The sequence below is a fragment of the Brachyistius frenatus genome, unplaced genomic scaffold, assembly GCF_029030835.1.
Source record: "Brachyistius frenatus isolate BFR_SWC_R1_liver_20210118 unplaced genomic scaffold, ASM2903083v1 Contig_44, whole genome shotgun sequence".
In the NCBI taxonomy this organism is placed as follows: Eukaryota; Metazoa; Chordata; class Actinopteri; family Embiotocidae; genus Brachyistius; species Brachyistius frenatus.
In genome coordinates this window covers 2,929,706-2,992,500 of record NW_027210643.1, presented here as the reverse complement: position 1 = coordinate 2,992,500, position 62,795 = coordinate 2,929,706, and the positions used below count along the sequence as shown (strand labels likewise).

At 44.0% G+C, this 62,795-nt stretch overlaps 4 protein-coding genes and 2 non-coding genes across 8 annotated transcripts in view; 2 read left to right on the top strand and 4 right to left on the bottom strand.

The window, feature by feature from the left end:
* ccdc85cb (coiled-coil domain containing 85C, b) overlaps positions 1-17,036 on the bottom strand; it is a 48,841-nt gene extending 31,805 nt beyond the window's left edge. For all 3 annotated transcript variants that reach the window (XM_069703146.1, XM_069703143.1, XM_069703144.1), the window contains exon 1: positions 15,757-17,036. In XM_069703146.1, the coding sequence (XP_069559247.1) occupies positions 15,757-16,471 (715 nt within the window). In that variant the 5' untranslated portion in view covers positions 16,472-17,036. The remainder of the gene's footprint in view (positions 1-15,756) is intronic.
* A 1,214-nt stretch (positions 17,037-18,250) lies between these two features.
* On the bottom strand, positions 18,251-23,150 carry LOC138623550 (cholesterol 24-hydroxylase-like). The gene is made up of 15 exons (XM_069703135.1): positions 22,871-23,150; positions 22,697-22,774; positions 22,271-22,352; positions 21,997-22,070; positions 21,747-21,833; positions 21,397-21,535; positions 21,145-21,255; positions 20,893-21,055; positions 20,675-20,740; positions 19,878-19,950; positions 19,717-19,801; positions 19,357-19,467; positions 19,104-19,192; positions 18,522-18,588; positions 18,251-18,429 (listed from the first exon to the last, which is right to left on the bottom strand). Exons 1-15 carry the CDS (start codon positions 23,017-23,019, stop codon positions 18,280-18,282), a joined length of 1,524 nt encoding a protein of 507 aa, XP_069559236.1. The 5' UTR covers positions 23,020-23,150; the 3' UTR covers positions 18,251-18,279.
* Positions 23,151-23,206: 56 nt separating this feature from the next.
* On the top strand, positions 23,207-23,279 carry trnat-ugu (transfer RNA threonine (anticodon UGU)). The gene has a single exon. It is a non-coding gene; the product is annotated as a tRNA-Thr (tRNA).
* A 644-nt stretch (positions 23,280-23,923) lies between these two features.
* Positions 23,924-24,006, top strand: trnal-cag (transfer RNA leucine (anticodon CAG)). Its single transcript has one exon. It is a non-coding gene; the product is annotated as a tRNA-Leu (tRNA).
* Positions 24,007-34,147: 10,141 nt separating this feature from the next.
* On the bottom strand, positions 34,148-43,368 carry ism2b (isthmin 2b). The gene is made up of 6 exons (XM_069703118.1): positions 43,258-43,368; positions 38,838-39,089; positions 37,468-37,801; positions 35,528-35,665; positions 35,344-35,412; positions 34,148-35,105 (listed from the first exon to the last, which is right to left on the bottom strand). Exons 1-6 carry the CDS (start codon positions 43,366-43,368, stop codon positions 34,588-34,590), a joined length of 1,422 nt encoding a protein of 473 aa, XP_069559219.1. The 3' UTR covers positions 34,148-34,587.
* Positions 43,369-44,454: 1,086 nt separating this feature from the next.
* Positions 44,455-62,294, bottom strand: sptlc2b (serine palmitoyltransferase, long chain base subunit 2b). The gene is made up of 12 exons (XM_069703117.1): positions 62,044-62,294; positions 58,720-58,914; positions 58,126-58,280; positions 57,061-57,209; positions 56,433-56,557; positions 55,034-55,127; positions 54,249-54,354; positions 52,919-53,138; positions 52,230-52,356; positions 48,652-48,787; positions 48,325-48,454; positions 44,455-46,810 (listed from the first exon to the last, which is right to left on the bottom strand). Exons 1-12 carry the CDS (start codon positions 62,185-62,187, stop codon positions 46,697-46,699), a joined length of 1,695 nt encoding a protein of 564 aa, XP_069559218.1. The 5' UTR covers positions 62,188-62,294; the 3' UTR covers positions 44,455-46,696.
* Between the last annotated feature and the right edge of the window lie 501 nt (positions 62,295-62,795).

Here is a 62,795-nt window from a genome sequence, read left to right as displayed (position 1 = left end):
GGATCTCAACAAGCCTTTAGCCTTTTTGTGCGTTTTTTTTAAACGGAGGGTTATCAAACCTCTAATCATCTTACTGTAAAATCTCCAGATTAGCAAACAGGAACATATGTTCGCTCTTTGTCCCTGACAAAATTCTCCTGCTTCTGTGTCTCTGTTTGAATATTCTACCTGATACAATGTTTTCAGCTGTTGAAGGTCTGTTTGGAGTTTCCCTGCTCTCCCTTCGCTCCGTGTGCTCAGCTTCCCTCCCACAGCTCAGGCCAACGGGTGACGTTAAATTTGTCCGTAGGTGTGAATGTGTTAAGTCTTCCAGTCCGTGTGTCGCCCCTGTTGATAGACTGGCGACCTGGCCGGGGCGGACGGCCTTTCATTGAGTGTGTGCTGGGAAACGTTCCAGCTTTCTTTAAAAGCCTGCACAGGATAAAAGTGGCAGCAGAGAGGAATGGGTGGACTATAGATTTAGTTTGAGCTGTGGTGTCAGCACATTGACCGAAAAGAGAGATTCAAGCCTATTTTAAAACTACACAATAGCCATTAATGAAAACCTAAACTGCAGCAAGCTGAAGATGATGTAAACTTATCTACCTGCTTTAATCATTGGCTTCATGTACATTTGCATATTTTTAACTATTGCGACACTACTGACATTTTCCAATTTGTGGAAAATGATTTCTAATTCGACCCTTCTGTCACGTTTTTCTTTCCCTATGTGGGATCCCATGAGGCAGTTCAGCAAAAGGGCACGTTCACAGACACCGACTTATGTAACTAACCCAGTGTTTTTATTGCAACACAACAATAATATGCTGCACTCCGTGTACCTTTCATCCAAGTTCCTGTCAGCACTCTTCTTATCGACATTCCCCAGAAATTTAAAGGCTGGGCGAAGTCCCACCCAAGAGCTATTAACTTCTGCTGCCGTGCAGTAATCATAATTTTACATTCAGTGTTTCATACTGGAAGCCATAACTCATTGAAAAATCTGTAAATAAGTAAGTGATAGATCACCACTGAGATATTTGATGATAACAGAGCAGCTAAGCAGCTGGAGACACTCCAGTTGTGAAACACACGGACGGCAATATGTCTATAAAAGCCAAGCTAAAACAGCGTTGGGTGGATCAACACTGACTGGGATGTGGAAAGGGAGTGTGAAATATCAGTTATCAGATACAAAGCATTGTTAGTGCTGAAAATATTAATACATCATACCATATTAAGATTGAGTCCTTGAGGATTGAAGTCCTTGAGTTCCCGATGAAATACTTTGCAGATTTCAGTATTTCATAGAATATAATATGAGAAATCACTTTTTTTATACAGAAAAATATTATATTCATTATTTGTGTAGGCAAAAGGTTTGCAAGAAAAAGAATGTAGCTTAAAGTCCTGTGACAAAATGTAAAGCACGGTGTGAGCGGAGATAAAAAGGAGTTCTCTGGTGAAATATTTACTTCTCTGAAAAGAAAAGGTTGTTTTTCAGTGCTCTGCAGGTGCAATGATATTTCTGGCCTTTCAGGCTTTTTCTGTGCATGTTTAAGGTTGTTTTTTTTTCTCCCCCTAACTTCAAAGCAGCAGCAGCAGCAGCACCTGAGGGTTCAGAGATGGCCCACTTCAAGCTGTGACATCTTCCTCATCATCTCTCCTTCCTTTCTTTCTGGCCTCCTCTTTCGTTTTCTCTTGATTCTCTACTCCTTCCTTCTGTCTCAGCCCCATCTCTGCGTTTTCCACCCCTTTCATGTTTTCAGTTCTCCCCTGCTCTTTTTATTTTTCCTCTTCCCCATCCACGCCACATTCCCCTTTAGGTCTTCTCCCCCGACCCTTCATAAACCTCAACTCCCTTTTCCCCCTAATCCCGTCTCTCCTTCTTCCACATTTTTTTCTCAGTTTTTACAGTCCCTCATCTGACGGCCACTGATGTGGGCTTCACAAAAAACCTCCTCCGTCAGCCTTTCCACCCATTTAGGTGTACCGCGCTGCCCTGGCTGTGGAGAAATCAAACATCAGCACAAAGGGAATCAGCTGCATGACTCTGCGTTCATTCTATTTCGTGGGCTTTTTATAACATTCTTATCTCCCCCAGTCAATTATTAACTCCTGCATGGAAACTGCTTGCATTGTACCTTTCACCTTGTTTCACGTTGCATAAATACTCCACCGTGTGTAAGCCTGGGTGTGGATAAATGACTTAACCACTTGCACATGGCAGGGCCTCCCTCTTCATCCTTTTTCCATTTATTGCCTACTGCTATTGTTTGTTGTACATGTGCCGACTGCAGAGAGGCCCCCACAGGTAAAGAGCACGCATTCCTCCTTAAGGATTTAAAGCCACTTGATGAATTCCTCTGCAGCAAGATCCAACTAGTTTAGAAGTTTCCCGGGGAAAAATAATAAAAGTTGACAAGAGACAGTTGTCATAAAAGCAGGGTGGAAGAGCAGAAGAGCGCAGAGGAGAAGGAGGTGCCGCTCTCTGTGGAGAAAGTGCGGCAAAGCAGACCCCATAATGCTGAATAAAAGGGGATCGTATCCTAGAAACAAGCCAAAAGGAAACCCTGCTTGTTCTGCAGTGTCCTCCGTTGCTCCTGGTTCTTTAACCTTCGCACAGAAGTTCTCCTCAGTGACACTTTCCTCCTCTCTCGTTTTCTTTGTCCTCCATCCTTCGTGTCAGGACGCCCTGTTGCACCCCAGAGAAGTGCACTTTCATCAAGTGCACATGCCGTTTAACACCGTTATGTCTTCTAAAGGGTTTAAGAGAGTGCCTCGGTTTATACGGCGCCTATCATACGCAGGGCTACGTGCCATGTATTTAAAAAGAGTGGAGGGCAGAGATAGAGCACCGGATCCCGCTCCTCAAATCCTTTTAACGGAGAAGCCGTCCCCTCCAAACCTTCTGTCGTGTTTCAGAACCACGGCAGAGCTACGACATTGACGCTTAAATCCCCTTACATCTTTTGTTGACTGTGGGGAGATTTAGGGAGAGAGGGTGTATGGGAGATAACAAATAGTGAAACATCTTTTGGAACTCCTCATGGCTGGTCTTGTTACTCACATCTATTCCAGATTTTCCATTGTAAAAACAGTGCGAGGCGCTTATGGAAGCAGCCACATGTCAAAGTGGATTCATAAAGGAAATGGGTGGGATTTCACAGCCTGATATCTATAGGGGTGTGTGTGTGTGTGTGTGTGTGTGTGTGTGTGTGTGTGTGTGTGTGTGTGTGTGTGTGTGTGTGTGTGTGTGTGTGTGTGTGTGTGTGTGTGTGTGCGTGTGTGAAGAGACAAGTGTGATGGTTCATCGAGTTCACCTATCATGACTTACGCAGCCATCATATAACATGTCCCAGCTGCTGTGACATTTCTATCAATTGCATGAATATAACGCCGTAGTTGCAGTTTTATGCGAGTCCTTGCGTTTGTCTTCATTTTAAAGTATGACGACTTCAATACTCTGCACATCTGGAGCTCCGTTCTTTCTTATTGATTATACATATGACGATTACAGATTTAAGTTTGACTTGACTAAAATTTGAGAGTTTACCTTAACTAACGCGAGTAAAAAAAAAAAGTGATACGTTACCCCAAATACAGGCCTGAATTTACAGACAATTATTGCAATGTAAATCAGTCTCTCCAGGAAATCACAATGTTTTGATCACAATAACTAATGACGCAAATTCAAACCAATCTCTGAAATATTTGTGGGAGCGTACAATTTTGATATTTCCCTACATTGAAATTGTGCTGTAGGCACAAAGTAAGCCTTTCTAAACAAAAGTTGCTTCGTCAACAACTCCTCAATTTACAGTCAACAAGACTCTTTAATTTCTCCTCACATCATCACAACAAACCACGGGCTGGCTAACTGGAAAACCACTGCGACGTGACAGCGTTTATGGGAAATGTGGTCTTATCATGAGATTTAAGCTTCAAATAGTCCCACTTTCCTGCATCGGTCCAATCAAACAGTACGCGATAAATTAGTTTTATAATGTTCTACAATTGCAAGACAATGCACTTGTCATGTTTGAGCACACAGTATTTGTTGAAATAACAGAAAAGTAGTTCATGCGTTGTATGTTAACGTCAAACATGTCCAGCTATTTGCGTAATGAGCAGTATGTCTATTCTCATACAAAGTGATTACATATGACTCTTTATTTATTTGGTAGTATTCAAAAACAAAATTTACTATATTTTTTCCTCGACTTGCAATTTTTGCCAATTCTCACAATTTTAGCACAAAAACAAGTGTAAAAAAAAAAAAAAAAAGCACATGAAACTGCATCGCCGCAAAATCAAGCACAATGAAACTAAACGCAGGAGGGACTGATGGATATGAATAGTGGTCAAAAGAACTGCAATTTTTTATGTTTTAGTGTAGTCGTACTCTGATACCGATGATGACGTGCTTATGGTGCCTTATGAGAAACACTCCATGTAAAGTGTTGAACAGCTTCTGTTGCCTTGAAAGCTGATGCCTGACTCAATGTGCTGATGCTGAACTCTCCCAAAAACAGCAGCAAAGGAGCGGAGATCAGAACCGAGGAGGCCACAGTGCCGGAGAGGAGAACTGGGCTGGCTATAATTGGCTATCTTCTCCTCTCAGTGTGTAAGAGAGGAGAGTTTGAAATATGGTGCCCCTCTTAAGATGAATAACTGGCTCCATTTGCCTCAGCTGACACCTACCGACTCGATACCAAGCTGCAAGCCCGTCCCAGAGACTGGCTGTAAAAGAGCCAAGACAGGGTACCTAACTCTTCCCTCCATGTGCCATCATAACCAACTCTCTCAGCCCACTTCGCACCCATCAATCTCCGGCAGGTCCGTCGCTGTGGCCAAGCAGCCTGCGTGGAATCAGACATTATCTGTACATCTGCTGAACCCGAAGCCAACTCTGATGGAGTCAAAGCGGATCGGAGGGAGACCCAGGAAAATCTCCCGATTTTTTTCGATAATCGTGCGGACATCCCTGGTGGTTGTTCCCTCAACATTAATACCAGCATGAATATCCTCCAATCCTGTGAATGTCAGATACCGCGAACAGATGAGGAGATAAAGTGCATTTTGTATCTCTCTCGCCCCTTTGCTTAATTCAGTCGGACAAACTCCTTTTTCCGTGAGCTTGCATTTTCAAATGATTATCAGCTTTCACTTTAAGCGCTTTATGATTGTCACAGCCGTGGAATCGAACGCCCTCCGCTTGGCCCGGTTCTGATGAATAATGAGTTTGATCAGCGCATATAATCTGAGGCCAAGCTCCGTTAAGTGGGCTGGGTCTTAATACCGTTTCGATGGAATTTTAGCAGTCGTCAGATCGATGCTGACTATTTGTCATGAAGGCCCAACAAAGATGCGTGAAAATACAGTTAAATCATTTTATGGATGAATATTTAATGTTGAGGGAGCGCTGATGATGTATTCACAGTTACAAGTTCAAAGCTGACCTCTAACCCTCCCCATTGCGACTCACCTACTTTTCATCTGTCAAACTTCCTCTTTACATTTATTATGCAAGGTCAAAGGTTTTTGGCACAATAGAAGCCATCAGGGGACGGACTGTTGAAACATGTCTAAATACATTTAGAAATATTTATGTGACTGTTCTGTCGTTTACTTTATGGAGCAGATCGCCACTATCACTTCTCAAAATACTAAACACATTTTTCAAGTTATCCATTTGATACTGAAAGCAGTCAGCCGGTGTCTTACAACCCTGTTGACCTCATTCCTAAACAAGATGGCGGGAGAAATTTGTGCAGGTGAAAATGGGACGAAAGATAAAAGCTCTATGAAGGTTTTTTATTGTCAAGATGTGTCATGACATTCAAATTTTCTGAACTGTCATTAAATAATAAATGAAATCATTTGTGTGTATCGTATTGTCATCTTTTTATCGGCGCTGTTGGCAGACCACCAGTAAACATCAGCAGAAGAAGAACAAGGTGCTACTTAAATTGAATAATAAAGCTAAATATATATATATATATATATTATTTTTTTTTAATACTGCTACCCTTTGTCACATCAGTGCTTTGAACTAAATATTAAAATCAGCACACTAAAATGCTAACATGCTAATATGTTTAGCAAGTATAATTCTTAGCAATGCCACCATCTGAATTTATATAAGATAACGTGGAAAAACAAGTGGCAAACTACAATAATGTTACCCAGTTTGTGAACTGTCGTTTGGAAGCCTCAAGTTCGGCAATTTAGCCATTGCTATCTTGGGTTTTTGGACCACCAGAACATTAAGGACTTGCTGAAAAAAATGTATTGACTTTGTATTAGATAACAGAAGTTGAGTGGGAGTCTAATGGACCCTGAAGTTATTTTGGAGCCAGCCCCTGATGGCCTTCAGTGGTATTGCCCTTCTAGGCACTTCCGCATTGGCTTTTCTCTTAAGACCTAGAAGCTACGTCCATTTTTATATACAATCTATGGTAAAAGACAAACATCTCATTTTTAAGGAATCTGTCCAGACACTTGTTTTGTGTACCTGCTTTTCTAAATATTTCTACAAAGTCTTCTGAAAATTCAGAGACAGAAAATAAACTTCTTTTTTCACTGTCTTTGTAACACCAAGGGGACAACAATAGGCTCCAGACAGATGCCCATAGTGGCCTTAATGTAGGGCGTACCAGGAGGAGGAGGACAGCTCCACTGCAACCCCTCAAGCTCTCTAATATTTTCCTAATACAACTCAGATGTTGAAACAAAAATCAAGAAAAGTATCCAATTCCTGCATTAATCATGCACATAATTCAATTTGATTGATCATTTATCATCCAGCTGCATGAACCACTGCTTCTTTCCGGGGTCCAAGTAACAAGAACTAGTTGATAGAAATGTGCCTGTAAAGCCGCCATGCCCAACCATACCGGAAACATGTTTATCCAAGTTACACAAGTCCAGCCTGCAAGAGGAAATTAGCCTCCAGAATAGCAAAGCAAGGCTACCTGAAACCATCCCAAAAAAATTCCTGAGGATGGAGCAACAGTGTTGTAGACTGTACAATTCATTCCAGATGCTCCAGCCGAGCGTCAGAACTCCACAGTATCTCATCCATCTCAATGGCCCCCTGCCAGTTTCACATTTTGCGCTCCAGTTATGCAGTTATCCAGTCAAGTTCCAACTATGACTATGAAGCTGTTATCATCTAAGCAAGTGTTTCAATATTTCTTTATCGCAACAGATTTTTGTACAAATTCAAAATGAGGAATTCGGCTTGAAAACGAATGAGCCGTACGGGACCGACCGACCAGGAGAGGCTACATTTTACACACCCAATCATTCAAAAAAAACAAAAAAACAATCTATAACTATTAGACTCGAGGTTGGAGTAATGTGACAGCACATGTAAACTGAAGCAAGGTGAAGACATCTGCTGACTCTAGTCTCCAATGTCACAGCAACCCAAACCAAAGAGCTGACGGGCAGAAAATCCTGATGAACGCCTCGTTCCTCCCAGGACCCCGAAAGGAGCTGATGAAGAGGTGTTCTGTCTCCAAGCTGCTGACTTTTGGCAACCTGGGACCGTTCTACCACCGAAGGTCACTGGGTGTGTTGCATAGACAGAATCAAACTGCTGATGGTGACTTTATGGGTTTTTGTCACCGTGCCACCTGAACCCAGCTTACGCTTTTGAACTGCCTCCCGTGTCGCTCATTTGCATCTTAATCGGATGTTTAGTGCCATCTGATGTGGAACACAGATCAATAAGGGTTGTGCCAGGGGTGCAGTGCTTCTGAATAAAATCAGCCTTAGTGAGTGAAGGGCAGTCTGCCAACAGGGGATAAACAAGGGACATGATGATGTTGCTAAACTGCATGCAAGGCAAGTTTGCCAAAATACTATTTGGTCAAGAAATATGGAGAAGTTTGAGATCAGCAGTTTAAAAATGTTTTCACTTCCCATACAGCAATAAAAGATACATTATGAAAGTTGTACTCGCATAAAGTTTATAGGCTGTTTTTTTTATGATCCCCAACTTTACTGTTGAGTGGAGGCGTTTTTTTTCTTTTTCAGAAAAAAAAAAAAACAAAAAAAAACCACTGCTAAAGATTTAAATAAGGAAGAAGCAGTGGTTATGTAATCATTCAGATGGACCAAAGTGTTGACTTAACTTGTTAGCATCAGATAACGACAACTAAACTCTCAATTGTTTCCACATAGTAGTGATTTGGTTATAAAAATATTAAACAGAGTTCATGTCTCCAGCTTGACACTTTGTTATTTAAGTGTGCTCATGAAGAAAAATAAAATGTCTCTTCCTATAAATGACCAAAAAATAACAAATATTGATTGTATAGCATGTAGATAATAAACTATTGCATAGTGGAAATATCCAGAATTCAGAACAGATGAAGTTGTCAGACTGTGGCATGCTGTAATTACCTGTATTAATACAGGAATATATGTTGGAAATATCAGCTTATTACCTGAGAATTTGGTAGCTGCAATTATCAGCTTCTTAAAATAGCACACTTCCATATCTGCAGTGGTATCTTGGGAGGTACTCTTCAGCTCAACCTAACTTCACCACTCCATCCCCGCCACCATCACCAAATATTGCACTCTTTAATTCAATTATTATTATTATTATTATTTTTTTTAACATAATAAAATATGTGATGAGATGATACCATATAATTCTGTCTTAGATCGTATCGTTCAAAAGTATATAAAACAGGTTGATCTCCCTGCACGGAGGTGTGTAAGGACTGTGCAACTCGCACTCTGTTTGTCTCTAATGAGTAATTTCAAAAACGCAAGCACAGCTGACCTCACTGGGACTGACATCATTCTGCACGGGTCAACCAGCACTGAGGCGAACCCATGCCCAAACCTACCCCATCCCCCTTTCCCCGTTTACTTCCCTCCGCTTCAGTGACTCTGAGGCTAGGCGTGGGTGCCGTCCGCTCGCCCCACTGATCATTGGTGTTGCCCTAGCAACTGAGCAACCGAGCCCCTCCAGCAGCCCGCTGCCCAACGATACTGAAAAGAGGGACATCCACTGAGATCACCACAGAAGTAGAGGGAGACGCAGACAGAGGAAGATAGAGACAAGTGACTTTTAAGGAAACACAACGTTAGCTTGACACGGAGCAGCTCCACTTTCATAAACTCTCATAAAATGTCAGTGATGGCCACACAAACATAAAGCATCCCGGACTTGTTGAAAAACTTTTTGATCTGTTAAAGGCCCCGGCATTAGATCTCCAAGCCAGTCTAACGTCTGCGTGTGTGGAAGACTCATATCGGCTGTATAACCTCATTCTGTCGGCTGGGTGCCGTGTTGATGGGAATGAAAGGACAGCGGATCAGGCTGCAGGTTCACAGAAGTTGTGAGAGGCGGCTTGCAGATGGGAGGGAGAGTGAAAAGACTGGAGAAGTCTGTCAAAAAAGCAGGGAGGTAAAAGTTCAACAAACAAACAAAAAAGTGACCCAGAGACAGACGCTTCATTCCTTTCCCATCTTCCTGTTCCTGTTTCCATGCAGTGTCATTCCTGCTGTGTCACAAATAGGAGAGAGACCTACTTACTCTTTTGTTTATTCAGGAATGCGGGACATCCTGACAGGCCGGCTTTTCATTGACAGGACACAGCTGAGAGTTCCCCCTGTGGCTCTCTCTCCCGTGTGTGTGTGTGTGTGTGTGTGTGTGTGTGTGTGTGTGTGTGTGTGTGTGTGTGTGTGTGTGTGTGTGTGTGTGTGTGTGTGTGTGTGTGTGTGTGTGTGTGTGTGTGTGTGTGTGTCTGCTACATTATCTGTGTTATCAGTCGACCAGGGCTCACACAGATAGACAGTGTGCCGGGAAACGCCAGCCAGATATTCCCTGAGAACTCCAGGTGAACTCTCACGCTTGTACCTGGTGCAGCTGGGGTCGGTAGAAAATTTGTGTTTTAAAAAAAGTTGAAATATCAACCATGATGAAAGGGAATTTATACGGTCTAATTATTTCTAAAAGGAGTAATTTGCAAACCACAAACCAAAACACTTAAACAAATTATACACAATTTCCACAAGAAGTTTTTACAATACTCGATGTTGATAAGACCGCAATCTTATCAACTCTGGCAACAACAATAACGTCAGAGTTGCAGTTGCAGTTTAGCTGCCAAGAGCAGCTGCTCCCCTTCCTTTTTTCTAAGTTTGACTCCACACCATGGAGGTGAAAAGTACAAATGGCCATGCAGGGGAGAGGTTATGAGAAACCGATTGAGCATCTTGGAACACAGACACATGAAAGTGAGTGTGGACAAACAGGATACCAGCGATAGAAACATCCCATTCTAGCTCAGGCACCTTTTTTTAGCCCCACTGATACGCCTTGATAGACTTGAAACAACAGCCGAGAGGGAAACACCATTGTGTTGTTGATCTTCTGGTTTCCTTTGAAACAAGAAAGCAGAGACTGTCTCAGACTGACTGAGGTATAATTAACTAACCACACAAGAGATACTGAAAACCTGACTTTGATTCTTTGTCATTACAGGTGACCCTAATAGAAGTTTTAATTCAATACTGCTGTCAAAAAATAATAATAAAGGCCTTAAAAGGTTGATCATTGTGAGCTGATTGATGAAACCCCTCACAGGCCACTTCAGTCACACATGAACATCTAGATACTGACTAAATGGTGTTAGCGTGATGAAACCCAGACACATACGTACTGGTGGCCAAAAGGGAGGGCTGGTTCTGCAGTTTCATTGTGAGCTTTTAGGTCATGCCACTCCCCAAGGGTAAAAAGGAAAGGAAACTGAAAGGAGAGAGTGAGACACTGGTGAGAAAAGCCTGGAAATGAGACAGGGGAATAGTTCACACTCTCTGCGGCACCTCATATATTAAGGCACGGGCACACACAAAGGGGGCCAGGTGCTAAGGACCGCAGTTTAAACACACAATTTCATGACTTCTCAGCGAGTTAATTAGGATTCATTTGAACCTAATTTGAGCCGAAGCGGGTTGGTTTGCAGGGTGACTCAGAAGCAGGAGTTCTTAGGAGCAGCACAGTTTGCTCAAGAGAACAGGAAACCAAGGAAAGCAGTCTTCTTTGGCATGAAACAGAATATATATAGAATGTGAGGTAACGCCTTAATGAAGATCTGATGAGTCTTAATCTGCAGTGATTCACAAACCCGTCCGACTGGTTTTTTTTTTAAAGAGCCACATGCAGCTGAATGGGCCGACGCACTGGGTAGTGACAAGAAAAGTAAGACAGTTTTGTGGTGAACTACTGTAGTTGTACTGTACTTTTCCTCCCCTCCTTCATGTTTTGTATGTCAGGGTTGTACAGTATTTCACTCAAACCTTTTAATGAGAAAGGGAAGAAAAAAATAAATAAATAAATAAATCTCTCCAAACTAACAAGCTTGCTAACTACATGCTTGTCAGGTAGCCAGCTCATTAGTTCAGTTGTTAAGAGGACAAAGTTCACTCCGTTTATTCAACGGGCATATTTGTTCTGTCAACTCGCATCTCGTAATTGTCTGCAAATTAGTCCTCTTTTGTGGTTCATACTCTCGCAAAGGAGGTTAAATTAAAAAAAAAAAAAAAAAAAAAAAAGAGAGAATGGTGCTAACAAACTAGGACCCTCCAGCAGTATGTTCCTTCAAATGACAGGACCATAGAGATGGTTACCCAACAGCGGTGACCAATTTTACCGATCCGACCGAATTCCCTTAAAAGGAGCAGGAGTGAATCAATTTCCCCGGTGTGACCAAGTCTTTATGTATGGGAAGAAGGTCACTGTAAGCTTTTCAGTAATCAAGGCATCCAGCATTTCAGCATACTGTTGCCAGCAGTGGGAAGAAGTTTGGCCCTGGCACACATGGTTAAGAAACAAACATGCACATACCAGACCTTGTGAATGTAAGCCTCGGTCGCAGCATAAATGTGCTCGAACCGGTTACCCCGGCACAGCTGCGGACTGAAACCAGGGCGTTTTCACATCTATAGTCTTGTTTGCTCTGGTCTGAATCAGCTGATGACTTTGTAAACCTGGAGTGGTTTCCCCTTAGGGTGGTTGCCCAATACACAAGAGAACCAAAACATGCAGGGGTGTAAACCAGGTGAGAACGTTCACTCCGCTTATTGGTCAGTTGCGTCCCGGACAGGAGCGAGAAATGAAGTCCAGGAAGAAGGTCCCGTGTTCTGGACTAGGACTATGACAGCAGAAAATGAAATGCACTTGAGGAAAGCTCTTGGAAAATATAGCTTTGCACTTTACAAATAAGACACACTGTCATCAGACGACCGAGCAGAACAAGGAAGTTAATAATGAGCACGTTTAGCTCAACCTTGCAGCATGTGCCTGGTGGTTGGTTCATATCAACGTTAGAGTACAATGTCTCCAGGAACCAACCACTGCACCGCTCATTTGGGACCGGAACGAGACCACCTACTCCTCTCAAGATTCTCGATGCCGTTGTTCTGGACTACACTTGAGTGTGTGTGTTCACGTCTGCTCAAATGAATCGCACCAAAAGGGAAAACCGAACCAAACGATGTCCAAACACCCAAAATCCAATCTTTTACCACACTGCATTAGTGTAGAAGTGTACGCGCAATGACCTTACCGCCGTTGATAATATTGGGGAGATCATAAAGGGGGAGGGATTGGTAACTTTATGACAACTCTAATCCACTGCACTGACACATTTTTTTTGCTGATGGATCTTTAAATGTTACAAGGAGCCAAATATGATGATGTTAGCTTGACTTTTATCATTTTTCAGGCTCCATTAGAGTCCGAGAGAACGTATCCTCTGGCTTATTTAGGGTGCTTTATCTACTGAGATAGAAACACTGTTCCTGAAAGCCATTGGCAGCTAAAAGACCAGGGGGATGTTTGAGGATCTGTTAAAGTTCAATGAGCATTATTGCAGAAAAAGATCTCTATGGGTTCATCTGGACTATGTCAAAGCAGCGTTTCGCTGTCTCACTCGGCCACTTTTGTTTAAAGCTCACACGGCTATACTCCATCTGTGTGGCACTCCAAAGAGGCCTAATGCAGGTTCTCTGTGACAGAATCATATTTCAGCCGGTCTTTGAGTGGAATTGGGTTCCAGACCACCAAAAGTGAATGCAGACATTGAGAAGTCTGGAAATAGAAGTCACTGCTGTGGGTTATGAACCACAATGCATAGTCGTCAATGCAGCCCCCACTGCTTTATCTTTTTTTTCCCTCCTAAACAGAAGTCTTCGCTTTCCTCACACTTCTACGGCACTCACACCGTCCAAGTAAAAACACACACACACACACACACACACACACACACACACACACACACACACACACACACACACACACACACACACACAGACGGCCTATATCCACAAAAGAAGAGGGGAGTGTGTGTGTGTGTGTGTGTGTGTGTGTGTGTGTGTGTGTGTGTGTGTGTGTGTGTGTGTGTGTGTGTGTGTGTGTGTGTGTGTGTAGGGGGGAAGGGGGGTCAGCTGTGTCAATGCACAAGAAATTCAATTAAGCAGACAGCGGGATGTCTCCGAAACCCAACCTCCTTTGAGCTCAATATGCCCCCCTCCCCAACGGTCCCCACCACTCCGCTCCCAAGTTTCCCAGCCAACCCCTTACCGCCATTCAGCCACTCCCCCCAACACCACCAAGACCCACTGAGGGCCCTTTGCTAGACCCCCTTTCATTCACTGCTCTCCCAGTGCCTCTTTTGCCTCCAAAGAGATGGGAATCGTCTGCCTACTTTTGAATTAGCCAAAATGGCAAACATTTCTAACTTGACAGAGAAGGTATTAATCACGAGCATCTACCTTCAGGAAGTTTGTTAGTCTTCCACACACCAAACTCATTTCATCCACCTCCTCCTCTTTCTGTGTGTGTGTTTGGCAACCAGACAGATGCTCGTCATTTAGCACTTGAGTGGCAATCCTCGAGCTTGTCTCCCAAATGCCCAGGGGATCCAGTGGCATTTGGGACAGCATTACAATAAAGCCACTCAGCAGACCTCACAGCACGGGCAGATCTGACCTCGCAACATGGTCACTCCACTCGGATTTCAACCAGCCAATAGAGTAAATCTGTGCCGGCGAAGAAGACTATTTTCTTACTAGTCTGGCATGTAGATGCCCGAGTCAAATTAAATCTTCTATCCGTGCGAGGTTTTGAGAATTATTTATCGAGAGGAGTGACGAAACACCTGTTTGATCTGCAAGCTTCCGAGTGCAGGAATCCAACTTGTGTAATTAGTAAATGAGTCTTACTTTGTTGTTGTTTTTACCCAAGGACATCTCAGGTCATGTCAGTACCGTTACTTTTTCCACGGAGCCGAGTACAATTACGTGAAACCCGGAAAGATTTGTGATCCTCGGCTTTGTTTAGGGGCCGGACAGCATCGATCTCATCACCGATGCATTGGTTTTAACAATGCAATAAAATGAAGCTGGCCTTTCCCGTGCCACGCGTGTACGTGTATATCACTGTGAGTGATGAACATACTGATCCTGAGCCTCAGGGGCACACGATGTCACACACATCTAGCGAAACAGCAGCTTAGAGATGCGCTCGGTCGTTGCAGGCACAATATTGATGTTACATAAAGACATGCAAACACCACCCAAAATGTTGCGTGGACGTGTGTGTGTGTGTGTGTGTGTGTGTGTGTGTGTGTGTGTGTGTGTGTGTGTGTGTGTGTGTGTGTGTGTGTGTGTGTGTACTTCCAGACTAAGGGATCCCTCGCCCCCCCCCCTCCCCCCCTCGTGCATGCTGCCATCCTTTTGTATTTGTTTCCTTCACGGTTTTCACAGCACACAATTCCAGGAATGTCCGATGGATAACGTGACCCATGTGATCTGATTTGCTCTGAGCTCCTACACGCTGCTGCTGTTGCCCTGTCCTTGTAAATCAGGGTAGAATGAAAATAAAGTTTCAGCGAGATGGAGGATTTTTGAAAACAGAGTTTATTCCTCTTGCCAAACAGATCATGGTGAGCCCATGTGCTAGTTAAACGGGGCTTAGTGTGCTCCTGTTCCATCATGGCATTTTCATCCCCACTTGCAGCTTTCAGCCATGTATTTAGGTCTTAAAAACAGGGACATTGATTTCTGGTACCCTGCCATGCATTTCAAACGGGCCCTAAGCAGACATGAGTGCTCTTCCAAAAACAAGAGACAACAATGATAATCAGCAAACGACCCCAAAAAGAAAAAAAATATATTCGCTTGAGCCCCCTATAAAAGCTATTAAGATAAGTCCTCCTCCTTGAGAACCGTGAGTGCAGTGACCTAAATCAGTGCAGACACAAACGATGGGGCAGCGTGGGACTGAAATGGCCACTTAGGGATGCTCTGTGTGTGTGTGTGTGTGTGTGTGTGTGTGTGTGTGTGTGTGTGTGTGTGTGTGTGTGTGTGTGTGTGTGTGTGTGTGTGTCTCACATAATCACCCCAATCAAGACTTTACAGTGAGGTTAAGCCAAGACCCCACCACACTCCCACCCCACCCCTGTCTGTGTTAATCCTTCACAACAATTCTGATCAGCATATGCTGTCAGTGCAATCATGCTACAAAGCCTGACTGCAGGCCTATTAATCTATGAGCAGTGAAGCCAAGAGGAGGGACACGGACGTAATCAGTGTTAAATGAAACTACAGGGCCAAAAAGCTTTTATTTTGGAACTTGTCAATGGCCTGATCGGTGTGATTTTGGGGGCGTGGGGGCCTGTCTTAAGTCTCAATGCAGTTTTTGACAAACAGGTGTGTTTACACAGGTTGCAGAGTTCGTGTACTCACCATTGAGTCCATTGGGGATGCTCCTGTGGTGGTGCGGCGCCGACAGGTCATCCATGGACCTCCTCATGGTGGGGCCGGTCTTACTGCTCTCCGAGGGCTTGTGTATGTGGTTGTGATTGTGGTGATCTGGGCTTCCAGCACTACCCGTGCTGGACGTGCTACTCCCGTCTCCGACATCCCTGATGGTGCCGGTGCCCCCGTTCATGTTGGTCAAACTGGACTGACTGTCTATGGAGCTCCTGGACCCTGCCCCGTTCCTCTCCTCGTCCAGCATGAAGATGATCTCCTTCAGTTCAGAGTTCTCCCTCAACACAGTGTCCTGGTTGGCCTCCAGCTCCTTCAGCTTCATCATGTAGGTGCCCACTTCCTTCCACATGGCACTGGCAGTGTAGCGGCCGAATCGTTGCCACTCCCGGGACAGCTTCTTGCCCTTCTGTCTGTCGTCGTCCAGGAAGCAGCACAGCTCCCGGAGCTCATGGTTATCATCCTGCAGCTTCTGGTTGATCTCCTTCAGGCTCCGGATTTCGTGCAGGTGCACCTGCAGCCGCCGGTTGATGTCTTTCATCATGTTGCCATGCTCGATCATCAAGTTCATTTTCTCGCCGTCAACCCTCCTTAATTTCCTGAGCAGGTCGTCTTTGCTGCACCGCAGCAGCTCCTCGTCCGTCAGCTGGCTCAGGTCATCCTTCGGCCCCTCGGACGGATTTTTAGCCATGACTATCTTGGCTCGAGTCTCGGTTCCTTTACACGGCGGCTGGAATTTAACTGTCAAAACTCATTTAACCCAACCTCAATTCCGGAATTGTGTTGAAATACGAATACATTGTCCAAAATCAGAAAAGTATCGTTACGGCTCGATCTTCAACAGGCCGATCATGAAAAGGAAAATATTCGTGTGATGCTGTGGCAGCCCGCGCATGAACTAAAAATGCCCTCGCTGATCTGGTCAAAGAAAAGCCTTGGTTAAAAACAACTGTTGGTACTCACATTCCGTCAATAACGCACACGCATCATGTAAAATCGATCAACAGAGATTTCCATTCAGGTTTTGGTCCCAGGCGCCGAGTCCTGTCAGCACAGCACACCGCGTCCCATCGCAATGTGAGCCGTCGTCGCTGGACATCACTCCATTCAAATGATGGAAAAACCCTAAAGTCACAATAACCTCCTAATTTTACGTGAATTAAACCTTAATTCTGCGCAACACAGCTAACGTTCGAGTAAACGCGCCACCTCCAAAAAGCTGACTTTGTGACCGGAGGTGCTCCGGGACGCGTTTTTTGCCGTCAACAACTCCTCCTCGTATAAAAACCTCTTTTACTGGCGTGCTGTGTTCGGGTGGACGGAGGGCTCAATCCTCTCCACCCAGCCTGCTCGGAATTAACAGCGGACACCTCCTCCTCCTCCTCCTCCTTATCCAAACACTCGGGTTTGAAATCATTCAAGAGGATTTCGCCCAAGACGGCCAATCAAGGCGTAGGAGAGAAGTGGGCAGCAGGTAGATGAGAAACGCGGCGCAGCCTCAGCAGACGCAGGCTCGGCCCTCTTAAAGGAACAGTCCCACGAGCTCCGGACAACACGGAACAACTGGGGGGGGGGGGGGGGAACCCACATTTCATCACAGCAGAGCACTGGGGAATAATGGCTCAAGCCTACTTCGTTTTTAGGAAATATTCTACCGTTACACTTATTTATTTAAAAAAAAAAAAAAAAATTTAAAGTTGCTTGTTCTTCGTTTTTCTTTGCACGTCGATATCCTTTAAAGTTTTTGAAAAGCTACTTAAAATGGTTTCTTTATTCATATTTGAGCAGAAAATAAACTGCGCTGTGGAATTTGTCCCGGTATTTCAAACGAAAAATCACCTTATCCCTAAAAAAAAACAATAATGAACGCAGCCTTTGACTACAACCTGATTCACCACTTAATGACCTGATCTTATTACAAACTATGAAAACAAACACTTTAAATGACGTCAAAACCACTGACAGCATTTGAGTGTTAATTCTCCGAAAACTGTGGTTGAACAGGTGCGTATGTAAGGTTAATTGTAAGGGCACAGCGCCCCCGTGTGGACACTGTCAGTCATGGCCAAAACAGGGCAGGTTGAGAAGATTAAAAAAAAAAAAAAATCATAAAATCACACTTTCTTAGCGGCGGTTTATTTGAATTTGCATGAACATTTTTACAATAGTGTTATAGTCACGAAAAGGTTGTGTGTTTTAGTGGTTATGGAGAAGTAAATACACTGAAAAAAATATATTTTACTTTGTCTTCAATATTATAAGGATAAAGCAATAATCACATTAATTTCCTATTAATATACTTTGTATTTAATTCAAACATGATGCTATTTCCTTTGCAATTTATCTGAATAATTAACAGAAATAAAAGCGTTTTGTAGCATAAAGGGCTTTTAGCTGCGGCAGAAGTAGAGCTCCAATCAATACGCTAGGCTAAGCAACCCATTTTCATGGATTATTATGTTTTTTTCCCCCCCTTATATTATGGTACTTTATGAGCATTTATGTTTTGTACTTCCTGTGTCTGACATAGCACACCACGCCACTCTTCGGCCTGAGCGTGCCAGTGTCCAGGATGTCAAAGGTCTGCCCCGGGAGAAGGGTGAAGTCGAACCTCTGGAGGAGCTTTGCCATCACCACTTTGGCCTCCATCTGAAAACACACCCACCGCCGACTCAGGTCAGTCAATGTGTTCGTGTGTGTCGTCGGTCTATGTGTCGATCGACGTCTTGGGTGGCACCCACCTGAGCAAAGTTCTTTCCCAGGCATGCGCGTGGCCCGAGGGCAAAGGGGTAGTAGCAGTAATAAGGCCTAAAGCAGATAAGAGACAACTTCAGTTACTGCATGTCCTTCTTTTATCTGCGATAATGATGGTTTATATAACATGTTAGACCAGTAGGCATGGGGGGAAGCTGTACAGCATACTATTTTCTGTGGCAATACTCTGTCAATACACAGACAGCAAATATCTATTTTATATCTATATTTTATTGCATAGATAAATACATAAAGTTAGTAGGTTGGTCAGTGTGTCTGCTTGACAATCCCATTTTGCTCCAATAAAAATGATTGAAGTCAGATGATCAGACTGTAAACTTTTTATTTTTTATAAAACAGATGGTGACAAAGTTTTCCTTCGGAGACATAATTTGCAGTTGATAAAAGCTGCTAAATCACAAAATAGATTTCTGCAACACTTAACATGTTTGTCTGTAATTACATGTTTAACACCACAGTAATATTGTATCATGACTTGGGTATCGTGGTAATGTGGTATCATTTGGCCTTTGGTAACTGTCCTGATGTGAAAACTGTGAGCTACTTACTTGGGAGCGTCTGGGTGAAATCTGTCAGGATCAAATGTCATTGGGTCCTTGAAGAACTTGTCCATTCTCCCAGACACGTAGCTGCTGAACTGAATTGCAGAACGATTCATTTCACGCGTTTTATCGAAAGTATTGTTTGAAATACTTTGCAAGTAATCTAAGAAAAGTATTGTTTTGTTGTGTGTGTCCTTTACGCATAGAAAACAGAAAGTCACTTCCTGTTTTTGCGCTACAAACGTATTCAATGACTCACAAAAGCGGTGAATCCGGCAGGTACGTGGATCCCATCAATGACAATGTCTTGCGGAACCTCCCGGGACGTTCCCGGAGCTGTCGGGTAAACTCTCAGAGTCTCTTTTAGCACCTGGGGGACAGTTACAATGTGACATGTACAGTACATCTTTGGTCAGTTTCTTTAACGAAAGAAAAAGAGATCAGTGAGTAATCCTGGTTCTTATCGTGTTATCTGCAGATGGAGCTTTTCCTCATAAAGATAACAACAAGACTTGTTAGTTACCTACCAGTGAATGCATAAATGAACGGGAGAGTACAATTCACTCTGGACACGATAAAAAGAGTTGAAGCAAAATATTTGCATCTTCACAGAGTGTACCTGTGACAGGTAGGTCAGCTTCCCCAGGTCATCATAGCTTATCTCCTGTTTCATCCCGATGACATCGTCCACCTCTTTCTTCACTCTGAGAAATAAAAGTACAACTGAAGAAAACATCGTTCACTGGATATACCATGAATCATTGCGTTATTACTTCTTACTTCTCCAGGATATCAGGATGTCTTGCAAGCTCCATGATGCAGAAAGCCAGCTGATTGGCTGTGGTTTCTTGCCCTATGAAATGTTACATTTCATACAAAAAGAGATCATCACCTTGAAACACACGACGAACACTAACGAGGTTGTATTCTTCGTCTCAAACTTAAAATGTGGGTCTTAAAAGACCAGTTCACTTTAAAAAAAAAAAAAACTATGAAATGTACAACACATAATGAGCTTACATTACAGTAGTAATAAGATCAATACAAGGAAGCATCGGTCAACAGTTTCTGTCTATGCAGATGAGGTCTATGTTAAAGTGGAGTAAAATCAGAGAAGTGAGACTGAGATGGTTTGGACATGTGGGGGGTTGCCGGGTATAAAAGGGAGGAAAGATGCTGAGAATGGAGCCATAAGGCAAGAAGAAAAGAGGAAGGCCAGAGAGGAGTTTTATGCATGTGATGAGGACGCGCAGGCGGTCGGAGCGACAGAAGAAGATGCAGAGGAGGAGAGTTGGAAATGCATGATCTGCTGTGGCGACCCCGAACAGGAGCAGTCGAAGGAAGAAGAGGAAAAAAGAAAAAGTAGAAATTGGAAAATAATATTTTCCTCCACCTGACAGTGGCCTGCTACGAATGCACGCTGAAACTGACGACTGGTTCACACTCTTCACAAGTTTCAGTCGAACTTTTGGGTTAAATGTCCCTTTAACACAGTTGCCTTCCTTTGTGCCACAGAGGAAGCCTGAAGTTTATTTTACAGCATTTCACACGTCGAAGTAGAAACAGCGGAGACTCACCCGCAATGAAGAACGTCACAAAATTGTCCAACATCAACTCCTCATCCTCTTTAGTCATGCTTTCCTCTGAAATAACACAGAAATGGACATGTAGACTCATAATATCGCTCTTATCTACTTTACTTTATGTAATCCACATATAACGTGTGTAAATGAATTCACTGACAACTGCGGAGCTGTGAGTGAAACCTGTCTGTGAACTTCAGGGAGAGCACAACCTTTGCCAGCAGTTTTGATGATCTGCGTGAGGATGTCCTTGGGGACGTCATCGCCGTTGTGCATGGCAGTCTTTCTGTCGTTGATCCACTGAGCTCCAGTACTGCGCAGCAGGCGGCACGATTCCCTCACTTCATTGATGAACGCTCGGTTCTTTGGATTGAACTGGAAATGAAGATTGAAAGTTATAAGACGTAGCTGTTAACAAGGTTTTCGTCGTAGATACTCTGTATTAACCAACCCTTAAGTAGTACCGCAAACAAAGTGTCTCTGATATAGTGCACCATCCCTTTCAAACACGTCTCGATGGCTTTAGGAAAAGGAGATGTGTTCGTCAGGAGGTCCAAACTCACGCCAAAAGCAACCTGAGTCATCAAGGAAACAAACACGTGAATATGTATCAACAGAGGAACAATGTGATTCAAACTTTTGTTTTAAACTGGTGCTTTCTTCCCAATTTCGAAAAATGTGTTGGATTAACAATAACAATGACGATGACACAATACCTTAGCAATGACATCGAGAGTAACACAGTTGACAAGATGGAGCATGTTGGCTTCTAATTCACGATCAGCCACGTCTGTCAGTTTATCCATCAGCTTCTCTGCCCTCTCATTGAAGGTGCCCATCAGACCTCTCAAATACCTGCAGGTAAGGACAGTGTTAGAAAGAGGGACAGAAAATCCAGGACATACCGACAGAGATTATGTAATTGGACGCTGTTGCACAGAAGAAACCGAGGAAAAGTTTCCCACAATCTGAACAGGATCTATGATGATAATAAAAACTGGATATAAAGTAAAGGTTAAGCATATTGTCCATTCTGGTTTATTTTTGTGATAACTGTATAACTCACAAGCTGCTGAACGCAGGGTCCATGATGCGACGCTGTTTATACCACAGCTCATGATTCTGTGCTGTTACAAGGCCGTTCCCCAAGAACCTTGAAGAGAGACGGGTCAGAGAATACTTTGAAAATAAGGTTGGTAAAGATTTGACATCACAAAACAGTGATGATTTTTACTCTATTAAGCTGGAAAACAAAACAAACAAAAAACGTGGTACACTATCAACTGATGTATAGAGTATGAAGTTTGATAATTTACCGTTGACCAAACAGGTTGAAGAGTCTTTTGTAGAGGAATTTATCCTTGGGGTACTTTGGGGACATCAGGATTTCCTGAAACCAGAACAATTAAAACAAGTTACATTGAAAGTCAGCAAGATTTCAAATCGTATGAGGAATTATGTTCATACACTGACTGATAAGGTCAGTAGATGGCACTGATGTGCTATTGTGTCACATGCAGGAATTCGTGTCGGTTAATGTGTGCACTTTCACACTGTTTCTTGTGCAATGCTTATGCAACATGTGTTTACCTTGGTTGCCTCTGGGCAGGTCACACACAACAAGCCATAATGTAGGGCATTTATCCGGTAAACAGGTCCATAAGTCTCAGCCCTGTCAATTGAAAAACGAATTACAAATGTCATTGGAAAAACATGCATTCATTACAATGGCGATTCGACAACTGGAAGTACACTAATAACTAGCGATGTTTGTTATGCAGAGGTGAATTATTACGGAATTAACGATAAATTAGAAACATGAAAACTGAAATTGAAAAAGAAACAGCATGCATATATGGAAACTGAGCTATCAGCAACTTAGCTTGCTATAGCCTACAATAAAACCAGAGGGTTTTACTGCAGGTCCAACATTATTTTACTTAGTTTGGGAGGACATACTTCGACTAGTTTAAGAGTTTCTCATTTACATACAACAAAAACACCTGCTTAATTTACCATTCCAGAAATTTGTCGTGTATAACTCCCCCATTTTTCATAGTCCTCACAAAGGTTGGTGTATGTCCCAAGAAAAAGCTACGGAGAGAATAAAAACAGTGAGTATGCAACGCATTTGTTTCAGCAAACAAAGAAATAAACATATAAATGTAAACAACGACCGGCTGGATTTACCTGTCTCTCGGTGGCCCGGGTATGTGGTCATATTTCATATGAATGTGTTTAATATACAAGCAGTAACCGAGAAACGCGACGAAAAGCAGAACGAGCAGAAAAATGAGCGCTTGTCCAACTATACTGGAAAGTACGCTGAAAAAAGCCATTTTTGTAGGATAAGCTCCCGAGACGGCAACGTAGTACAGCCGGTTGGCCAGTCCACAGTGATCTTAATGGGTTGGTCGTTCGTCAACTCGTCCCGTACATTGTATTACTTAACATGTCCACATTTACGATCATTACTGGTCTTGAGTAGGTTAAAGATGTGATTACATGCCATGTCGCACCATCGCGGGCTCCATAGCTCAGTGGTTAGAGCACTGGTCTTGTAAACCAGGGGTCGCGAGTTCGATCCTCGCTGGGGCCTGGCGAACAAGACTTTTCAGATTTGTCCTTCTCCGTTTTGACGCCAAGTGAATTTTTCTTGATCTTCTCTGCCGGCGAAATAATTTCCTTTACAACAGCAGCTAGCATTTACAGCGTCTGTATTTTTCGACATTGGCTTTACAACACATGTTTTATTACTTGCTACCTAAAACGTTTTATAGTTAAAGCCCGTTCGCCTTGTCAACAAAAGATGTCACAGCAAAACAGTTTTCAACAACTTTTTCACATTACACTAAGTGTTGGGATCAGTCGTTTATAACCAGAAAACAAATGTGTGGGTAAAAGTAGACTGAATCAGACTTTATCACTGGCAGACTGTGACTCATGTAATGACACAGTTTTTAAAATATAAATGTCACTTATCAGGAATATTCTTTATACCATAGCAAAGTTAAAGATTTGTATTGTCCAAGTTGCCTTGATCATGTCCACTGGCCCAAAACCTACATCTTTTAAGGTAGTTTGCACATAAAGACATTAAAAAAAATATCGTGGCATCTGGCAATACAGATTAATAATGGACGTTAATGGAATTTAGTCTGCGGTAAGGCACTTAAAAAGCGATCAATTTAACCGGTCGGTCTGACCGCTGTAAAAAGTGTGTGTTTTTTATATTTGGGTAGAGTCAGGATGGCCGAGCGGTCTAAGGCGCTGCGTTCAGGTCGCAGTCTCCCCTGGAGGCGTGGGTTCGAATCCCACTTCTGACATAAATTATTGTTACAGCTGGTGCTGGTACGCAATAAGGTCAAATGGCATTTTTTTCAACATGTTCATTGTGCCTGCCGTGCTGTGGACAGGGTGAACCACCAGGTAAAGGCAAATCATAAAAATGAAAAGTTCACTTCAGAGTTTGGAAAACTAAGATTTAAAGATCTCAGCTTCTCAGCAATGAGAAACTGCATCGGTGAAACCAAGGACGATAACAAACCCATGCAACCTATTGGACATGAGACATTGTTTAGTCAGATGTTAAATGACCCAATTTTACCGGTCAGTCATACTTTTTCTCGTAGGAAGTAAAATAAAATGTCGACCTCAACAGATAAAGAGTTGTCGGTGCTACTCAGCTAATGATATGGCACATTTATCACACAGCCTCCAAACTGTGAGGGATCCCACGTTTATTGATAGTGTGGTCAAATGTGATTAGGTTCTAATGTCACCTACTGTCCCTCATTAACACACAAATGAGGAAATAAGAAGTTAAATGCAGACTTGCAGAATAATAATAATTATAATAAGAATAAGAATAATAATTGACTTCCAGATAAATCATTATTTACTTCATTTTAATACAGTTACTCAATCAACTTGTCCATGTTCATGTGCTTTTGTGTCATGAACATTTTACTGCCAAGGTTAAATAAATATGAGAACCTACACAATGAATATTGAACCGACATCACTAACTCCACCAGATGGTGCACTTGTAAGAGAAGATGTTAAAAGTTTGAAATATTACAACAAGAGTGACGATTCATTTTGGGAACTTGTTCTGTAACGTATACTGTCCTGAAACCAAACGCAACACTTGACAGCTGTCAATCATAATGACTCATGAGACACTAAAACGTCTACCACGCCTCCCCCTTCATGCGACTTTACATCCGACGTATGAAGCGTCATGAACCGTTCTTATGTGTAATATGCGGCTAAAACCGGAGGTCGAAATGTACAGAAACGTACAAGCGCTTGTGAGACCAATGCGTTCCTGCTGCGTCTACTTCATGAAGCAGAAGTCGTCCTACGTGGTTTCACTTTCACGGTATGACGCAGAGGTTGGTTTTGAGTTTTCACGACTTTTGAAAACTCGGAAGTAAATCGCGCCGCCTCCCGCAGCGGAGTTCATCGCTCCCCAATCGGCGTCTGCAAAGACTCGAATAGGATCGATACGCAGTTGGATGCAGCTCACGCATCGGATCCCCTCGGCTGGATGAAGCAGGAAGCCTCCCTCCGTCTGTGCGATTACACTCAATCTCCGGGAGCACCGGAAGAACGCGGTAATCGAGTCGGCGCACGGACGGGAGTGATCGGCTCAGCGATGCAGATGGACATTGTGAATCGAATACACACCGATGCTTGCTCGCGTAAATGTATGAGCTGAACATGAAGCGCACTCTGTAGTGATTTAAAAAAAAAAAAAAAAAAAAAAAATGTGGGGGGGGGGATGTGTCTAAGGAAGCGTGAAAGTTGTTGCTTCAACTCTCATAAATTGGTCTGACTGCCAGCTGCATTAGCCTGAACAAGCGATCTATTTATAGGAGGGAATGTCCATATGATGAAAAGATGAATCTGAAGACGTGATCTGACTGCTTTTTAAGCAAGTATACTTTCAGCTCACACACAGTTAATGTTCTTCTGGCTGACACGAAGCCATGAAAGCAATGAAGTTGCAAGTGTGATGTATAAACACATAAATACTGTAGGATTTTTTTTTTTTTTTTTTTTTTACATGGTACACCAGGCTGTTGATCTCCCTTTTAGTCACAGTGTGTGAGGTGAAATCATCAACAGAAATAATTCAAATCTACACTGATGCCTCCAGTCCATTTTTCAGGTCAAAGGTTACACAGAAAGTAAAGTATGATTTCTAGGACAAATTGGAAAATTGTAATCATGTCTGTATCGATAGTGTCATTCTTATTTAACCCTGCAGATCAACTAGAGGAGCTCAGCTATGTGAATAAATGTGACTAAACATGAGCAGCTCTCGAACGCTTCAATTCTGTCAAAGTAGCTTTTAGAGGAAAAAAAAAAAGTTCGGGGATCCTTAGTTTAAAACATACAAAATTAACTCAACCTATTCATCAAATGTAAAGATACAGCAATACATTAAACGTCTTTGGATTATTTCTCTTACACACGACAAACAATGAATTGAGTGAATAATAAATCTTGAACAAAATAAGCAGATTGATGTGTTGTGAAATAGTAATAAATGAGTATAGAAAGCTGATCTGGTGAAACAATAGTATAGTATAATTTAGTATAGTATACTTTAGTATAGTTTAGTATAGTATACTATAGTATAGTAGCTATAGTATAGTATAGTAGCTATAGTATATTATAGTATAGTATAATATAGTATAGTATAGTAGTATAGTATAGTATAGTTTAGTATAGTATAGTACAGTATACTATAGTATACTTTAGTATAGTTTAGTATAGTATACTATAGTATAGTAGCTATAGTATAGTATAGTATAGTATAGTATAGTATAGTATAGTATAGTATAGTATAGTATAGTATAGTATAGTATAGTATAGTATAGTATAGTATGGTATGGTATATTAGCTATAGTATAGTATATTACAGTATATTACAGTATAGTATAGTATAGTATAGTATAGTATAGTATAGTATAGTATAGTACAGATAGTATAGTATGGTATAGTATAATATAGTATAGTATAGTACAGATAGTATAGTATAATATAATGTAGAGATAGTTTGACAAAATGTGAGAAAATAAATTCTCCAAAACTTTTCAAATATGAAATTATGACTGAATTATGAATTTATTAAGACTGCAAACAAAAGTTAGAGATCTCAGACTACCTGCTGTAGTTCAGGCAGAGTAGCAGGAAGGGCTGAGTGTGTACTTAGTATCGTTGACCAGCAGGTGGTGCTCTTCATCAGTTCCTAATGTTTCCAGCATTCTACCACTTCTGTGCCTTCTCCTTGTTAAACTAAGCTGAGGGATCACCACACCGGCCAGAAAAGACGAGGGTTTTCTGGTTTCCAAACACGCCTGCGTGCTGCACATTCAAACACTGAGTGTTTTGGTTCGTGTCATTTCCTGCGAGACGAGATCACATATTCTGATCTCAGGCGTCCAAGAATCCTCATCTGACCTAAAACGGCAATTTCGGCCTGTCTGTCCGCTACGATCCAGACACTTCTACCGCTGCGGACACTTCATACCTGCACATATTGTTCGAAATAACCTTCAAGCTTGTCTGCATTCTTATCTTAAAAAGAACGAGCAATCATATTTTTTGGTCCGGGGTCTTGGCTCTGTGTAAGCGCTGCAGGCTAGGGGCTGTTTGATGTTGTTATGGCTGGCCGGCTGCCGCCTCAGTACTACAGGATCTGCAGGCCCCCCTCTCATGTCCAAAGGTATTGTGTTGGCTGTTCTTGTGATTATATTATCAACAGAGAGAGCGAGAGGGAGAAAATTAAGACTCCCACTGGACACGAGTAAACAAACAAAAGTTTGTAGAGTCTGGTTCATTCAAAGAATGTCAGCTATTCAGACTCCTCCGAGGATATTGATGTCCAGCGTCGGGATTACCATGCTGAATATTGTTCTTGCTCGATAAAACAATTTGCCTGCGCTCGGTTTGCGAGAGAGACGAGAAGCACGCCAAATATTAAACAGGAGACGTCCCAAACAAAAAAAAAAACACACGACGTTCTCGTGATAAGACGGCTGCTCACGCAAATCAAGGTGAGGCGATAATGTCCGCGGTCACCGCCGGACGTGACCCTCTCAGCCACGCTCGGGGCGGCCGTCGTTGGTCGGTCCGTTGAGACACCGCTTCGGCTCGGGCCAATTTATTAAAACTGCGACGCCTCGGTGTGAACACTTGTACATAAACTGATGAGTCATCCATTTTCAATCCCCAGATTTGACCTCCAGTGCCACCACGGGGTGTTTTTCAGTTAAATAGTCCCATCGCTTATTGAGCGGATTTCCATGAAGATTTGTACCGACAATCACGGCGACCGGAGGACGAGTCCAACACGCTTCGTTGATCGCCTTCCTTTTCTTCTTGCGCCACTTCTTTTTTTTTTCTTCCTGATCCATCCGTCCAACCAACCTCCTTGCGTGGACTGCGTCGCTCTTTGTACTTCCTCACACGACCTCCTTATTTGACCCCGGCCGTACGAGGCCGGATTCAAAAAGTTGCGGGGTCGGCAGCAGCACCCGAGCTGCCCACATTTCTGCGACCGCCGGTGCGTGCCTATCTGCAATCTCTCCTCAAACTTGACGCGCATTGAATTTGGAGTCAAATGTCTGGGGAACCAAAAAAAAAAAAGAAGCGTCGAGGAGCCCGATTTGATGAGTTTTGGCGGGGTGCGCACCAACGATTGCGGTGAGAAACCGGCACGTCGTGCAGGTGTGCCGTCGCCTGATTCGTGGCGCGTTTTCCCTCAGAACGTCACGGTGGAAACTCTTGTGTTGACAGTTTGTCCCCGGGGGAGCCGATTCTTGGCGCACAGCCCCGCAAAAAGTAAAAGAGAACCCCGCCCGGTTGCGTTCCCGACCCGGTGCGCCTTTTTCAGTCTTGGACAGCGATGTTTGGGCCCCCCTCTGAACTAAAGACACGGCGTCCGGCTCGTTGCTTCATGGCAGCACGCGTTCCGACGCATTTCAAGTCTCGGTCGCTGATTTGACACAAAATTGAACGTCCGCGGAGAAACCCGGCCAAAGTGTCCCAGACCGGTGGTCCCAGCAACGACGCGTCACTCGGCTGCTGCTGTTGGCCGAGCCGCAAAATGTGCATTTTCACCGCGCAGCGGTAGCAGTCTGAGGACATTATGATCCCCTGAAACAAACAACAGTGTTCATAACATTCCTCTGCTAAACGGCGCTCGGTGACGTTCGTCGGAATGCAAAAACAAATTAGAATTAATCTGCACGAGCGTGGACCGTCAATCAATTCCCTTATCGAAATGAATTATGACCAAAATCTGGGACTAAACAACATAAAACTGCAATTGACTTTAAAGTACCTTTAAAAATGCTGCGCGCTTTTTTTAAATTTTTTATTTATTTTTTGTGAAGTCGTTGCCACCTTATAAAACGTATACAATCTCAGTCAACAGTAAAACTGCACGATTTCTCTCAACACGACCACACAGTCATATTAGCCAGCAACGCTCATTTAGCTAAATTACCTTGTACGGCATGGCAAATTAAACTCGACAAACACTCACCGGAGAACGAATTAAATTAAAATGGCCCACTTTGGGACCGTTTTTGTTCCGAAACGAACCTCTTCACTGACTTTTATTTTTATTTTTTTTATGTACTTTTTAATCCATGTTGTTAAAGTCCCTACTGCCTCGCTCTAATCTCCCTCTCTCTCTCTCTCCGGGGAACTCTGCCGCCGCTTTTTTTTTTTTTTTTTTTTTTTTCCCTTGCTGGGACTGAAATGGCTACTGCTACTGGGGAAAAGACTGAAAAACACCGGGGTTATTATTTATTATTATTATTATTATTATTAATCTGAGTGGGTTTGAGCGGGTTTCACACTTTGAGACCGGCGGGTTTTCTCAAGGATCGCCCACCTGTCAGAATAGAAATACACAACCGCCACTTGTTGTCGAGTGTTATTCATACTTTTAACTCCTCCGGGTTCCCCCCCCCCCCCAATTCTTGTCTCAATGGGAGGCTCCCTTGTGAGATTAGTCTTGCTGATCATCTCAGGACAAGGCCCTTACTGTGTGTCAAGCTGGTCAAGGAATGGGATAATTCGAGCTCCGGATAATCCATAAAATCCACCAGCATTCTTATAGAGGCAGAGCTGCTAAAGCATGTGTAAGGGTCTGTTCGCGTGCATCAGCATTCGGTTTGCTGTGTGCGCGCGTTTTCCGTGCCTTCACTGAACCCTTGTCCGCCTCTGCGTGGGTGTATGTTTGTTTGTGTGGCGCTGCCCTCATCACAAGCGATCGGCGGCGGGGAAGGGTGCGGGGAGGGGGAGGGGAGGGGGGGGCGTGGGACGACGGCAGCCTGCGACGGGAGCAGCGAGGCTGTGAAGAGGCCGCGCTGTTTGCAGGTCGACCAGCCCGCCGCAGCGCACCCAGAGGAAATCTCATGTTCCTGCCAGCCTACAAAAAGTAAACAGATCTGTAACCACCGAGGGCTGGCACCGGGCCGGGGCCACCGAGCACTATAACTACAGGAATGAAAATCGCACAGCGCACACATTCACTTGGCTCAAACGAAGGTGCAGCGGAGGAGCGTGCGCTGGGGAATTTTTTTTTTTTTTTTTTTTTTTTGGACGGCAGTCCGGCCTTCTCGCGTTTTGGGCTTCGTTCAAATTGAAAATACAATCATTCCGTTCAGCTCGTACTTCTGTCGAACCGCGACGCTCTCCCCTCAGCGACGCGGTGCGCACGCCCTCCGTGAGCTGCGAAGTGTATTCGGCCGGTTTAAAAACAACAACAACAAAAAAAAAAACACACAAAAAAAAAAATAAGGCATCTGCCCGGAAAACTCCTACTTCATTCAATATTACAGATAACATCTCCGAGCCGCAGAGTTTCTGAAACTCTCCCCTCTCTTTTATGTTGCCTTTTCCTCCCTGGTCCGCTCTCTTCCGTTTTCCCTCTCCCCAGCTTTCTCCTCTGTCTGCACATCTGCGGTTATTTATCTGCTATTCTGCGGCAGCAATGTGGCCGACATGTGTCTGGCTTCCCTCCATGCGGCACTCATCTGTAGTCAACCTGGGAGCCGGCGGAGGACCGTGGACAGTCACCCGTAGGGACGGGTAGGTGGATTTCTACATATCCCCGCTGGCTCTGCGCGTAACATCGGCCTGTCATCTTCTAATCGCGGCCCACTTTTGACCAAATGTTCTCTGGTAAATGTATAGCCGTGTTGTTGTTGTTTTTTTGTTCCCCCCCCCCCCCCCTCTCCTCTTCTGGGTCGACGGGAGCAGTCGAGCGAGGGATCGACAGCACGACCGACTGGAATTAGAATATCCGGAGAGGAGTATTCGGACTGCCTAAGCCCGTGGATTTGCATTACTCCGACCTTTGACCTTTTAATCGCAACGTTATTTAATCCTGTGGAAAGAGTATAGCCTCAGACCACACGACGGAAGGCGCAGATCAACCCTCAGTAACCGCAAAGGAGACGGGTTGACGGCGACGGCGGAGGCGCGCGGGAAGGTCACGAGGTTAAACGTTCGTTTCGGCGGCCCGAGCCGTTTTGTCCGACCGGCCGAGAGGAACCGTCCCGCGTGATTTTGACGCTCGACGACGTCTTTTTCTGAATCGACGCGGTTTGAGAAAGCCGAACGGAGTCGATCTCATGAGCCGTTTGATGTCGTCGGTTCAAACGGCGGCTGCGAACATGTGCCGGCAAGATCCACGTCGCCCGATTTGAATCCTGTCATCGCCGGGTTCGGGATCTGTCGAATGTGGGAGAGGTTATTTGGGAAAGAAAATACTGCGGCCGCATTGTCATTACTTCTCGTCAGGGCGGACATTAACTCCCAAAAACCGCAAACGGCATTCGCAGATTACCAAAACCGTTTAACAAGGAGCTCCCCGTCGGCTGTGCTCCGTGGACGGGACTCGCCACAAAATACGGGAAGCGTCCTTTGATGGTCCGACTTTGTATTTGATCATTAAAGCGCTTTTCAAGGAAATAAACATCGATTGTGAAACTACTTTGACATTCGGGGGAGGGAATGAACTTATTTGCCGAGAATTATAGCGATTGAAGCCAATCCCGTCTCCGCTCGACTCCCAGCTCCGGCGTCCGCCGTGACGCACGTGTCCCTTTTTGTTTTTTGTGTTTTTTGGCGTGAAGGTTTTCACAGCCACTCTTGAAAAGTCGACCAAATCAGCGATCGCTTGAAACGACCGAGAGCGATGACATTGAAGTCGAGGATTTGGAGATTTTATTTCCGACCAACAACCCCCCCCCTCCCCACCCCCGTACCCCCCTCTCTAAATGCTGCTTTTTGAAGCCTAATATTTAAATAATAAAGGAATTCTTTTCAGATGGACTGTCGGGTAACTAACAAGAAGAAATGACACCATTACGACTCTTGAAACTTTAATAGGAGTCTATGGAGACAGAACCTTTTTTGGAGCCGACCCACGGCGGCCTTTTGGTGGTGTTGCACTTTAAAGCACTTACGCACTGACCTCGGTTTTTTTTTTTTTTTTTTTTTTTTTTTTGGGGGGGATCGGAAGCGACGTCCGGTTTCGTGCGTCGTCTCTGGTTTCAAAACACAGCGTACGGCGTATAGTGGTCGAGTGCTGACCGGCCGAAGGCTGCTCCAGCAGTTTTAAAATGAAGCCGGAGCTCTATTCCCATCACGACGCAAGACCGGAAACCCGTTTCCGACGGGGCGTGAGCGTAGCTCGGCAAAACCGGGCTTCGCCGAACCTCGCGCGTCTAAAAAGAAGCGACACATTAAAAAGTCAAGATGATGAATGCAAGGTCTTTATATATATTTCTTCAGTATAATTGCGACAACATATTCATAGAGCACTGCAGTACAACACAGAATGAAACACGGACGCCTGTCGTTGCCGTGTGTGAAGCGATATGAGGCAGGAGGTTTCCCTTTTGTTAAGTGGGTGCCTTCATTTCTCAGTCCGATTAGTGCACCGCGTTGAGTATAGAGTCATTTCAAAGCTTCAGCAAACTTAAAAAAAAAAAAGAAAAAAAAAAAGAGAGAGAACAGACAAATAAATACTGTACAACACCATACATGTAATACTAGATTCAGAAATCACAAGAAGATCATGCTTTTCTCAACGGAACACTTCTATGTACTGTATATGCACCTTCATGTCACAATGCAGCATTTCTGGCGAGTTTCCCTTCACAACAGCATTATCGTCAACAAACGGCATAAATAAAGTGCCTTCCATTAAAATTGGCGATTCCGCAATGCAAATGCATGTTTGCATGTCTGGAGCAAGAGTTCCTGAAGAAGAAAGGTTTGGAGCGAACATCCGTAGAATTAGACTGGATAGAAAAGACAGGTCCTGTCTTGTCAGCTTTTTCCATAACCACGCATACGCTGATGGGGGGGGGGAAAAGAAAACGTGTTCTCATGACAACCAGTTCCCGTTTGCAATTACCAATATCCCGTGTCAGCCAAGGTACGTCGGGCTCTCAGAAACGTTTCTATGAGAAGAGGTGTCCTTTCTATCCAGTCCAGTTCTGTACATGAACCCAGGGACCCGAACGGCCGACACAACGTCCTCCTGCGACGCAACGCATCAACGATGATTCAGTTACGGGGGGGTGGGGGGGGGGCTCCGACTGCTTTCTGGAACGGCACAAAAGCCTCATCCGTTCATCGATTCCAATCTGGATTACGCACCCTCATACGCGCCCGCTAATCTTGACCCTAATGCACTTCGTACGAGATCCGACGGCGCTCCGCCGTCGAGGTAAAGGAGCAAATTTGTTTTGTCGTGGTCGCTTTAGTCCCCCTGAGAACATTGTAGAGACGCGTCTATGAGCACAGTCTAACCTCCGGAGAACTGTTTTAGCTTCTTGTCTACATTTGCAGGGTCGAGACTCGCAGGCTGGATTTACACAGGCACCAACAGTCTGATTTTTGATCTCTTTGGCACCCAGATCATGTTTTTTTTTTTTTTTTTTTTTCCTGGCTGTGAACGAAGATGGGAAGAAACACGTGAAATCAATCTGTGTGACCAAACATTTGAAATCAAATGTGCCGTTCCTGTATAATTTCTGCCTCGGGGTCATTCTCACGAGTCTCGCGAGCGAGCTCGATAAGGACAGCAGAGTGTTTCAAATCCTTTCAGCTTAGCTCTCTGGTCGACATCACAAATGTGTCAAAATGGTTGTAATCGTAGTTTAATGACTCGAGAAGGCTGTCTGAAATGGACCGTGAACGCATGTGTCATCATTTGGATCTACTGATGTCTTGTTCCCCTTGAATCCTTTGTAAAACCTAAAGGATTTTATATATTGTAGCAGCATAGTTAGGATATTCATCTGTTGGACTCTGCCCACGCGTATTTAATGTTCTATTGTAAAAACCTACAAGAAGCGTGATCTCGGTGTTTACCATATTTTGCTATCGTCAATCGCGGACGCTTCAACACACCGTCAAAAAAAAAAAAAAAAAAGCCAGCAGTTGAACATCATGCTTACACGCACCCAGGAGAGAGGACTGAATATAAAAGAAAGAGCTTGATGTCATTCCAGATGTGTAACAAGTTGGCAAATTGAGATGGCAAGCGATGGGACAACACTGTGCTTTTTTGTTGTTGTTGTTTCGTTTTCCATTCGTGTAGTTCAGTTCGGTCGAGCCTGAAATCACGACGCTGTGCCAAATCCTAACTTCAGACAACCAGGCTTCACTACGATTCCCGAACCCCTCAAAACTACCAATCCCGGCTGTGAACTTCCTCTGAGTCGTTGTTGCGTGGTCGATGGCTGACACGGGGTGTAGATGTAAATATTTCATGACTTTGAAGGCGGGCTGCCTCCTCTCAAATTAGGATCGGGCCCTCGGACTCTTGTGAGTGAAGTGGTAGATTTGGCTGCGGTCCCTCAGTACTCCCTGGCCTCTTCCAGTTCGTTCATGAACACGTCTTCGTGGGGGTTCTCCGGGCAGCTCAGCCCGTTATTGGGCGGCCGCACCGCGTGGAAGCGACTCCAGTCTCCCTTGCACAGGATCCACGGCAGCACGTCCACTTTGAAGTGCAGCTCGGGCGAGAACTCGGTGCTGATCAGGTTAGGCGTGCCCGCGCCTTTCCCCCGCGTGATCAGCCGCCCGCGGTCGTCGTAGCAACAGTGCTGCGCGGCGAGAGTGGACGAGTCGCTGGAAAGTGTCGAGCGAATGCAGCTGCGCGCCGAAGGCTTGTAGATGTCCAGGCGCTCCTTGGGGCCGCTGGCGTCGCGCCAGCGGAACGGCCGGCCGCGGGTCTCGTCGTAGACGCTGACCACCGTGTACGACACCTCGGGCGGGAAGAAGCAGGGGCAGCCGGGCAGCTCCGACAGCACCTGGTGGAGGTACCTCTGGAGGAACTCGCTCTTGCAATTCAGCCATTTCTCGCAGCTGTCGACGTCTGTTGGAGAGAGGACAACGGTACCGCAAACGATAACGTGTTACAGCATCAAACGAGCCATGATCGACATCTCTTTGTGACAGCATGTCAATCCGTTCGCCGAGGCGGTGCTGTCACATCCCCCCCCCCCCACCCCCGCAGTTCCAGGATACATCTGACTTAATATGCTTCGTAAACATGTCGATTGCAGAGAGATGCGGTTCATAAAATATGGCACGATCCTTTCATCGAAACTCACCTGTCCCAAATGGCTCCGTGCCGTTCTCCATCTCAAAGGGGAAAGGCTCCACCACGGTGTTGATGTCACCTACAAAGAGGAGAGAGACAGATCGATCAGCTTTAGGTGAAAAACCGGACCGCAAACATCTCAGTAATACTCTGTCTGTCCGTTTCTAATTCTTCAGATGGAAGTATAATCTCACCAGGACAAGGCTCCAGGTCACACTTTGAGGCTTCGGTCAGGGTGCAGGAGTAGCCACAGGACTTGGTCCTCTTCCTCTCACCGTGTCCACACGTCACTGAGCAGGGAGACCAGACAGTCCACTCATCTGTGTCCTTCTCTGTGCGAGAGAAACACAAGTTCAAACATCGTCGGTGGCACAAACTCGGCACACGCTTTTGCGACTGGTTTCCCTCGGATCGAAACCTTCCTCACTCTCTTCCGAAAGCTCATCAGAATCATCTGCTGAGATCGAAGCACGATATTCTAAAACCGTCAGAGAGATGGTGATCGTGAGAGGAGCTGGACGGCGTATGCTTTCAGGTACAGGTGAAGATTACAATCACTAGATGTGCTGTGTTTTAACGGGGGGGGGGGCGGGAAGCCGATTCGAAGTGTCGATTGGAAATTAAAAAAACACGAGTGGAAAAAAAAAAAATCCCAGCTCATAAAAAAAAAGTGTTGCGTTGACGCTCCGATCCGGAAAAAGCCTCCAAAGTTTCCCGACAGTCCAGACAAAATGACAATTTTCTCCTGGTCCAGCCTTTCCCATGCAAACCCACGTTCTTTTTAAAAAGGCCTCAGTAAAATTAGAGAGCGAGAAGCCGTGCTGCGGCTGTCCGCCTCCGCGCCATGCTTCCTTGTGGTGTTAATAGCACTGAATACAAGTCATTCTTGATTAAAGGCGAGGTGGGTGCAGAAATACCAGCTTGGGTGTAGCGAGCACCCAATTTTACTTTGTGGGCGCTGCCAACTTGCCATGTGGCCATCCAGGAATGAGGTCTCAGGAGAGTCTTAATTACAGAAGAAGCTAAGCTCCCTGATTTATGTTCACCGAGTCTTTAGATGTGACCACTTAACAGGCATTGTTGCCCTTTGCTGGCTCGTCTGTGCACAACGGTTAAACACATAAAGTCTATATACTGACATAACAGAGGGAGGGGGGGGGTGTTAAAGGAGTTGGAGTTGAAACCGGGTTTAATACACCTGCCGGAGTTTGGTACGACAAGAACCCTCAAAAACCTTCGAAAAACATGGAAATCAACCGCGCACGGATCTGTGGTGGAAATGACTTTGAAGAATAAAAGCTTGATGCCGTGGTGAACCCCATAACCGATCTACAGCGGGATTCACACACGGCTGTTTTTCCTTCTTTTTCTGTCACCACAGACACCTCTCCTCTCTTCCTCTCTCATTATTTACTATTTTTATCTCTCAATAAGTTGTCTGTGCGAGCTGAGACACAACACAAGTTATGCCGAGCCCTTAAAGCCCCCCCCTGAAATTCTTGAACTGGCTCAAAAGGCCGAGCCAGCGAGGGCCGCCTGGGTCTGAGGGGGAGGGGAGGGGAAGTGAGAGGGGTGGGGGGGGGGGGTCCAAGGGGTCCTGGGGAAGGATGAAAGGGTTAGCCAAATGGCCCCTGTCATTCTGTGTTCCCAATCTGCCCTCTAATTGTCCGCAAGCAGAGGGCTGTTTTGTCCCAGGGAACAGTGCCGGCCTCACGCTGCCATTAGCGAGCGCATCGGACCCATCTTCAAACGGCCGGCCTCTGAGACCAGCACGACCAGTGTCGACTTCAAAGCACCCGTAACCCACAATGCCCTCACGGTCGAGTGCTCACGCTGCCTCGCATGCTGGCACCGTTTGGCCCGCTGCGACTGTGAAGACACTTATCGTGCAGCTTTTCTGAGCCAATGAGTTGCTCTCCCACATTAATTTTCTCGCTTTCTTCATCTCCCCTTTCAGACAACTCCGTTTATTCTCTTTTTGATATCGTAAAATCAGGGATTGTGTATTTTTTTTTTTTTTCCATTCATTTAAAAAAAAAAAAAAACGATGAACCAGTTTGATGAAGTCATATCTCAAAGAGCTGTGTTTATACGCCACTAGCAGACAGGGAGTGTACCACTTGGCAAAACTTACCATAGTAGCTCTGCATTGGATCCCAGCCTTCGTTCCAGTGAGTATCCCAGTCTCCGCCTACTCCGCTGGGTAAGGGCTCCTCACTGCCGTAATCCAAAGAGTAATCTTCCTCCTCCTCTTCCTCGCCAGTTTCCTCCACGCCTGACCGGCTGTTGCTGTCCTCGCTGGAATCAGCGTCGGTGTAACTCCAAAACAGCGGCCAGAAAAGCTTCTTGCCGCCGAGCCAATCTACTGTGGAAGAGGGGGAGGAGGAAGAGGAGGGGAGCCAGTCTTTTTCCTTGGCCAGGTCCATCTCTACCTCCATCTGAGGGTCGTCAACCACTTCAATGGTTACCTGCGTAGAACAAGAGAGTGTCTGTGTTTATCCTGAGTGAGCCACGAACACATTCACCCGTATCGCTGATATGATCATGGACAGCGTCAGTGTTTGTAACAACTCTCTCCTGAAGCTGGAACCTGTCAGTAGAAGACAGTGAAATTCAACCAACAGAGCCGCTCCATATTGCTTTGTCAAGTATGTTTTGCAGTTATAAGTAATAAAAAAAAAAAAATAATAAAAAAAAAACAAGTAACACGGATACTTTTTACAGCTTCAGTGCTTCACTTACAAGAAATGAACCGTATCAAATCCTTGAAGGAGAATTTCAGCAAGCGAAAGCGTTCCCCGTGATCGAAGTCAGCCAGTCAAACGCGAACGTGAGCACCCAGCCAACCAAACCATCCTCTCAGGGAGAGATTGTGGACCTTTATTCCGGGTAACTACCTCTCATTACCTCAACATAACTCATCCTGGCTGCTGCGGTGCTTCCAAGGGGCCGACTGCAGCTGATGTGAAGGCCGGGCCACGGTGACACGAGACAAAACTATGTTTCCGTAGTTGTGGTCAAATTACATTTCACAGTTAGGAAAGAAGTGAGGTGATCGATAACTGCAGCTGGCGTTCGGTCTTTCAGTCGCAGTCGGGTGTATCTTGTCCGTGTGGCACCTGAAGTCTGTCTCTGTACTTGATGTACGTCCTTGTCCCTCTACCCGCGTCATAATTACACTGACAGGAGTTGGTGAGAATAAGTGCTTAATATAAGTCCAACTTTCTCAATTTGCGGGTTAATTTAGAAATAAATAGTGAGGGCTCAGTCATGAGACACTTAACATTACAGATTCCTATTCGTATATAAATAAGTGCAAAAAAAAAAATCACAGCTGTGTGTCTAAGATTAGACTGAGAGGTGGTTGATTTTGGACCAATAAGGAAATGAATCGTTACAATAACAGAGAACTCTTCCACGTCTAGTAATTTAAGGGTTTGTGTTTGACCACTTACACAGAGACATCCTGTAGGCGTTATAAAAAGCTCAAAAACTGCAACTCACCTGGATGTTGGGGTTCTGGGAGTTAATGTCAGCATTGGCCAGGTCTGGAAAGTTCTTCAGATCCAGGATGAAGGGTTTGGTCTCCTCCTCGGGTTCAGGCTGCGGGAGGACCCCGACGGAGCGGTGCTGGGGGTGAGACCACCTCCTCTGGTGGCTGTGGGGCTCAGGCAGCAGACTCTGAACCTGGTTCTGCTGCTCCAAAGTCTCAGGGACATACTGGACCCCGCCACTGTGGACTGGGTGGCCGTGAACCTGATGGAAAGCGCGGGTACATACGTGAGCTAAACCGTTTATCTCCACCACGAATCATCACATGGAGAAGACAAAAGAAAAACAGCTGACCGGAAAGACTGATTCTGCTCAGTCGCCACCTTAAATAATGTAAAGAACGAGGGCAACTGGAATAATATGCACGCAGTCAGAAGCCAGCGGCTGCTTTAGGGCTGAAGAAACAAATAGCTCTGTCATTTACAGTGGCTTATTGGAGTCTAAAAACAATTAGTGGTCTGTTTCTATGAAGGAACCTTGATACCGTCCACCACTTCTCAGCTTGGTCAGCAATTCCAAAAAGCCCCTGAGGCATCCGACTAACCAGCCAAGTGACCAACCAGCCTTCGTTTCATTTTCTTTTTTTCCCACAACAGTCATGGCATCCAGGCGGTGGACAAAGGGGGTCCTGTGCCAGAGAGATCCTCTTTTAGCTTTAATGAGAGGGCCTGGGAGGCGTGGGACCCCTGGGCTGATGCAAGTGTGTCTGAACCTGCTGTGCTGCCGCCACGACGGCAACCGCTTAATTTGACCTTTCAGGTTTTACAGTTACTCAGGAGGAAGAGCGGCAGGAGGAAACGTTGATCTCTGAGATTAATGGTGATCGGTGGTGACGTTATAATGGAGGGAAACCGTAGATATGTGTACCATATCTGGAACATTGTCACTGAAATGTGATTTTTGGTCGGTCTGATTCTCCAGTGTGCCCGCTTCATGTCTAGCAGATCACATGTCTATTTGATGTCGGTCACTGGTCTAAACCAAAATCCAAACCCTCTAATGAACCCCCGTCTGCCGCACATTCATGCCTATGCCATCCTGAATATGCTAAATTGGCCCAAACATACGATTGGACAAGAATGCGAGATTGGACCTGAGCCAGTTTGCGGTCTGCTCAGCAAAACAGTGGCAGTCGGAGAGCTAAAGAGGAGAAGAAATGTCTGAATTAATGACCAGTCGGTTGATGATTTATGGTTATGGCCCCTAGAACAGGGCGTACTTTTCACTGACTGATTGTCTCATAAAGAATTTATATGGTCGGTCAAATCCGAGAATGCAAACACATAGAGCCCGTTTAGAGGAGAAGCCTGTCGGGCACGATAAATGATGGATGAATTCAAAGTTGCCCCCCCCCCCTCCTCAGATATCTGTAAACTGCTGCTGACAAATAGGTAACCTTTTGGGGGAAAGTGAAACATCTCATCAAAACTGACTAATTATAGTCAATACTACTGAAAACAGTGAAGAATTTTAAAGACTCAATAAATAAAATGTTACATTGGTCATGCTGCAAGCGAAAACAATAGTTTTATTTTATCCACGTTTTTAGGTCAGTATACTCAAGTTTGGCAGATTTAAATTTTGGGGGGGAAACATTTCACTTTACTTTTGGATAAACAAAAACTGTCCTGTTTTGGCCCGTTTTTTTTCCGCACTAAATCAAGCAGAGCTGAAACATTTTGTGGATAACTTGATTAGTTTATCAACAGAAAAGTAATTTTAAAAGCAAAAATAACACACACACAAAAAAAAAAAAATCCCCAGTTAAAGCTTTTACTTGCTGCTTTTCTTTGTTTCACATCAACGTAAACTGAGTTTCTTTGGATTTGGGGCTGCTAGTTTGACAAAACAAGACAACTGAGGGCATCGACTTGGACTGGGATGGATCTTTTTCAATACTGGCAGATATTTTATCTTCTAGTTGAAATAGTTCATCAGTTTATTTGGACAATAATCTGCACATTAATCATCAAAAGCAGCCTTATGAATTGGTAGTTTGTTTTTATTTCCCCAAGTAACTTAACTTACAAGCAAAATGCATTACTTTGAAGAGACCGGTTTTTCACTGCCAATAGTTCCGTTGTAAAGTGTTGCATTTGGAATCAATGGCAGGCGATCTTTTCAGAAATGTCCTTGAGCACGATGCCGCACTTTACGCTGTACCTGACCTGAGTGCATCACTGTCAAATCCATCCAGCAGGGAGCATGCACAGCTAATATTCACTCGCATGCACTAACTGACTCACGCAGACAGAAATATAAGACCAGTCCAGAGTCCAGAGTCATGAAAGAGGCCACATACTTTCACACCCTCCTCATCTCATCTTGTTACACATCTGGATCCTGTATTCTTTCGCCCTGTATATCACTCTCCTCCTCCTCCTCCTCCTCTCTTCCTCCCCCTCGTTCCCTCTGATCCTGCTCTCCTCCTCTCGGTAGTGGGGCTCTTCTGATCAAAGGCCCGGTGGCTGATGGCATGCAGTGTGTTTAACAGGGAGACTATAGGGTTGCGGCGGGGTACCTCGGCGTGACCTGGAGACTGCGTTCTCTCCTCAGACATTACTGACAGGCCGACCTTTTGGCAAAGCATTCTGCTTTCAAATAACTGAAAAGCCTGGATGTATTTGGGGGCTACTGTTGTTGCCACTGATGATGATGATGACACACATTCAAGCTGGGGGAGACGAGGCCGGGAGACTGGATGGGAGGAAGTGGGGGGGGGGGGTGAGGGGCAGGGACAAGGGTTGGGGTTGGGGGGCAGGCTGGGAAGGCATGCAGTGTGGCAGCCCTGATTTATGTCCTCGCACATATCAAAGGCCCCATGCACTTGGCTGTTTCCAAACCATTACAGAAGAACAATAAACTATGGCCGCTCTTTGATCGCCATCTTTTGCAATTGTAAACGGGACAACAAATGCATGCCTGGTGGAATCGGGGGGTGAGGTTACGGAAGCTGGGGCGGGTAGTGGGGGTACAAAGCAGCGAGGGCAAGCAGGTCCCGATATTTGGGAAAGAGGCCACTTCAACACAACCCTCCTCCTTCTCCTCTTCCTCGCTGAGGGATGGGGGTAAAGCCAAAAACAGGAAATTCCACATTAACACAAAAAAGAGCCAACGTAAACAATCAGACGAATGACACTTGACCCGAGCTCCAGTGTGAGAGACGCCGAGGGCTCGCCTTATTCCGGTTACATAAGCATCTCGTTACTGGGCACCAGGTTTACCGAGCTTCCCCTCCTCCTCCTGTCTTCCTCCACTAATCTCCCCCTTCTCCATCCGCCACTTACACCCAGCAGGTCGCGGGCGAAGGTACAGATTCACCCGCTGCAGCCTTTTGGTGAATGAAATGAACAGTCACACGAGCCGCAGTGAGATTTTTTTTTTTTTTTTTTTCTTCCTTCTCGTAATGATTCCCTTCTCTTCCCTCCCTCTCTGTCTCTATTTGCTGTGACATCAATCAGACAGATGATGAGAGAGAGAAAGTCCCAATAGGGCATCCTTGGGAGGCCACACAAGAAGGAGAGTTCAAAGGCAAGAAAGCTGAACCCTGACACAAACACACACAAACAAGACTTTGATATCCAAATATGTCCGCGTGTAACGCAAACATTCCCGTAGACACGCCGCACACTGCACAAGCATGTGTGTGTGTGTGTGTGTAAGGAGTTTGGATTTATGATAGCAGGGTGTATGCCCAGTGATGGCAAACCTTACTATACATGGAGAGAGAAGTGGAACAAAAGAAAGCAACATGTTCTGATGTGGAAAATCTTGTCACATTGACTCACGGGAGTTGATTGATGGACGTGAAGGGTGATGGCTGAATGAGATCAATGGTTGGAATTTGATTTACAAGACATTTTCGTTCAACCTTTTTTTTTTTTTTTTATAATACTAAACTCTAAATGAACAAAAGTATCTAAAGAACATGTGTTTCAAATTTTGAAAATAAACGACCAGCTTCGCTTATATTAATATTCTCAAAACGCCTGTTTTGCAGTTAACAATTACAGCCTACTCCTAATGGCTATATTTAGCATTCGTGTGGACAATAAAGGCTCCGCACCAACTTTTTTTTTGGGAAGTTTTTATTACCTATAGTTTGCAATGTTTGAAAGATATTAAAAAAAAAAAAAAAAGAGTTCGGCAATGTAGTTGTAGTTTACTAAACTACCGAGGGGAATATAAACACGAGAGTACATTAGCGAAGGTCAAAGTATTTGCTAATTGTTGGCAAACGAAGCGTTGTATTTGTGGCAGGTGTGACCTTTACACGGGTTTTTTTTTTTTTTTTAAGTTGTTGCTTAAACTTTCTAAACAACAACAAACAAAACAAAACAAAACAAAACAAAAAACTATGACGAAAACTTACTTTGTGGGCAACATTCTTGCGTCTGGTAGGAAAGCCTGTCCCCAAACTAACGAGGAGCACCGACCAAAGCACGACCAGCATCTGAAATCTCCTCGCGACCTCTTGTCGCATCTTCAAAGCTTCCCGTGAAGTCGTATCAAAAAAAAAAAAAAAAAAAAAAAAAAAAAAAGGTACTCGTTTCTGCAGTGTTCTTCCTTAAGTCTGCTCGCCGGTTCAGAAAGAAGCGCTCTTTGTCCCTCGCTCGTCCTCCGCTCGCCTCCCAAACTTTGACTCGGGACAAGTGAACTTTTTAGGCCTCGTCGGTCTCGGGAGTGTCGCACTTTATGAAGATGCGCACCAGCGTCCGGAGGTATCCCGCGCGCTATCCATATCTCGCGCCAGCGCCTCGCGCAGCAACTGTCAGTCCGTGTGGTGGCTCGCGCTCGGCGTTTCTCTTCCCCGTAACAAAAAAAAAATAAACAAACAAAAAAAAAAACCAGTCGGGAGAGCTTTAAGTACCGGAAAGAAGTCGAATACCCCCACGCAAGAATCTCCCCGTCCGCACCGGCGCTCGCTTATTCAGCTACTTTAAACTGTGACTCACTCGTCGTGGGTGGGTGTTTTTCTTCCAATACATTGACATCTGGAGTTCATAGTATGCTGTGCGTTTTGCTAGCTGTCTGTCTGATGCGTTAATCCATTATCCAGTTGAAGTTCATCCACCGGTTCTGGAGGATGTGTGTGTATGTGTATGTGTGTGTGTGTGTGTGTGTGTGTGTGTGTGTGTGTGTTGCGCACCGCCCAGCCAACCGGTTTCGGTAAACTTGCCTTTTACGCACGCATTCAGAGGGTTGATGCTGAAGGAGTTGGGGGGTGGGATGCTCATTGCTCACAGCTGTGCGGAGGGGGTGCTGCTGTGGCCACGGAGGTACTTGATAAGGTACAAGGTCTGGTTCACACGATAGAAACTACCAGGCTGCAAGACGCGATATGCAAATTCCCTTTGAGAAAAGTACTTTTAATCTTACAGTCTTGAATCTGAAGTGAAATATTCCCACTGCTGTGCCATTTTGCAAACAAGTCATGATCTCGCCCCACTATAATAACTGTGGCTTATCAGTCAAACAGGCTTTGGAACATGCTCTTCATGACATTTTAAGTTGTTCCTGCAGTCTGTGTGCTTGTTGTAAATAAACATAAAACCATTCCAGGACTCCATACAAATAAAAGTGATTTAATGTTCGCAGCACTGTTTCCAACAGCATGCTCAACAAACATCATGACTTTACAAACTCCTCCAAGTGGTTTACCTTCAACCCAAATACAAGTCCAAGGGCAAAAGCAACTAAGAAAGTTTCTGTTTGTCACTGCAGGCCAGTTTACAGGTATTTGTCGCGGCTTGGCTGGAAAATCTTTCATCAAAGAGTTGCAAGCAGCTCCGTATTCAAATAATCTGCCCGCCCGTTGCATGTGCAGTTTCAGTGAGGGGAAACCTGGCTGAGAAAAACAGCCATGTTGCTGTTTGCAATTACATCTTTTTGCTTCCATGGACAGAAACGTAGAGACCTAACATACTGCATGGTGCTGCTGACAGCTTCAGAGGAAACTTTGATGAGAAGAAAATTCTTTATGTCAGAGCACATTTATGAAGTCTGCATCCAGATCAGAGTCATGTGTTCCACATTTTTTAATTTTATTTATTAAAAGCAAATGCATCACCGAGTTGTTATTCAAGCCATTTTTTTTTTTTTTTTTTTTTGGTGGAAAATGAAAATATTGGAATGCCCCACACAAAAAAATATGACTGATGTGTAATTGATATAGAGTTAAAATACCCCAAGTAGTTGTGATGATGTACTCAAAATGCCAAAAACGGCGATCTGACACCGACCTCCAGTTCACATCGATAAGAACAGACAAACACAGCGGCCTTCCTGTCCGCCATGTTGGAGGTGACCTCACACAGAGAAGACATGAACAGTAAACCAGACACTGAAAGCAGGTCGAGACGGAATGTCATTCCAGAGGATGATCACAGACGATAAACCAAGAAAAAAAAAATAATCACATTTGGATTATATCCAAAGAAATCTTTCATATTTCAGTGACTACGTCATCTGTGCATTTAAAATGCCCGTCAGTAGTGCTGCACTGAAGTTAAGACGTGTAGAGTAGTCAATTAAAATACACACTTCCCACTGGACACATTTGGAGCTGCCTTTCAATCAGTTTCACAAAACAAAACAAAACAAAAAACAAAACAACAACAAACAAAAAAAAATCACTCGCTGAAGGATGATAAAGACATTTTAAATAAATAAAGCTGTCTGTATATCAGATGAGTGTGGGAGCGCCATCGTCATACATACAGATCCGAGTTACAGCGTGGCGTCGTGCTCAGATCGCTGATTCATATGAAAGCACTTCAGTGAGAATGAATTGAGGGAAAATCAAATAAAAAAAATCACATGTTGCTCATTAGCTTATAGAAATGTTAAAGACACAAGGCTCAAGTTTGTTTGTTTGTTTTTTGAGTGCAGGTGTAAACAGTAAATAAGGCTGAAAAATCTTTCTGGAAAATAAGCAGTAAAAAAAAAATATTCCTTATTGTCCTTAGTCTTGCTTCCTGGAATTCTTTCCCTGTTAAATTTCTTCTTTTGGAACTTCTATTTTGCATTTAAAGAGAAAAGGTGAAAAAAATAAAATAAAATATATATATATATATATATATACACACACACATATATATATATATATATATATATATATCCTTTGGTTAGGGAAATAATCCAATATTCTCTACGCTCTTTTCAAATACAAGTGATTAAGAAAAAAAGCAATCAGATAAATACATATGGAGAACACATGCTTATTCCTGTGAAATAATGCATCTCTGAGGTTTGGGATGCAACCCTACGGCAGTATTACAGACTTTGTGATAAATTATATTTACAGATTTTTTTTTTCCTCTTGTGTGCATCATAACAACAGCTATGATCATATTTCTGTTCCTCCAAGTGCACAAAGCAGGAACTGAAGGCGAAGCTCTTGTCGACTTTGCTGTAGGTTGTTTTGGATTACAAAGAAACTCCACATTGCTGTTATTATTGCACAAATAAGACACACATTCAATGTGCACACAGGAATAAGACTTAAGACAAATGCAGTCACAATAAGTTAGGACTTTGTAACGACGGATACGGATATGCTGTATCTTGGTTTTGGTCCTCCCGGGTCACAAGACTGCAGACGGGCCTGTACACGAGGCTTCACGGCGGGTCGGACCTGTGGACACTTTGGTTCTGATGATTCCACGGGGGTCTGATGTGAGGAGATGTGGAGAAGCGGAGAGACTGGCTCAGGGGGCGATGAGGGGGTAAAAGATGAAAAGCTACAAGTAAGAGAGGGACGGTGAGGTGAGAAGAGGTGGTTTGAGGTGACATGGAGGCGATGACGTGGCTCAGTCCTGAAGCACGCTCTCCTCGGACATCCACCCCAGAGAGGGAAGCGGCTGTTCACGTCTGGAGTACTTGAGCTGCAGCAGGTCGCCCACTTCGCTGATGGCCTCCAGCGCCTGACGAAGCAACGGGAAGAATGCGATTAATCAGAATCCAAAAAGATTTTTATTTCCATCGGTCAAAATGACAAGACAGTAAAAAAAAATTTTTTTAAAAAAGAAAAGAAAAGAAAGATGAGCAGACACCACAGCTTGAAGGAGGATTGTGTCTGTAGGTGACAAATGGAGTGAAAAACCTCAAGCTTGGATTTTTTTTTTTAACGTGTCAGGGGGGTGAAGAAGTGGAGGACTCCAAAAGCAAAAAGGTGAACAGAAGGCTGCCTGTGTAAACCACAAGTGAACAGAAACTCCTCCACATCTTTCCACCACAGACTGTATCAGCATTGCAACACACTGCAGGGCACCTGGAAACAATTTACCTTCCTCCTGACCTTTTTTCTGATTCCATGCTTTGAGAAATAGCGAGCGTTGGCTTTTCCAAAGACGGAAAAAGCGGCTCCTCGAAGTGCTCTACAAAGGCGGACTGATGCCCTTTAAATGGACTATTACGAACGGTGTTGACATGCTGCTCAGTAAGACGAATGAAGTGTCTTTGGAGAAACGGAGCAGCTCAAATAAAAGTCTCTGTCTGAGCCCCGCTGTAATCTTTGAAGACAGCTTGGCCTGCTAGGTTCCTCCATAATAAAGGACATATTGGGGGCCGTTATGATTCAACAGGCGCACACACACACACACACGCGCACGCACACGCACACGCACACGCAGCTGTCAGTCAGGCAGACAGATCTGCTTGATTAACAGAGGGCTTGGAAGCACGATCACCCACGCTGGATCAAAACAAACTCTTAAATCATGTTGAGAATAAAATGAAGCCCTCAGTGATAAAATAGTCTGTCCTGTAACAGCATCTCTTGAATCGGATCCACTGACGGAAGAAGACACGCTCTAAACAGAAATCTCAAGTGCGTCTCGGATGATGAATAAAAACTTAAAGAGGCAGCATTCAGTAAAAACAAAGAGCTCAGATTGTTTGAAAAACGAGTTTTACTGATGTCTCCCTACACTGGAAGACGTGACTGGAGAATTATGTGGGTTTTTTTCCTCCGTTTTTTTGTTGTTGTTTAACGAAGCAACACTTTAAACACCTTTTTAATGAGGTGATGAACATTTTAGAGTAAGTTTCATGCAGTTTTTGTTTCCATGCACACAGAAGTTGGTCTATTTCTCAAACAACAGGGAAGGAGATTTAAGAAAGAGAGAAAAAGGGAAGACGAAAGGTGGTGGATGGGATGGAGCCTGCTCCAGCTGACTTTGACAGACAACCACTCATCACTCACTCATTCAAATCGACGGCTAATTTAGAGTCACCAATGAACCTGCCATGCTCGTCTTTAGACTGTGGGAGGAAGACAGAGCACCCGGAGAAAAGCCACTGTGGCACAGGGAGAACATGAAAACTCTACACATACGGCTTCAAACCCAGAACCTTCTTGCTCTGCGGTGACCGTGTTTTTTCCGCTGCACCCCCGTGCCGCCCTATTGTGTTTTGGGCAGCTTATCGGATGACTTACTATATCGAGCATATCTCTGGTATGAGCAGCTGAAACACAGAAGCGAGCTCTGGACTCAATGATGGGTGTAGCTGGGAAGCCGACGACCACGGTGCCGATGTTCATCTTCAACATTTCTCGACCAAAAGCCCTGAAAAGCAAAGAAAGCTTTTGACACGGGGCAACACGTTGCCGTCCTGACCATGATCTGACCTCTGTAATCCCGTCACCCCCTCATTTTAGATGATGTTCACTCTGACATGTGAAACTGAAATAACACAGCAGGCAAACTTTTATATCCCTCGCAAATGAAAGCATTCAATATTTGATTTTTAAAAAATCACGTACCCAATTTTGGCAGGCATGTAGAGCATCATGGGGACGACAGGCGAGTCATCGTTGCCGTAGATGATGAAGCCCTTTTCGCGGAGTTTCCTGCGGAAGTAGGTGGTGTTCTCTGAAAGCTGCCTGAGGCGATCGGCACCTGGAAAAAAGTAGAGAGGAAAAATACTCACAATCGAGTTTCATTTTTCACAATGCTGGGCATCAGTGATCCTCATTGGTACGTTCCTCAAATCAGCTTGGATGTGTGCATGAAAATCTTCTCAGGTTTGTAGTGGCGAGGGATGCTTTACTCTACTGGAAGCGCAGCTCAGGAACATCACCAATGAAATCAACAACAACACAAAAACATTCTGTCAACTGATCGAATCACAATTTACATAAATCTTTCATTAAAAGGTCTAGTTTTTAACCTTTTTTTGTTCCAATTAAACCTTCACTGTTTACCAATGAATACCTCCTGGCGTTGATTGAAGCCCATCCACACCCACACTGGTGTTTTCACTCCATCCACCAGGTTAGACCTCTTCTCATCACGTCTGCCTGTGCACATACTATCTCTTCTTGGTTGGCATTTTCCTCCCTCCCCTGTAGCACCTGACAGGACAGGACAACCTCCACTTTTATGACTCCTATTAGTACATGAAGTTGCGTGATCTCACGCATTCCAGTCAACCTGAGCGGCCGACTAATCAGCCGGAGTGAAAACACCTGTGAGGGTGTACTGGACACTATTTTTGGTTATTACTTGTGCTCGTCAGCTTTGTGAAATTTCATAATCTGCTCTTGTTCTGTGGCCAAATAAAAGAAACCACATGTTCTTTGTAAAGCGTTTCACCACCGACGGCCTAATCTTTCTTTTTTTTTTTTTTAGCCTTCTTTTCAGCACAACGCCTCAAAGAGATGTACGATTCACAGTAAACCATGTCAACCAAAAACAAAAAAGGTGCAAAGCTCTCACGTAAATGAATGTCTTTTAACATGTCCTACGCTTTGTTGGAGACGGGTCTTTGAAGACAAACAGAATTGTTTTCGTTCGAGGTCAAGAGGCTGAAGCTAAACATGCATCAATCATCACGTGTCAGTCTGATGCACGCTGTGGATTCCCTCGCTGAATCCTCGGGCCGAGCCTCCACAGATAGCATCTTAACCAAACAAATAACCATATGGCACGAAGCGCCAACAGCAACAGACATCTGCCTGGTTGGGCTCCAAAACAGAGAAGAAACAACACAGCTTCAAAGCACCCTGAGACACAACAAAGTCTGACATTATATTTATCCACACTGTTTCCATCGTCGGGGAAGCCAAAGGTATTCCCAGAAAACAATAGCACATAAAATTCACACTTTGCTTTTCACATGCTTTGTTCTTTCCTTCATTTTGTCTGTCTTCTCTCTTTTTGTCTGTATATTTGATATCTGAAGCAGGCCTGTGTCTGTTGACCTGAGCATCCCTCCTTAGCAACGTGAAGGCAACAACAAACCTTTAGCAGGCAGCTTAACTGTCACTCTGACTTTGTGTCAGCATCTGAATCTTCAAAGGCTTAAATTTCAAACAGTGACAGGGGCTGCAACCAATCACGCCGCCATTGTTACTCTCCTACGAGGAAAACTTGTCAGGCTGGGATGTGTTGCAAGGTCAGCTAGTCTGGCCGTCTCTTTCCAGAAATGATTAAGAGGACGACTTTGTGACATTGAAGAGATGCAGCAATATAAAGGTCACTGCAGGTGTTTATTCCTGTTTTAAGAATCAATCAAGCCCCGCAAGGAATAACAGGACTTTGTCATCTATCGGTGTGTGCAGGAGAGTCTCTGGCAGATCTCTGGACCGGAGCACCAAGCTGCTTTAGACCCACAATGTGAAGACAAAAAAAAAAAGCAGCACACGTAGACAGAGAAACACACATCTGAAAGCCATAAAGGGAGAGGGTGGAAGAGCTTCCATCAGCGTGGCCTTAATCAAACAAAAGCAGCGAACTGTCCACCGATCAGTTTAGAAAAAAAAATCCTGCCACATAAAGACAGGGGGGGGTCTGATGTGGAGGTCTTCAGAGAGACTTTCAAATTAGCCATTCTCAAAGTGGCTAATTCAAACTGCAGGTTTTGTCCCACTATCATGAGACTGCTTAGTTAAAAAAAAAAAAAAAAAAAAAAGCAGCTGCCATATCAAAGAACAACTTTACAGCTCACCAAAAAAGGTGCTTCAAATCTGAAGTCAGTATTTTTAACTGTTAGGAAATAAACAATAATTTTCAAGAGAGATTTTCCACTTCCACTGCAGCTGTAGTGAAAAATAAGACTGCGATCATTTAAAACAGGAAATAACTTTGATGTAGGAAGGGCATTGACCTGTGTGGCATTTATCTACAATGCAGTAAAAAGGGTTAACCCATGTCATATAATTCTGATAAAGCTGCCTAACACACTTTTATTTGCTGGTGAATAATTGCCAGTTGGCCATCAACACTGGCCTTTATCACTTGGTCGTGAATGAAAAAGGGAAAAAGGGAGAAAAAAAAAACCACACTCGTCAAGTCAAGGTACAAAAGCTGGCAAAGATGATGTGAGCTGAAAGGAAAAGCATGCCGAGTAACTGTGGTATGTTCACCAGCCTTCTGCTACAGTCCTGAGAATAAAATCTGAGCAACGGGTCTGTACTGCCATCTTGTGGTCATGTCTGAAGCTACCAGGCAAAAATATTATAATTCAAATCACACTGAAAAAAATGAAAGTGACCAAAAAAACCAGGGTATTCACAAAGATTCCTAAGAGTTCCTCCAAGAGACGAAACTCTGAGATAATTCTTAGAATTGTGAAGTTTTCTAAGTGACTTAAGTTCGGAGTAGATCCTTGTAAAGATAAAAGATCTTCACAAAGCACCTCAACCCTAGAGAGAGCTCCTAAGGAGAAAAACGGTTGGCGGCAGGGAGGAGGACTTTTAATTTTAAGAGGCTTAAGAATTTGTTAAGGGGACAAAAAAATTGCAGAAGTACAATAAGGTAAGAAAAATATTCATCAAATGCTGAATGACGTCACGTTACTGAAACGCTGACAATTCTTTCACGCAGGGATGATGTTTGTGGTCGATCTCATTAGTGATGTTCGCTTCTCACACTCACTGAAGTACCGTCAGAAATGAAAGTGATCGCAGCGTTCACATATTTGGTAACTGGAAAAATGACTCGGGTGCAAACCTCCTCACTAAGACAAGGGTTTCTGTCCTAAATCACTCGCTGAGCTCAGACTCCTCGCTACAAATTCAATAAGTTAGGAGGATTTTAGGAATTTCCAAACACCTTAAACCTGAAGGAAAACAAAGCACAAATAAAAGTGTTAGCTTTCAATTCACATGCTACATCAACCCAAACATGTACTACTTGCGATGGTGCACCTTTTCCCCCGGAAGGTCTCTGCGTGCCATGTGGGCACATCGACAAATAAACAGCAGCTATCAGAGAAGGAGGATGTCCATCAAACACAGTGGATCGTGCTTAAAGCTGCTTATCTTGCCATTTTGATGACTGTCTGCAAAACTCACTCCACAACACTGCCCGTGTGTTGGTGCTGTTTTCTGTCACCTACCCAGCGTGGTCCCGTCCTCTCCCATGATAATCTTCATGGAGGTGATAATCTGCTGGGCTACAGGAGGCGACATGGAGGTGGCGTACAGAGCGCTGTGAGAGTAGCTCCGCAGGTAGTCGATCAGCTCCTGACAGCGAAATGACACTGATTTAATTTGTCATTGAAACGAAGACAAAACAAAGAGTATTTATTTTGCATCGATTAGCATTTTACTTCCCTCTGACACACAAACTGAATCAAGAGGAGTTCAAGTTTATCTGTCAAATGTGTGCAGCTCTAGAACAACAATATTGTAAATCATCATATGCCAGCATTTTGGACATTACTGTCCAATAATTTGTATCTGTTTCAGACCGTTTGTGCTTTTAATGGTGTTGCTGAAGATGGAGATCCACCTTGTATCCAAGTTCTCAGTTTGTACTTGTGTGTTTTCCTTAACTTCGGCAAATTAAAGCAGCACAAAATGTGAGTAAAATCTCTGGCTGAAAGTGAAAGCAAACACGGAGTGAAATCCTTTTCAGACAAACAGAAAGCTACATTTCCTGTTAAGTGTAACGGATACCAACACTGAATGACACACAAGGAGCTGAGGATGAGTAAGATCTCCATCTACTGTAATCGGTAGGTTTCATTTCTTCCACTAAAAGGCTAACGGCTTCATATTCCTGTCTGTCTGTCCGTCCACTGACCTTGTTGCCTCCGATGTATCCTCCAGCAGCACCGAAGCTCTTGGTGAAAGTTCCCATCATTATGTCGACGTCTTTGGGGTCCAGGCCGAAGTAGTCCACCACCCCTCTGCCGTTGGGCCCCAGGGCCCCGATACTGTGAGCCTCATCCAGGTACAGGTAGGCCTTGTAGCGCTTCTTCAGAGCTATGACCTCCGGCAGACGTACGATGGACCCCTCCATACTTCAGGAGAACAAAAGAAATTATAAATAAATGGCATACTTAAATTCAATACGCACTTAATTTGAATGTAATATCCTAATATGAACTGAAGCCCCCATTAACACCCAGAAACTGCTGTGTTGTGCCGTTGCCCTGACAGGGTGAATGTCTCACCTTCGCCGAGTTGTGTATGTGTACGTGTTAATGTGTGTGCCAGCAAAGCACCGTCAGTTTTAGCAGGTGATGTGTTTGCTCTGGAAATCCCAGTGGAGATGAAACTCCCATTAACGTTGCATTAGTAAAGGCTATCGAGTCTGTCGGGCAGCTTCTCCGACAGACATATCGATCAACGGAATTGATTGCTTTTATATTAAGTACCTTCAAAGAACAAAGAATACGTTACACTTAAAGGAGAATGGACACACTTTCAAATTGCCTTTATTTTACATATTTAGACAGTAAAATCAGGGAATAATACTATTTTAGAGGTCAGAGGTAAACTTCTACATGTACAACTACTATTCATATCTGGTCCCACCTGAAATGATCTTGGTAGAGTGAGATTTTGGTCAGCAGGTGACTGCAGTATCAGGTGAAAATCAATGCAGAGAAACTCTCACCCGCTGAAATATTGCTTCAGTTCTCGTGTAAAAGAACATTTTTTTACTGCAAATGAGTTTGCTGCTGCAGTGAAGACGGAGCCGTGTTCATATCATGAAACAGCCTTTAAGACCTGCGGCAGATTTAGTACATCAATACCTTTGCCTCGTGACCATAATCTCTTTAATGGATTCTCCTGCTGATTAGTATCAAAGACACCAACGGCAGCGTCGTGGAAGAATAGCGTTAAATATAATACAGCGCTATCTGTTCAGATAGCGCTTCATTCTTTTTCTACAACGTAAAACAAAAGTGACTGTTAGACACGCTAAATAAAAATTAATGGGTTCTCAACCACAAAACTGTGGGTGTTGAGTAACTGTCAGGAAACAATGCAATGTGCACAAAAATACTAAGTTTAATAACAATAAAACAGAAATGAAACTTTTATGATAGTGGATTATCAAGCTCGGGCCCTTTTCCCTCCTCGAGGCTTGTGAGTTTGAGTGCTGTGCAGATTGTTGTTCATACCTGTATATGCCCTCCACCACTAGAAGGATTTTCTTCCAGGGCCGGTGGGTTCGAGGCTGCCCATGCACGATAGCATCTCTCAGCAGCTTCTCAAGGCTTTGCATGTCTACAGAACAGAAGGCATTATGGGTAAAACACAGATTTAAGTTACTTACTAAAGCAGCGATTGTAAGAAAAATACATTTCTGATCCAAAGATAACAGCAGTTTGTCAGCTAAGGATAGATTCTACTTCTCTTCAATAACATGAGCGCTTTACTTCATCAATGAATGAGTATCAATATTTTATGATCACAGCAGTCAGCTGGTCAGCCTCCTGGCAGCTTAAACGTAACTTTAAATCATGATCTCTGGTGACCGTGTGTGTGTGTGTGTGTGTGTGTGTGTGTGTGTGTGTGTGTGTGTGTGTGTGTGTGTGTGTGTGTGTGTGTGTGTGTGTGTGTGTGTGTGTTCGTCCTGAGCCAAAAAAACAATCACACCCACGACTCTCTGATTCAGAATAATAAATAAGAAAGAGGTAACAGAGCAAATGCACAACTGGAGAGGTGAGTAAGAAAGGTATCAGACAGTTTGGGCGCGCACACACACACACACACACACACACACACCCATGTTAATTGTATTTACTATTCAGTTGGATAAAGTGGATTACAGCTAATTGTTGCTGAGTGTTAAAAGAGCCATTTAACCCACTTTAATCCTGTGTTCTGTGTTGCTGCATGCTCTGGGTAAACTGGAATTCACAGTAGCATCTGTTTTTATAAAAGTTATCGAGGAGTCACCCACTGTTGTGTTTGAAGACCCGAATTGTGGAGCCAGACAGGCGAGCACCCAGCACCAGTGACGCATGGTTCAGCTCGTCGCTCAGGATGAGACAACCCTTCAACAAGGAAAAGAAAAACATGATCTTTTCAAACTAGAGGAGAAGAGTCGACAAACTTCAAGCGGCCATCTCTGTTTCTACGTGAGGAGAGCAGCACTCCCAGAGAAGTCAAACACTTTTTCCTCAGAGCTTTGCTTGCAACATTTGAATACGCGGAAGTTTTAGTGTTGAGCAATGACTTCACAGCCCAGTCTTTACTTCTTCTCCGAGGAAGACTAAACGGAAGTGTGTGGAACATATTCACAGTTTAACTCCCAGGTTTGGAGGCAGGGCTATTCATGTTACGCTCTTCACATGAACCTTGCATACCTTTAATGTGACGGAGTACAGCGCACGTGCTGCAGTTACGGTTTCTTCCCTAGAACATATAAGAGAAGGTCCCAAAGACCTGAAAACATTATTCTCTAGCTGTCAAATAATACTCTTTAATAACATCATCATTAATATTATTACTACATGTATTAAATTGGGAAATAATTAGCCTATTGTGAGCAATTAAATATGTGATTGTTTTCTATTAAAACTGGACCCATAATAATCTGTTTCTGATTTTTGTCCCATTAGAAAACAAGCTTCCCTCACAAACAACAGCCACATAAACTTCCAATTAGCAGGCAAACATTTTTCCAGGATGATGTTTCTCGGATCGTATTCAGCTTCTAAACTCACACAGGTCCCACCATCTCCTCTAGTCAATGAATAAAGGAGCTTGTTACACAATCCACAATCGCGCAATGAGGAAGAAGAAATATGACAGCTCGACATAGGAATTTATGAACCCGTGTGACAAGGGCACTGATTCAAATCTTTCCATTTCACAGTCTTGAGGTAATTCCTCTTTGTCCATCCGTGTTTGTGTTTCAGGAAATGTGTTGTCGAAGTCTCAAGGTACAGTGACACGCGCCTGTCCGCTCAGTTTTCTACATCCTGTTCAAGCGACTTTGGCAACGGAGGAAAAAAGCAAGTAAAGACTAGTATGTGTGTGGTTATTTTTTTGGTGAGAACAACAGAGACTTGGAAAAGCCAAATACCAACACTCTCCAGTCAGAGTGTTTTGAAAGTTTGTGCCGGAAACTAGCGTGCTGTAGAACAGCCTGAACTCGTCGAGCCTGGCCATACATCTGAAAAAGCATCTTGTTTTTTACTTTACACAGGAAGAGGTGGTTTTCCTCAACAATGAAACTGTTACAGTGGGTACAGGGTCAGCGTGATAACACAAACGCAGGCTTTAAGTAATCAAATGAAGACGTATATAATGCTCAGGGCGACAAAAAAACAAAGGAAGCGAGTGAAATTTCCCACCTTCCCAGTCAGAGCAGGAATGTTCATGGAGTTGGTTGCGAAGCCCATGCCAAAAGTCATGGATGACTCGACTCCCAGAAACCTGGCAACCAACTGCTCCATTTCCTCGTGGATGTCCAGGTTCCCTGAAAAATGTCAACATGTCAGTTTTCACTGCAGCTTCCCCTCAGTGAACTGAAACAAGCAGAGGTTTCCTACAGGAGAGATGTTTAACTTAAGACATTTTTCTTTGTACCTGTTGAACAAACACTGCAATCAGTCCACTTTCTTTAAGCTAAACACACCAGTAGCCTCAGCTTCCCTCCTGATAAAGGTAAAAAGATTAAACATGACAAACATATCAGTAGCTGCCCTGGTTAAAAGGACGCTGCAGCAGACTAAATGCTGAACTGAAGGACTTGTATTTCAAAGCTCTCACGACGCATTATTATATTTCATTAAATCTTTCAGTCCTTCAAAACCACTCCAGCTTGCCGAAGAGTGAAGCGAACAAAAGGGTGGGGCAGCTGTTAAAGTATCGGCAGAGGCTTTTAGGAACTCCACTTGATTCATTATGTAAAAAAACAAAACAAAACAAGACAAACCATGAAGGCCTCACACAAACCGAATGTGATGTTTTCACCCTTACCCATCTCACAGCGAGTGCTGCCCACGCCGACTCCGTAGGTGTGCGTGGCCTCGATAGCAGCGTCGGCACAAGTTCCAGTGTTCTCAGCGAAGCCGAGGTAGTTGTATGAACCCATGTTGATGACGTCCTTCACCACTCTGCCCGTGTGCCTGAGAGAAACACAGGCAGAGACAGAAAATGGGTACCTGAACTTTAGGTTAATACAAATAATTACCTTCAGTGTGAGAGTCTGTCTGCGCTGGTTGCTTGGCAACCCCTCCCCTCCCCTCCTCGTTTTTTTCTTTTTTCTTCGATCACTGTTGACCCCTTCACTGCCACAGTTATCATGAACAGAGATAATATATACAATAGTTTATTGACCCAAGGGAAGTCAGCTGCCACAATGCACATGATACAGTACATACCAGTCAGATGAATAAGAGTCAAATATGACACAAGCTTTAAATGAACAAGGGAGATCGCTACAGAAATATTAATGAACTCTCCCCATTTTTCCAACTGTTTTTAAATTTAATAGCCCTGCTGACACTCAGTCAAATAAACATTTGTGTAGATCGCTGTACATATTTTAAAGTGTCAGCGAACTCAACGCGCTCTTGGAGATCATTGAGTTAAGGTATTGTCAATTTCCTTTAGGTAACACGAAGGAATAGAAGTCAAATAACGGGACGTAATTAAATCAATTACACGCCATTATTTCAATTTTGTGCCGTCTCTTCAGATTATGTTCATATTTCTGCTATCATCTTTAGAGGACGGTGTGTTTAAGGATGATCTGATTGAGTTTTTTTTTAATTTTTTTTATCTTGTTTGTTTTGTGGTGTGCCGTGTCTTTCTTTTTAAAACCATGTGACAGATACTAGTGCTTTCAACATAACCATGTGAATCATGACTCTTATTATTAGAAATACAAGGTCAGTGACTTACAGTGCAACTAGCACATAAACACACGCCTCAGAGGCAGTGACGACCTCCGTGTGCAACTCCTTGATTCTAAAGAAACCCTGTACATGTGCCAGCATGGAACAAGAAACACTCCTAATGACTCACAACTCCACAACTTACTTGAAGGTCCAGTTGTAGTCGTGAGACACGTTCTCCACCAGGTCCATCTTGGCACCCGGGGCGCTGCAGATCGGTCGGTTCCAGTTGTCTCGGATCCTCATGTACAAGTTCCTGGTGTAGAAGTTCTCGAAGTCCTGATAGAGGGGGACGAAATCCTACAGAGAAAATGGGGAAGTGCAGATGATTTCCTGATGTCAACTTCACAATTCAGTATGTACATAAGGAGCCATCTTCGTTTTACGGCAAACAGAGGCAACAGTACATATTTACTGTTGAACCAGATATGATGGGTGCGAAATCAAGCGCGACACACAACACTGACGGCAAATACAGTGAGAGGTGACTTGGACAGCAGCTCTGTTCAAGCCTTAAATGTCAAAAACTCAAATAAACAACACGCTGCTGTAATAAAACTGAAGCGCTATCTCACAACGCATGTGTACAAAAACAAACCTGTAAGAAGGAAAACCTTAGATGAAGTACTAAAACTAGTTGTAGGAGTAAATACACAGACTTTGGCTTCAGTTTTTTGCCATTCACTTTGTTTAAAATCAGCTTTTGTGGTCAATGAAAGACTCATTAATACTACGTTACCTTCTGCTCCTCTCTCTCACGGGCCACATGGCACTTTTCGATGCTCCAGTGGCGGAGGAAGTCCCGGAGGTAGCCGAAGACGGTGAGGATGCCGTAGCCCATGTAGGTGAGCACTGCGACCAGGAGAGGCGTCTCCTCATAGGACTCCACGTAGGGCTTCTTGTACAAGCTGGAGTTATGCGTGACATTTTGGTTCTGCGGGACGACAAAGTAAAAGAAGTTTTAATCACTATCAATCTAAACAAGTTCAATTTGAACTCCGCTTCAGAGAAAAAAACAAAGATGGGTTTATTTAACAAATCTGGCCCCAACAAAAGAGATTTAGGAGTATTTCCTCATAACATTGGTGGTTTCTGCTTTAAAAAAAAGGTTTATCTACACTTGAGATCTGTTTACTCATTAAATCTGCTTCACTAGGCAGCAATAAACGGTGGGTGCACACACACACTAGACGACAGCAGGGCTGATTTACGAAAACTGTGTTTTTCTTAGACAGAGAATTAGAAAACTAATAAAGGCTACAATAAGCCCATGCATTCATGGGACCCAGGCCATTGCTGTGTCCCTGTGGACCAGCGAGCAGTAAAATGCCCATCAATCCAGGGTTTTAATTCATTGAGTTTTATGAAAAGTAATATTGATCTTGGATTATGGGACCTTATAAACGTGGCCCCTGAGAATACCAGCGTAATTTCAAGCTTGACTGTGTGATTTTTTTTTTGGTTGTCAACCAACACTAAATCTGAGGGCGGTCAGTCATTACAGGTTCTGCCCTGCAGCTTAGCAACCACACCTCATGTGACCAGTCATGCTTCTCTAAGAAATACCTCCGAGCTCGGGAACAGGAAAGCATTGGAGGGTGTGTGGGTGTGTGTGCGCGACAAAGCCAGTAAAACAGGTCCCGCTCTCAAAAAGTTCCAGGAAAATCCATTGAAAGACCGGCGGTTCATGGTTTATGAAAACAGTGAACACAAAACACATTTTGTTGCACACCGATGCCAACCCCAGTGGCTAAATACAATTTGCTTGACGCCATATTTGCTTAATTTTTTTCTACCTGTGGACAGACAAGAGACTGAGGAGAGGGAGGCCTGTGCCCTTCGTTTATAGCTGGGCAATCATCATAGGAACCGTTAGCAGAGGAGCATGCAAACGTCAACTCTTTGGACGTCTTTTCTTTCACACGCTTGCTCTGCAGCTCGATAGATGACGATCATATTACACAATAGGAAAAGCTCGTGGTGCACGTTTCACATTAGAGATAACGTAGTAAATGGGTGAGTAAGTCATCTCCCTGCTGAATGTCGATTCAGTGTTCGGCGCAGTTTTACTGAGCAAATATTAGCACCAATGTCTCAGCTGAAAGTTGTTGCGAGTGTTGGTTCCCTGCCTTCCCCAATCTAGTCTCTACCATGTTCCCTATGGGGATTATAGCTAGCTGAATAAGGAATCATAAATTTTTCAGCTCAGGGCCCAGACTGTAGAGAAAATGTCTTATCGATCTGTGACCGAGACTCGGGCTTCCTGTGAAATGTATAAAAACACTGAACTCGTCTTGTGTGAAGCTAACAGAGGCCGGGCCCATTTTGACAAGCCGATTTAAAAACACACTGAAGATACAGTCGAAAACAGAGAGTTCCCCTGCACCCTGCTTCCTGAAGCAAACATGAGCTTATGGGGATCTGACTTCAGGGGGTTTATCGTGAGCGATCAGATCTCGTATCACAACAGGATGACGTGATGCCACTTTTCCAGTGTTTACAGTAATTCTATTACCAACCTTTGAGATTTGATAATATTGTACTAATAATGCATAACATTAGGTCCGGCCAATCACACCGTTTGACGTCACTGAATGAAAATGTTGTTGAAATACTGACTTAGTTCATCAGAGAGATATAAAAATCCAAATTTATCGGTTCGGACGATTTTAGTACCTGATGTTTGCCTATGACATAAATGTCTGATATGTGCCAATATGAAACGATGCTAATCATAGTTTAGAAATTGTTCTATTTGGTTGGTTTTTTTTCATTAACAGTTATTTATCATGCATTAATTTCCAGTAAAGTTTAACATTTCAGTCTTTTGATGTCATATTGGACAATAAGTTTCATGTGAAACTGTAAACTATCCTGGCTCTGTTACACATCTTTGTCACAAAGGTTTACCACATTTGAGGGTTCATTGCAACAGATTTGTGTGGATGTGAAGTCCATTTGTGTCTCGAGATGATCTTCTCTAAGCTAAGAATCTCACTGATACCTGAAAACACAATCAGCAGTGATACGACCTGCAGTTTTTTTTTTGTTTTGACTCCTGTCGGGATCAGGATGTATTTGGTGTAAGAATCTGGTCCCAGCTGTGTGAACCAGGAGCACGACAGCCGAATACTATGGAATATAATGCTCTCTTCTGTGTTTCCCTTCAACTGGGGAAAAAAAAAAAAAAAACACCACAACAAAGACACATGTGTACCCTACCTCGTACCCCCAAAAACACACACACACACACACATTCAAATGATGTTGTCAGTTCAAACTTGGAGGGACCACACCCTTCACAGCCCGGAGACATTCCTCTCCCGCTGAAGTGTCGTGTGAAAACACTCCTGGTCTCCTCTCCCAGGAGACAGACAGCTTCTCCAGTAATAACACAACATATAACACAACATGACCCCGGTGTGCTCCATACTACAGTTGGTGTAAAGAGAGAACAGCGACACACACACACACACACACACACACACAACAGGGTATAAAGTTACAACAACAAAAAAGTCACCACTACAATCAACCCTGATCAGGTGGCACTAAACAAGAAGTTCAAAGCGCAGAAGTTAGTGCAGCTTTCACAGCACATCCCACCGAATAGAAGGTAAAACCACAACAATGCTCATCATAATGACAAGTGATAACAAATAAGGGTAGCGAGAAGAAATGAACATAGTCCCGTTTCAAATGGCAACAACTACCTTGCGTTATATCGCATTTGGTCGCATCAGAACAGGCTGACGGACTCGGGACACGATGCTTGACGTGAATCCTAAAGCTTAACAACAAAGCCGGACTAATTACATTCACGGTACAGATTGTCGCGAGGCACCGTTTTGCGTGTCGCCGTCACGTTGCTACCCGGCTCACACTTTTTCCGTCCGGCCGCCGGTGAAAAATACTCCCACACAAAAAGTATGCAGCCGCAGTACGACCACGGGAAACGTGTCTCATAAACTGACATTAATTCAAACTATTCCACTGCCGAATTCAGCTTTTTGTTTGTTTACGGGAGCTCCCTCCTGTCGAGCACTTGACGGCCGGGCCTTACCTTCTCCCTGGGGCGACGATACTTCTGCGGTTGTTGAAACAGGCAGTGGTTCTTCACGAAGCCATTTTTGCTCGCTTTTTTCCCATTCGAGGTCCGGTGACAGGAGTCTCCGTTCAGCAGCTTGTTCGCGGAGCTTTCCGTCATCTTCGTGCGGCCGACCGTGCCCGGAAATTTTCCCCCAATTTGAAGTAGCTCAACTTGTGCAACGTTGAGCGTGAAGTCATGTATGAGCTCAAGGATGGAGGACGGATTTTTTTGACGCCCACTCTGGCACTGTGACCTCACGAGCTCTGCCGGAAACACACGCCCCTGAGCGGTTTTATTGGCCGGTGCCGTTACTCCGATACAAAGATCGTCTATACAAGCACGCTTTTAATAACACGCAAATACTCTTCGCTCTGGCTTTGAAAAATAAAAGAAGACGAAGAAAAAAAAAAAAAACCACGCCATTATTTTGACAATGAATTGATAGCTTCTTAAATTATTTTTTTAAACAAAACAGCCACATATTTAAGTTTTTTTTTTTTTTTGCTTTTATGTGTCTTATGTGACAGTAAACTAAACATATTTGGGTGTTAGCAAAGAAACAACCAGAGTTATGATGTCCCTTTGGGTTCTTAGGTAATGCGATTTTAATGTCTCACTATTTTCTGACATTTTGAAACCACACCATTTTTTTTTTCGAAACTAATCTTGCAGATTTGTTTGGCCCGAATCAACGATACCGTGAAATGTATGGTACTTCGAAGAAG

What these genes read in the sequence shown, in the direction of transcription:
- LOC138623550 (XM_069703135.1), bottom strand. Translation starts at nt 23,019, where the DNA reads ATGGCTTTTTTCAGCGTACTTTCCAGTATAGTTGGACAAGCGCTCATT. An exon ending in CCCGGGCCACCGAGAGACAG is followed by an intron (nt 22,775 to 22,870) that starts GTAAATCCAGCC and finishes TTCTCTCCGTAG; the next exon opens with CTTTTTCTTGGGACATACAC. An exon ending in CACGACAAATTTCTGGAATG is followed by an intron (nt 22,353 to 22,696) that starts GTAAATTAAGCA and finishes TTCAATTGACAG; the next exon opens with GGCTGAGACTTATGGACCTG.
- ism2b (XM_069703118.1), bottom strand. Translation starts at nt 43,368, where the DNA reads ATGCGACAAGAGGTCGCGAGGAGATTTCAGATGCTGGTCGTGCTTTGG. An exon ending in GCAAGAATGTTGCCCACAAA is followed by an intron (nt 39,090 to 43,257) that starts GTAAGTTTTCGT and finishes GCTTTCCATCAG; the next exon opens with GTTCACGGCCACCCAGTCCA. An exon ending in TCCAATGCAGAGCTACTATG is followed by an intron (nt 35,666 to 37,467) that starts GTAAGTTTTGCC and finishes TCTCTCGCACAG; the next exon opens with AGAAGGACACAGATGAGTGG.
- sptlc2b (XM_069703117.1), bottom strand. Translation starts at nt 62,187, where the DNA reads ATGACGGAAAGCTCCGCGAACAAGCTGCTGAACGGAGACTCCTGTCAC. An exon ending in TTCCTGCTCTGACTGGGAAG is followed by an intron (nt 55,128 to 56,432) that starts GTGGGAAATTTC and finishes TCCTTGTTGAAG; the next exon opens with GGTTGTCTCATCCTGAGCGA. An exon ending in AGAGGACGGGACCACGCTGG is followed by an intron (nt 48,788 to 52,229) that starts GTAGGTGACAGA and finishes ACTTTTTTCCAG; the next exon opens with GTGCCGATCGCCTCAGGCAG.